Source organism: Mchenga conophoros, linkage group LG18 (genome assembly GCF_057382185.1).
Source record: "Mchenga conophoros isolate Kocher_MC1m ecotype Shallow Benthic linkage group LG18, M_conophoros_male_GT1.1, whole genome shotgun sequence".
NCBI lineage: Eukaryota > Metazoa > Chordata > Actinopteri > Cichliformes > Cichlidae > Mchenga > Mchenga conophoros.
Window position 1 is genome coordinate 27,226,006 of NC_140543.1, and position 68,787 is coordinate 27,294,792.

Sequence of the window (68,787 nt, forward strand, 5' to 3'; positions counted from 1 at the left end):
TTTATCATCTTATACTTCACTACTTAACCAGCTTTCACTGGTTTCATACCATAATCTAAGCTGGCAAGGTCTTCAGACACTTCCTTTGAGCTCATGAACTGTATGAACTATGTATACTGAGATTAACCAAATGCACCACTGAAAAGTGTATTATCTTACTTTTTTTCATTGATTGTACTTAATTGTATTTTTGTATTTCCTTCATATATATGTACCTGAGCTGAGGTGACGCAAAAATTTCCCCGTTGTGGGATCAATAAAGTCTTATCTTATTTCTATCTTATCTTAAAAACACAGGAAATCATTCCTGCCTGTGGTTATCTTTCTGTTTTTAACTTTATATTTTATATTTTGTGTGTAACATATCGGGGATATTTCTATATTAGAGCTATTTTGTAATATATTGTATTATTTAATATGGTACTTACTGTCTTGGAGCACGTGTGACCACATATTTGCTCTGGGATTACTGAAGTATTGTGTCGTTCTGGTGTGCACTGTGTACTGGGAAAACTAGTCAGTGGAATTTCCCACAGATGGACTACAGTCAAGTTTGAATACCTTAAGGCTTAAAAGAAAGCGAAACCAGACTGCCAGTAAAGTCAGTCACGTGATCCCATATCTTTACAGGGTATCCGGCACGCTCTGGTCTGCGGCAGCTCGGTGCTCGCAGGTGTTTCTGAAGCTTGTCAGTGTGAAATTCCTGCCATTGTTTGAGGAATGCACAAAGGGCATTTCCACTTTCCGCCGTCATGTTCCGGGCTGCATACCTCTGTAATAGGCTGTGAATGGTGGTGACGGCAGTCAGCTGCCGCACTTGGTTTGTTCGTTCATACTTCCAGCGTTTTCGTAGATTTTTCTGCGCTCCCGTGACAAGTTTTTGTTTGTTTGTTTGTTTGTTTTCCAGTCGCGATCATGCTGAACTGTGGAGCGTTCAGGAATATAACCCTCGGACTGTGCTGTAAGTCGACAAGTGCGGGCTGGTTTGCGCGTGTGTGAGGTTTAAAGGGAATTTACGCTTAAGTGTTCCTTCCCATCCAAAACCAGCGATCGGGATGGCAGAGGGGTTATTCAGGGATTACTCCCCGGATCTAACAGAGCTGGAAAATAAGATCGGGATGAAGACACCGGAAAGTCTTCTGACCTGGATGAGAGATGCTCCAAATTGTGAAGGTGGCCGGAGGTCTGAAGTGAGCGGCAGGGAAAACCACAGCGCTGATTTCCCCGAGGCTTTATCTGACAAAATTAACAACTTAAAAAAAGAGCTGGTAAACATTTCTGTGCTCACTAATAATTATTTCCTGTGTGTGTGTGCGTGTGTATTATATGATACAGGTATATTTATAGAAAAGATTCCAAATGGAGTTTCCATCATGCGTTTTAGTGACTCACCATTACCTGTGTATTTTTCCTTACTTGGCCAAAGCTAAGCTACAACCTGTACAACTTGTTTAGCAATCACTGTGACATGTATGAAGTGCCATTCTGAGCCACTTCACAGGCAGCAGTTTATTTCTTATGACAGTCACTCTTACCTGTGTTCTCACCACACCTGTCAGTGCCACATTCTGACAACAGATTCCTATGTTGACTCCCACCACCTTTGTTCCACTCTAATGCAATTAAAATGAGCATGATAGTGGGGTGGAAGGAGTGGAGAAGTTCATAGTACACACACACACACCTGTTTCTTCAGTTACACCTTAACACTCACTAACTCTGTGGCATTTAATCAGAGATGGCTCCGTTCTGCCGATGTAAGGATCCTACGGCAACTGGTGGCTTTGAACGAAGGGATCGAGACCATGCGCTGGCTACTGGAGGATAGGGGCCCTTTAACCAGTCGTGGCAGCAGTTTAACAGGAAGCCTGAGCAGCCTGGAGAATGGGCCTTTGATGTCTCCCTGCAGGTGGGTAACCAGGTGTCCCACTCTCTTGTCTCCATGCCCCACATACTAAGGCAATGTCTCACATTTTAGTGTGCAAAAGAGAACACAGAGACATACAGTGTGATTTTTTTTTTAACGTTTTTATTGTGATTGCTGCAAGCATGCAACTTTAACAGCTTTAATGTTTTCAAAAAGACTGTTGGGATCAAGGTGTTAAAAAAAACCCTTCTATTTTTGCTTCCAGGTTATTTGTTTTACCAATGTTTAATCTGCATACCTTTGACATGTTTTATTTTAAAACTATGTGTCAGTGTTACTAATGTGTCCCACACAAACATATTTTTTGCCCCACATTTAATTTATTGTGTTCTGGTCACCCAGCGTGTTACCTATTTAGTCTTTTGTAGATTAAATGACGATGTTAAATATGCGTACAGCTGCTAAGAGGATACACTAGGAGTAAGGTAAAGCTCTTGAACTAGAATTTTCTTGCATCCCTGCAAGTATACACAAGTGGCAGTTTCCTAAATTTAGTAGCCTACAGCATGTTGGCAAAATAATGCAAGATTTTCTAAAAGCGGTTAAAGGGAGAAGTTGTGGATCAAAGGATAGTCAAGGACGTTTGTGGCAAATTAGAAAACTCAACTGGAAAGACATAAATCACAAAATTGGCACATAAAATGCTGGCCATGATTTTCAGGCCCTTGCAGAAGAGGTCAAAAATTATGTGTTGCTGACCCATCAGAATAGACTTTCCTTGAGAGAAATGAACTTAAATCCTGCCTGTGACTGATGCATTTCTGTTTCTTTTCCCACAGAGAAAACCCAGACTACCCTGAGGAACTGACTGAAATAATGGGTGAGAATTCAGAGAATTCAAACCCTAAAAGCTATGCTGACATTCTCAGTTCAGACTCTAGTGAAGGAACATCTCAGAGTCCTTCCGGCTCCGAATTTTTGATCAATCATTCTGCTCCTGGAAGTTTTGGTCAGACATCATTTAGTCCAGCCAGTGGATTGAATGATGAACAACCACAGGACGTTTTTCTAACGTATTTAGCGCCAAAAGTAAAAAATCGTGGCGACACAATCAGAAGAGTTTTGCTTAGATCTTTCAAACCAAGAAAAAGCTTGGACGTGGAGACTTTTGACCCCACTCCACTTCCACGAGAGACACAGACATTACACCAACCTCAGGAGAGTTTCACAGCATCTCACACCAATATTATAGAAAAGGAAGACAGTGAAACCAGTGAGGAGGAAGTTTTTCTAGGCTATGATGCCCGGTGGTCCTGGGTGGAATCAGAAGATGATGTGACATATGTATGACGACCTCTGAACACAACTTTGATTTATGATCTTTGCTTTAAAGCTTTTCAACTAGTGATCTGAGACGTAAAGGCACTTTGGCACATTTTTTAGAATAAGATTAAAGCCACTGACTAATGTGAAGTTTCTCTGTGTGTCACTATATACTCTGTGTGTTTGACTTGATATTTTTAAATCATTTGTTATAAATATTAAATAATTAGAAATGAATGATGTGATGAAGGTTTCAAACACCTGAATGAGATCTGAGCATCAGATTTTGTGTCTTTGTTGTGTAACCATCGGGTCTTATGTTTTGTATTTGTTTAAGTAACTTTGCTTAGCAGTTTTCTTATCTTGAATTTTATGGACACTGTGCTTTCTTTCCTAAATCTCTTGAAGATAGGGGAAAAATAGCAGAAGGTGATTTTTTTTTTTTCAATTTAGAGTAAGGCTTTTTGTATTTATGAGCCTAATATATCTTTTTTATATATACAGTGGGGCAAAAAAGTATTTAGTCAGCCACCGATTGTGCAAGTTCCCCCACTTAAAATGATGACAGAGGTCAGTAATTTGCACCAGAGGTACACTTCAACTGTGAGAGACAGAATGTGAAAAAAAAAATCCATGAATCCACATGGTAGGATTTGTAAAGAATTTATTCGTAAATCAGGGTGGAAAATAAGTATTTGGTCAATAACAAAAATAACTCTCAATACTTTGTAACATAACCTTTGTTGGCAATAACAGAGGTCAAACGTTTACTATAGGTCTTTACCAGGTTTGCACACACAGTAGCTTGTATTTTGGCCCATTCCTCCATGCAGATCTTCTCGAGAGCAGTGATGTTTTGGGGCTGTCGCCGAGCAACACAGACTTTCAACTCCCGCCACAGATTTTCTATGGGGTTGAGGTCTGGAGACTGGCTAGGCCACTCCAGGACTTTCAAATGCTTCTTACGGAGCCACTCCTTTGTTGCCCGGGCGGTGTGTTTTGGATCATTGTCATGTTGGAAGACCCAGCCTCGTTTCATCTTCAAAGTTCTCACTGATGGAAGGAGGTTTTGGCTCAAAATCTCACGATACATGGCCCCATTCATTCTGTCCTTAACACGAATCAGTCATCCTGTCCCCTTGGCAGAAAAACAGCCCCATAGCATGATGTTTCCACCCCCATGCTTCACAGTAGGTATGGTGTTCTTGGGATGCAACTCAGTATTCTTCTTCCTCCAAACACGACGAGTTGAGTTTATACCAAAAAGTTCTACTTTGGTTTCATCTGACCACATGACATTCTCCCAATCCTCTGCTGTATCATCCATGTGCTCTCTGGCAAACTTCAGACGGGCCTGGACATGCACTGGCTTCAGCAGCGGAACACGTCTGGCACTGCGGGATTTGATTCCCTGCCGTTGTAGTGTGTTACTGATGGTGACCTTTGTTACTTTGGTCCCAGCTCTCTGCAGGTCATTCACCAGGTCCCCCCGTGTGGTTCTGGGATCTTTGCTCACCGTTCTCATGATCATTTTGACCCCACGGGATGAGATCTTGCGTGGAGCCCCAGATCGTGGGAGATTATCAGTGGTCTTGTATGTCTTCCATTTTCTGATGATTGCTCCCACAGTTGATTTTTTCACACCAAGCTGCTTGCCTATTGTAGATTCACTCTTCCCAGTCTGGTGCAGGTCTACAATACTTTTCCTGGTGTCCTTCGAAAGCTCTTTGGTCTTGGCCATGGCGGAGTTTGGAGTCTGACTGTTTGAGGCTGTGGACAGGTGTCTTTTATACAGATGATGAGTTCAAACAGGTGCCATTCATACAGGTAACGAGTGGGGGACAGAAAAGCGTCTCACAGAAGACGTTACAGGTCTGTGAGAGCCAGAGATTTTCCATGTTTGAGGTGACCAAATACTTATTTTCCACCCTGATTTACGAATAAATTCTTTACAAATCCTACCATGTGAATTCATGGATTTTTTTTTCATATTCTGTCTCTCACAGTTGAAGTGTACCTCTGGTGCAAATTACTGACCTCTGTCATCATTTTAAGTGGGGGAACTTGCACAATCGGTGGCTGACTAAATACTTTTTTGCCCCACTGTAATTGCCAAGACAATAAAAGTAATTTATTGGTACTCTTGTTTGTTTCTTAGAAGAAAAGCCTGAATGTTAAATGTCATTATTGGTGAAATAACTGTTGTGTCCTTATATAGTTGGGGAATACATTTTTTTTTAAGGTAAAAAGCATCGTCTAACTTGTTAAAAGAACTCCCATAGGTACTGCGGTGAGTTTGGATTTGGTGACTGCTAAAGCTGAGGCCTGTTTGACATCACTTTCAAAGTCACCAAACCATTCAGGGACACATTTTTGCCCAGCAGATGGAGGCATTTTCACTGCCATCAGGACATGTTTCTGCAAAGGTTAAGGGCAGGTGGTCTTTCACAGTGATCTGCAGTGATCCACCCCTATCAACCAATCCAAACTACTCACAAAATGCCATCACAGCATAACAGAGCCGGGACAATCTAGGATCACAGGAATTTTTTGGTCCCGCCTGCACAAATTACACCTGTCCTGAGACTAAATGTAAACTTGGTTGTGGAAAAAGTGGCTACAAAAAGACTAATTTTAATTGCCAAAGGTAACAGTTCATATAGGTTAGAAATCCACTTTTTTATTTTGCTATATCCCTCTTACTATTTTAATCAATTTGTTTAACCTCAGCATATTTTAAAGAACAACAGGAACAGGAAGAAACCAGGCTCGGGCAGAGGCAGCCAGTTGGAGGTTAACGCGAGAAAGATGGGGCAAAAGACATACTGTGGAGCAGAGGCAGGGATTAAGTTTTAAGCCTAAAAACTGAAGGCTCTGCCTTCCATTCTACTTTTGAATATCCTGGGAACCACAAGTAAGTCAGTAGTCTTTTTATTTGTTTTTCTTTAATTTATCGTGATAATCATATGTCCATTGTTAGTGGTGTAATACGTGTTAACGCAAATCCACAATTGATTATTTTGAATTTTTTTTTTTTTTTTTTGCTTTATTAGCAAAAGTCAGATTTTTTCCTTTTTTTATATTTACATATTGTCTCTAAAAACTAATGAAATTGCGAGGGAAATACACAAGCCTTACATAGTATGTGTGTGTGTGTGTGTGTGTTATTCTTTCCGATAGGACGTAAACGCAACGTGACGTCATGTAGAGAAAACAGGAAGTGTTTCAAAACGTAGGGATGTCTTCTCGGGGAAGGTAAATTTGCAAGTGCAGGTGGATACGGAAGATGTAGCGACTCGGATAGTTGGGAAGGAAACATGAAAGTTTGGTTTCTATGTAGTCTCCTTTTCGTTGCCCTGACGGATTGGACATCAGGAGACGACGGTAAGTGTTTCGGGCAGAGGTCACACACAAAGTCCGACGTATTAGCACTTTTGCTAGCAGTCATGGCTGGCTTGAAGTTAACTCGTGAAAACACATGAGAGACGCACTGAGCTGCCAGCGCTAGTCAGTGAGCTCACAGTATATCTATGCAACGATGCTACTAACTGGTTATTTACCCTGGTCAAAGAAAGCACTTTGTTTCTACTGGTGTATAGACATGTTTAGCCCTCATTGTTTTTGTTTTGTTTTGTTTGTTTGTTTTTAGTCTTATCTTGTCAAGTGTCCTGTATGCATTTCCTTTCTCCCAAGAATGTAAATATGTAAATATTTCTTATTGGAAATGTATAGCTATCTATATAGTGTAATTTATTTTTTATATAAGGTCAACAACGACAACCTACTCCTCACCCCACCCCAAGACACACACACTCTCAATAAACAAAAAAACAAGTAAACACACAAAACCCCTTCCTTATACTGCCTCATATCTTGGTAGTATGAGTAAGAACAGTAGATCATGAGCTCAGAAATGTATGTCTACTTCTCAAGATTAAAAATGTATATTTAAATATATTAATGACAAAAATAACCCAGCTAACTTAAAAGCCTTAAGCAGCGTGTGACACGACTAACTGCCAATGTCTGCAGAGGGGATTAAAAATCCTAATTAAAGATGAAGGCGTTTTGCTGGTTAAACTAATGACATTCAGTCAGTCAGCCAGGTGTTTTATGCTAAAGTGCTGGCGCAACCTGGTTAATTTGCCTGTTTTGTTATACTGGACGTGGTCAGAACTGCCATCAGTGCTCTATTATGAAAGCTTTCCTTGCCACTGTGCTATAGGAGTTATTAATAAGGAGTTATTAATGAGTAACACTCCATTTTCTCTACATCCCACATGTTGGCCAAGGTTCCTAAGAGAACAAAACTTATCTGTTATGATGCTACATCACTGAAGCCTGTTTACTTGCCCGTGCCAGCTGTGTTGCCACACAAAAAGCATATCGTAACTGGTCTCAGAGCAGTGAAAGCTGGGCCAGTAGCAGTTAGATGCTGGTCTCCCTTAAGTTTAGAGTCAAAGACCAGAGATCCAGAATGTGTTATGTGCAAATGACTATAAAAAAGGCTGCTGGCCTCTCAGCTTGTCCAGCTCCAGTCACTGTTAGTGGGGAACAGGGACTCGCATAAAATGGAGACAGCTACAGTTTCCTAAGAACACAAAACAAGCGCACCTGTAATAGTTAAGTGCAGCCACAAGATGTAATGTAAAGGATGAATGCACACACGTGAAGAGCTTTTTGACAGCACTGTTTGAGATGAAAGGGGAGAGATAATTGTCATTGGTAGGTTTTAAATATGCCTATTCTTGATTGGACAAGGGGAGCACTGCTTGCCTTGCTTGTCCTGACGGAATGCCACCGCTTTAGTGTGCGTCTCCATGTTTTGAGAGAAACTCCAAGATGATAAGGTGAAAGACTGTCTTACTATTTTTCCTGCAGATGGGCAGGTGACATTTGTGTCAGAGCTGTCATCCAAACCTGCCCAGAAATTATCAAAGTATGGCTGGTACGGGAATGCGAGGCTGCAGAGGTTTCACATACCGGAGGAAACCGCCATCGCTCGCTGGCTCTTTTCTGTGACAAAGGGCCACAGTTTCCACTGCGGGAGGCATAATGTCACTATGTAAGCTATGAAGTTTATTAATAATGACCTTTTGAGACTCCTTATAATGTATTTTATCCCCCCTAACCTAACCTTATGTTATAACCATTTTGCAGCTATATTCGATGGGGTGCCCCTCCTGTTATAAACCCCACAGGGCAGGAGTTTCCCAATACGACACTGTGGACCCCCTGTTTGTCTCTGACTTTACCTGTAATCTCAGAGAACTCCACAACTTTTAACCTCTCTGACCCTGCCCCAGGTGATTGGTATGTTGCTGCTCACTTGCCTGAAGATGATGGCCGCATTGAACAGAAGGTTGGTATAGAGCAGCGTATGGTGCATGTTGCTGCTGCTGATGCCACAGTTAGGTTAGCCACAATTTTTCTTCCCTGATCCAGTGCATTAAAATTTCTGTGACGTTACCAGGAGTATATGGAAGAAAGAACTGGTTTAAATTTTCTTGGCTGTTTCAAATTGTCATCTAATTTTAACAATTATGTAACCTTTGTACATAGGGAGGGGGGGGGGGGGGCAGGCAATGTACATTGTTAGTATTCTGGTCATGTTACACTAGTACTCAAAATTTCCTTTATCACTCTAACTTGATATATGGGAGCAGTTTTTTGGTTTTGTTTTTTCATGCTAAACCGGCTGAACCACGTTCTTTGGCTCTGTTCCTCCTGCAAAAGAGTTTTCTTACTTATCATTTGATCTGTTTACATTTTATCTTAAATCTCTGCATTGTGTTGGTGTGCATTAGTTTCCTATTGTTCTCCTGTAATCACCTCTTATTCACTTATTCAGACTCTGAATGGCGCCCATCTGTGTAAGAAGAAGTGTGCACCACAATGTCTTTATTTATAGACCTTTGTTGTCTGTCCTTATCTGTTAGGGTTTTCCATCCTGCTCCTATTTCTTCCAGCCTCAATTGTCAGTTAGGAGAGCAGTGGACACACCTGTTTTACAGAACGGCTTATTCCTGACACAAACTGCAGCCCCTGACAGACCTGCACGCCTTAAGTAAGAAGTGCATGTTTTATTTCCTGTATTTCCAGTCTTTGCACATTTTTTCCTTGCATCAGTCAGAAGACCGTAAGTGAGTGTATTTTGTTCTCTTGCTCTTAGATTGTATGTTCCTGAGTTTGCCTCTTCCCTTTTGGTTTCTGTGGCTGGCTGTTCATCAGAGGAGGGAACGGAGATGGGAAACTGTTTCCTGGTCCTCAGGCTTGGCTCAGCTTCTCTGCAGCAGGGCCCAATAACAATGAACTGCTCAGGGTTTAGCTGCTCTGCAGCTCTCTCTAATCCACCTTGGGACACCTGGATACGAGTTGTTATTGAGAGCACCCGAGCCAACCGTACTGTTACCTTCAGCGTTGTCTCAAACTACACAGGTGAATTCAGAAATATGTACACTGAAGTATGTACACACATTACACCTGTGTTTGAAATCACTCTTTACTCACTACAATATATAAACTACGCTGTGGGCCCAAAACATCCAACAGTACCTTAAGAAAAATAGTCTAAAATATGGTCACTCTCTCATTGCATCATCATGAATGAAAAGAAAAAAAGAAGCCTGTCAAAAAATAAACCCACATTTCTTTTCTCTTCCACTTTGACAGTGAGCTCCAAATGTTTAAATAAGAAGTGTTGAATGAGTGCATGATTCCAGACACAACCTGTATTTCTGTTCTAACACATTTTCTTGTGTATCCATTTTGCTTCAGTGGGATGTAAGCCAAAAAGTCTTGGCCTCAAAGCAGATGATGAGATCTTTAAGCTCCATGGCAACAGCAGTTATAGCAACTCCTCATCATCAAGCAACAGTTCGGTGCTTGCAGACACAAGTGTCTTCAGCAATAAATCGTTTTCATGGATGTCACAGTTGCTGGGGTCAGCGTGTGTGTGGAGCATCCCTGTGCTGTATGAGGAGGTGGATGTCCTGTCACTGCGATTCACCCCCGTTGGTGGAGCCAATGTTAGCGTTACAAATACACACCCCACGCTGCTCACATACCCCCTGCACGCGCACGCCAGTGGTGGCACACTCAACCTGCAGCTCACACTCAACTCTGTGAGTAACATTGAATCGCTGTACTTGCATAGACAGATTGGAAAGTCACAGAGTTGAGCTTCTGTGGAGATTTGCGTTGATACATGCGTCTGTGTTGTGTTTTTTGTAGACTAACATGACATTGGGGAACAGCAGCAGTGTGGTTGCATGTCTCTCTCCCTGGACTCCAGTCCTTGAACTGAACCACTCTCAGTCGTGTCGCACAGGTACAGTAGCACTGATTCAAATTCACACACATCAAACACCAGAAAACATTGCTTATGCCTAATTGATCAGAACGCTTTGATGAAGAATTGCATACAAATGTCTTAATTTTTGTAGATAGATTATAAATCAGCTGAAAATTTTTCTGTTAAAATTATTTTTACATAAAGTTCAAGTGGTTTTCTATTACAATTCACTTTGTTATCATGGCTTATTTAGTGTAGCTTTATGGGATCTCTTAAAAGTGTTTCATCCATTTGTCATAGCTGTGGCTCAGGAGGTAGAATAGGTCATCTTCCGATCAGAAGTTTGGTGGTTTGATTACATGGTGCATGTCACTGAATCCTGAGCTGCCTAAGATTCTTAGGTATAGAGGAAAAAAAGCAGTTTTGTTATTGGGTGAATGACTAAGAAGTAATTTGAGTACTGTTGAAAAGTTCTATACAATACCAGTTCTTTTATCATTTCAAACAAAATCTAACACAAAAAAGGTATAAATTTCAGAATTCACAGTGGGTCTGATTTTTAGATGACAATATGTCCTGTAGACAAAACAGTATGTTGTTGATTTGATGACAGATTTATTTGGAGGTTATGGTGTTGCTGTGAATGCCAGCGTTCCTAAAGCTGTGGTCAGGCTGCCTTTTCCTCAGTCAGCAACGTGGTACCTCACCCTGCAGCTTATATGCAACAGGTAAGTACACACACACACACACACACACACACACAGCAGTAGCAGACTGTGTTCAGTTATTCAGCTTTTCTTGCTTCAGATATTTTTGAAATGTACACTAAATATGTACCAAATCTTACATTTTAGAAGTTTGAAATTTGATGAAATGAGGTGTCATTCATTTAGTCATACTTTGTGTGTGTGTAATGTATGTATAATATTACATGCATGTGTTTGTGCTTTTTCCTGCAGCAGTAACTGTGGTAACGCATCAGTGGTGTCTGTGACCCCAGAGGTGTTCCTCAGTGCCTGTGTAGAGGACTGTGGGTTATACGGTGAATGTAGACTTCTGAGATCTTACAGCTACCTGTACGCTGGATGTGTATGCAAGGCTGGTACGCGCACACACAGACACACACAGTCCGTCTCCCCTAAGAAAAGGCCTTGTTAAAGTTGTAGTAGAAGCACTAAAAAAAATCAATGTCTTGATGCATGTTCAGTCATCCAGGTAAGGAAATCCCAAAAAGTCGATTCTGTTCATCTGGACGTTTTCAGTTTCGTCACTCATCCAAGTGACTTCTTCAGTCTCAGCTGACTACAGGTTTCCCCAATCTTATAAACAGTAAATTTCTTAAGGTACTGTTTTTCAGCTATTCAGTTTTGAGCAATTTGACTGAAAATCATCCAGAAAGCACAGAACCAGCTGCTCAATGAATGGGTGAGACAAACAAATTTTTACCGTTGATGTGCTAAAATCAACAGAAGAGCAGATCCGATAGAGATTTGCAATGCTTCTAGATAAGAAAATCCTTCAAAAGGTGTTTGAATTCACTGACAGCATGAAAATTCTGAGACCAGGCAACAAAGGACGTTTGACCTTTTTGTTGCGTGTCGGAAACCAGAGCAAAATACGGAGAGTGTCCTCAGTGGCCAGAAGAGAGGAGGACGCCACACTGAGGATGTGGACAAGTGGGTGAAAAAATTTGTCTGACAGACAACTCATTCAAGCAGAGAAAAACATCCTTCCAAAAGGGTTGAACTTTTGCTGTGACGCAGAGAGAAATCCCGCTAGTGGACTGATCACAGCTATTCTAAACAACAACATTGCAGACGTGGAAGCAGAGCAGCTACCGACTAAAGTTTTGGCTGGTCTCAGCAACGCAAATCCCCCACCATCCAAAATCAGCACAGAGGAGAGGCACTCATATCACTTAGTAATGACATCAACAACATCATCGTCTCAAGGGTAGGTGGACAGTTTTGCTAAAGCAGAAAGACTATCGTGAGGAAATACTGTCACCGCTCACTGAAGAAGTGGAGGTAATTCATAAGTGATTACAGGATGACACCAACCTCAGCAACCGGACCACTCTCTGCACCGACCACGTGTGTTTGCTTTTGGAACTGTGTTTTAATTCCACCTATTTCACATATAAGAGTCAGTACTACAGGTAGAAACATGGGTGTGCCATGGGTTGCCCAGTTTCACCCATTGTGGCCAACTTTTACATGGAAGAAGTGGAAAAGAGGGCTTTGTTGTCCTACCCTGGAACACCACCAAGTCATTGGTTCAGGTATGTTGATGACACCTTAAGATGCGCCACAATTCACTGATCACATTAACTCGGTGGACCAACACATCAAGTTCACCAGGGAAGATATGAAAGTGGCAGGGTAGCCTTCTTAGGCTGTGAGATTTCCATTAGTATTTGGGAACATTTAAAAGTTGATGTAAACCTACGCATATGGATCAGCATTTAATGTTTGACTCTCATCATCCACTGGAGCATAAACTGGCTGTCATTAGGATGCAACAACACAGACCCAACACCATCCCCACAGATACAGCAGCCTGGGAAGCAGAAGAACATTAGTTGGTCACTGATTAGTGGTTGTTGATCTATGGTCGTGATAATTTGTATATAAGTGATCCAGAAACTGACCTCACAGCCTGTTGTTCATCGGTGGTGTTAGTCTCAGTCATTGTGCAAATGTAGTGTGTATAAGGGTGTGGAAACCTGCAGTCAGCTCAGACTGAAGAAGTCACTTGGATGAGTGAACAGAATCAACTTGTGTCACTGCAGCTTATATTTCACTAATATTAAAATATTTCGAGATCTCCTCCTTAAAAAATTACAGTCATGCATTTATTTATTTTCACTGTGTGCAGGTTGGAGTGGTTGGGGCTGCACAGATGATTCAACAGCTCAGTCGTATAGTCACCAGTTGTTAGCAACTCTGTTGCTCACGCTCAGCAACTTGGCTTTCCTGCCTGCCATCGTGGTTGCAGTCAAACACGGTTACATCACCGAGGCCTCTGTCTACCTCTTCAGCATGTTTTTCTCCACGGTAAAACATTCAGGAACATGCATGTACCTTTTTATACATGTAGACATACTTACGAGTGTGTTTCTGATACATAAATAGGTTTAAGAGTCGATTGTTATTGTGTGGGTTTGTGTAAGAGAGGAGACGGTGAGCTTTCCTGTTTCTGCTCTATTACACATTGAACTTTTAATAGCTTTAATATCATTTTGGCATAGTTTGTAGGTGGTACTGAGATATTCAGTAAACTTGTCACCAATAAAGATGATACAAAAATAGTAATAAAAAAAACCAAGATGAGCATCAGCAAATAATACTAATCTTAGTTTAAACGTTGATATCTGCCCTTACTGTCATTGTTTCCCTCTTGTTTGTAGTTCTACCATGCTTGTGACCAGCCGGGCATTGCAGTAATGTGTATAATGGAGTATAATACTCTGCAGTACTGTGACTTCCTAGGATCCATCTGCTCCTTCTGGGTCACCATCCTGTGCATGGCTCGCATCAGAAACGCATTCAAATATGTAAGATGCTGATTCCTGCCTCTTCTTTCATACTGTTGACACACTCTGCTAAGGATTGGTATGTTTTAAAAGGCTGTGTGGGTTTTTCTTGCCCCTTTGTGTGTGTAGACTCTGTTCATGCTCGGGACTCTGCTGATAGCCATGTCAATGCAACTGGACCGCACGGGCCTGTGGAACCTGCTGGGCCCCATCCTCTGTGCCATACTGATCATGGTCATTGCCTGGGTAAGAGACGCATTTTCCATCTGTTGCAGATGTTGATTATATTTTGGACAGTAATAAAACAGTTTTTCCTCTTCTTTTCTGTTTACAGGTGCGCAAAGGGGTCCATCGACGACATTGTTACCCGCCCTCTTGGAGGCGTTGGGTCTTCTACCTGATCCCGGGGGTGTTGTGCGCCTTAATCGGCCTGTGTTTGTACACTTTTGCTGAGACAGAGGACAACTACTATTACACACACTCGCTGTGGCACATCCTGGTGGCGAGCTGCGTTGTGTTACTGCTGCCACCAAAGAAGAAAAACAGGGAGAAGTTTGGCTGGAGCAGTGGCTGGACCCTGAACTGGAGCTGGAGACCCCGGGTTTGTGGATACACTCTCTGTGAAGGCAGCAAAGATGAACTCTACACTGTCACATAGTAGGTCAGGAGATGCTATGTCTAGGTAGTGGCTGTTTGACACCCTTAGACTTACACGAGCATCTGATCCCTGCTGGTGTTGACATTTTACAAAAAAGTTTCCAAGCAATGTATTTTAAAAATCAAAGTGGACCTATATTCTCTTGGGTCCGCAGGTTTCTTATTCATAATTGCATTAAATTAAGTCTTAAACAAAACATGCACAAACACATTTGAAACCTCCACAGTGGACTATTTGATCAGCGGTTCATTGCACCAGCTTAATGTAGGGTTGAGCAACAAAACCTTGGACTTTATGCCCAGGAGTTTATGTGCTTTGCGTATGTTTCACTAGTGTAGGACATTAATGTTTGAAATATTTATAAAGAACTCTTTTAAGTCTTTATATTTAGTCTATTGACACGACTATGTTTAGATCCATTCGATGCATGCTTGATCTTTAACTAACAGGTAGTTTTAATACTAGCTTTTTTCACGGCTGCTACGCTCTATTGTGCAGTCGTCCAAGTGCAATTCGCAAGAAGACAAATTTATTAGACCATTTAAAACAAAACAACACCTTTGCCAAAGTCTGCTTATTACATTTTTCATGCCTTAATGTTCAATTCAGTCTCCTAAAGGGTGTTGGACTCACAATTGACAGTTTTATAGTATCAAAATGACCACAGCTAAAACCACAGGTAACAGCATCTTTTCATTTGCCCGTTCTTCTTTCTAGCACCTACACTACCCACAATGCAATGCAACACTTGCACAGTCACTTGTCCCAGTAAAGAGATTATCTTTGACTCCATACACAAATATATAATATGGTACTGTAAACAAACTTTAATGTATAAAGTAGGGCTGCCACGATTAGTCGAGTAGTCACGATTACGTCGACTATCAAAATCGTCGACGACGCATTGTTTGAAGCTTTGTAAGATCACAAAAGACGCAGGAATAAGTAGCAGGATTTTAAGCGTGTAATAACGGACTGAAACAGAAGATGGCAGCACTGCATGTACAAGGATGCCAGCTGCCGTTAAACCCCGAAGAAGAAGAAGAAGCTGTTTCCCAGAAGTCATAGCGCGGCCCAGCTCAGTTTCCTACAATGGCGGCAGCTAGTTAGTTTTAATATTACTCTTATTATTCTTTCTGGATCAAAAAATAAACGCTTAATGTATTTTCAGGCGAGAATGTAGCTGTGTAAACGTCAAATATCTGCTCAGTTTATCATGACACCACATATTTTCAAAAGCGCTCCGACGTTTTCGGAGACGTCTGTTACCCACTAGCTCGATAGCTAACCGGGGTTTAACGCTCACTAGAGCCCGTGAGAACACCAGACTCTGGGCCAACCATTTTCAAACCCACCGCTGTCTTTCACTACTCAGGTTAAACATGATATATAAGTCACTTAAATAACTTAAAAGTGTTATTGTTTGTCTTTTTTCAGTGTTTTCTTTGTTCCTGAGTAAATCAGTTTGGCTGAGATTAAAGTTATAGTTTTTACACAGCTGAATAAAAGTCAAGCAGACAGCTGATTATTAGAAGTGTGAGATGCTCGAGAATATACTCCGGTGTCCTGTTATATTTTAGATACCAATGAGCAGACGGCTGAGTTTATTAAACTTCACTGAAACAATCTGCAAATTTCATTAAAATGTAATAAACTATCATCTTGTCTTTATTTTTAGTTAGCACATACCTTAAACACTTAAAGCTGTAAGCTAATGATAGTTAAATAAGAGCAGATGCATGCTGGTGCAATAAGCTGTACGTTTTACGTCCAGTGGATGATGATCTGATTAGTCGACTAATCACAAAAATAATCGGTGACTAGTCGACTATCAAAATAATCATTTGTGGCAGCCCTAGTATAAAGGGCGTAAGTTTTTGTCCAAATAAAAACTGTCTTGACCCTTATCGGCTTTGCTATCACCCCTACAGACTTTGAGTTAGATGATATAAACAGGTGGGGAAATGTAAGTGTAAAGCAGTGTAGTAAATGTTAGCATTGTAGCTTTACATCACTATATCTGAATGTTCAAATGTGCAACGTGTATCTGAACATTTCTACCCTTAAGGATGTTTATAGCCGAGTGTGTTATTTTTGTGAGCTAATGAAAAAGATTTGCGCACAACTTTGTAGTTGCACACATGTTTGAGTTTACACAGAACTCCTCTCCTAATGAATCTACCAGTTTAACTTAGATTATAAAGTGATATAAACGGAGAGCAGACCACAATGTCATTTTTAGTGCTTGCTGTAACCACGGTAACAGCACAGAAAACTCACCTTTTTATTCTTTTGTCGTTGCTCGCATATTTTTCTGACAGGTGCACATTGCAAAACAATGATGTCAGACTTATGGCAGTGGAACTTTTCCACACCAGTCACATGGCTGGCTCTGTTTGCTATTCTGTTTCTAAAAACTATTCACAGTGATAATAAAACAGCTTTACTGATGCTAAAATCCTGTGTAGGTCTACATTGTTCCCCTCAGACGATATGTCAAATTCAGTAAGAAAATTGGTAAAGGATGTCGCCTACAAGCAGACCTGGCAATGGGATTGGTGTCATTAAAATCATAACCAAAGTCGTCCCTAGTTATGGGCTACATAACTAGGGATACAGCTCATAACTATAAATGTGAGTTTCACAGATAAAACTGAGTTCACTAACAAATGCACCTTTTATTGGAAGTTATCCATGCAAGTCTCTTTCTTTGTTTACAGATCTGCTTGCTGATACAAAAAAGGTCTCACATGTAAATGTTTTACACATTCAGATATGGTAATACACAGCCAGCGTACTTAGGGCCCCGTTTTGTTTCCATATTCCGTTTGATTTCCATAATCATTGCTGAACTAAGTAACGGCGTGTCCTTCTTTTAAACTCTAATTCCGTTAAATTCTACTCCAAAACCACTTCCTGTATTCACCTGACGCACCTTATGATTAGATGCAATGTATATAGCTACTGATATTACATAGCAGAGCAATCCAGTGTTCATAGTGTGCAAAGTGGAACTTATTGAATGTATATTCAGAATTTAGTCTTGTGCCTCTTTGTGTACTTTGTATGCCTGAATGTGTGTTTTGTCTCTTCTACCAATAAGGCTGCTGAATACTTTCCATACTGTTTTATGTAAGATGTACACACTACTTTACACTTTGTCTAGTGTGTTGCATACTGTAAGGGTTTTGCACTTGGTTTAAATTGAATGTTTCCTACTAACACTCTTGCATTCCCTTACTTTTATTGTTGTAATGCTCTTTTTCTCTCATGTATTAGCGCGAATCACATTGTTGAATAAGTAGGAGGATGAATAGGATTTCTTCAATCGCAACACACTGTTGCTCTCTTAATGTGTAAACATGGAAAAAATGTAATGTTCGGCATCAGAAGTGATTTTATTTCCCTGTACTGTTAGTCTGTCAAAAACCAGCATTTTAACCTACCAAAAATAAATCCATGTGTAAAGAGCATAATTTCATTTGTTGTCAATGCTTTTTATGTGGCTGCTCTTTTCTGTTCCTAAGGCGAAGACACTCCATCGCCAGCACTTATACTTGGATAGCAGAGAGGGGATGGGGAACAGAGGGAAGCAGATTATCCTAATCCTCAAAAATGCTGAAAGTGAGTGTGTGTGTGTGTGTGTGTGTGTGTGTGAGTGAGAGAGAGAGAGAAAAAGTATTTCCCCCTTTCCATAAATAGCTTCCCCCCATTAGTAAAATTGATGGTCCTGCAAAGCTTAGAGATCAAAACATTAAGCTGAACTGCTTTGGTGTGGTTAGCGTGCATGTAGACCTACCTCCGAAAAAATGTGAAGAATTTAAAAGCCTGTTTTTGGTTGGGTTTTGTTTGTTTTTTTGTTAACACGTTGTTGCTGTTGAGTTGCACTTCAAAAACTGTGGAATCTACACTTTGTGTAATATATAAACTTTTTTCTCTGTAATCCTGTAAACTTTGGAGGCTTGGTTCAGATCTATAGAGCTGAATGAAGCTTTCACAGGCTGAAAGAAACACTACAGTCACACTACGGATAACCTTTGTTATGCACAACAGAAAATTATTGCAACTGTGTGTTTGTGATTTTGTTGCCCATGAAATGGTTCCTTCAGAGTTGGGGACCAGGTCTGTGACCACTTACAGTTAGTTGGCGTCTTTTGGTGCATTGAGACGGTAATGAGACAAAGCCAGTCTATCAGTCTGCAGCCGAACTGGGAAACTGCATGCAATCTGCAATACTAAATTGATTAACCTTGATAAATGTGCAAAACCCAATAATAACCACAAAATAGCTTCAGTGCTTGAAATGCAAGCATTTGGCATCAAGCCGAGTTGAGTCCTGTATATCAGACTAGTTCCACTCATCAGTGCAGACTGACCTGAAGGTGATTGGAGTCAGCCTGAGTCAGACTACGATTGTTTGCAGGGTCTTAAGGTGTAGATTTTATTTTACACATTACTGTCACATCTTCAGACTTCAGATAAAATGTGCTGAGAAGGAAAAGGGTGCTCACAGCTCAGGGATCACACCTGCCACAAAGGATCACAGGCTGTAGTTTTTCCAGGAAACTTGAAAACATGTTGCTTTGGTCACATGCAGCCAGTAGAGGGAGCCAGCACAGAACAGTTATTATTATAAGGAAGTAGAAGCAACAGAAGTGTTACAATAAATAATGCAAATAATGAGCCTTTTAGAGCTCCTGCAGGTAGCCATAGGAAGGGTTAAATGACCGAAGGTACAAATTTCAGTGGGAACATTTGTTTATTTATTTTCTTACTTTACTTTTTCTGGGGATTTAAAAACTTAAACCATGAAATCGATTAGCAGTGTGTGGTAGAAAGAGAGGAAGGAAAAGGTGCTCTAAAACCTGGTCGCTGATCCACACACTCACAGGTACTCACAGCATGCAGGGCTGAGGCTGGAGCACCACACTAACTGCTGTTGTGACATTTTATTGAGTTGAGAGCATGCTTGAGAAAAGTGAAGCGCAACGACAAACGCAATGTGCAGCTCCAACTGCACAAGCAAACTGCCCAACAATCACAGTCACACTGAGGCAGATCTCTGAAGAAATATCATGTTACCGACGCCTTTACCTAAACCGGCTCAGGATTCTATAGAAAAAGAACACTTGATATGGGGATCATAGGAAAAACTATTCAGCACACTGTGATGGGATGAGGATGCAACAATAAAGGGTGTAGAAAAAGCTCTTCTCTGTGGTTCACTGGTTGTCCTTCAGTGGCATGCTGCTCAGGTGTGCCATGACACCTGTTTCTCAAAGCTCTAGTGATGTTGCTGCGGCGTACGAGAAGCTCTGTTTGACTTTAAAGAAAAAACTCAGACAACAGAGAGTAAAGCGACCGAGTCTTTCTCTCTTTTTTGGGTTCTTTTTTTTGGCCTGGATCAGAAATGCGAGCCAGCTGCAGAGTTGGCACCTGCCCCCTTGGCAAGGCCTTCTTCCTCTGCTGCCTGGGTGGCAGTCTGAGCAGGGGAGGGGCTAGAGTGCCTCTGGCGTCTCATGAAGGGGAACACACTGACGGGAAGGAGAAAAGGAAAATGCGCTCATTAAATGCATGCTTAAATATGGATAGAGGGAAAAAAAGTAGGATGAGTATAAAAATGTCACCTTTTCTTGGTTTCCTGGGGGACGATGGCTTTGGCCAGCATGTTCTTGTACAGGTCAGACTTGAGATACCTTGGATAGGAGTCCTGGGAACAGACACACATACACAAAAAGAAGCTTTTAGCTCATGGGAAAGAAAAGATGGACTTCCACATGAGTCAAAAAAGTATGTTTTTTGTTTAAATCTGATGTTCAGAAACAGGAAAAGGCAAGTCACACATTTATTGTACCCAACCAAAGATTTGGAGAGCAAAAGGTAGAAAAACAAAAATTGCTTTCTGGCTTCTTTTTAATGCGTTAATTTACTTTCCTGCTGAGGGTAAGAAGGAAAGATCAATACACTCTCATATGTCATGCAATATGAAGCCAGAGCAAAGAGGTATCCAGCTTAGCTTGGCATAAATACTAAATACACACTGAAACAGCTTGGCTCTGACCAAAGGTGAAGCAGCACTTCTAAAGCTCACTGGTAAGAAACTGATATTGATCCTCTCGTCTGACAAGGAAGCAAATGAGCTTTTTTCCCAAGCTGTATTCCTGTAAAGCAGGACTCACCTCAAAGCACCATTACAATCTAAAAAACAGACTGTGCATACAGTAATGTGCAAATATCTTGAGCCAGGCTATTTTTTTTTATATTTTGCTAATGTAAGTAGGTGATATAGTATGTAAGGCAGAAAACAGACAATTCTAACAAGCTTGAAAGTCGTTCTTTGGTATGTCCACCTTAAATCTCCAACACCGTCTGAACTTTGGGGAGGCCAGTCCATGCCTGATACTGTTATACAGTTTGTGTTTTACTATGCAAGTGTAATTTTGCTGCATTTGGGATCATTGTCACGCTGAAAAACAAAGTCATTGCCAATTAGCTGCTTTCCAGTGGTATTGTAAGGTGAATCAAAATTTGTGCATAAAAGTATTTGAAAATGAAGTTTTCACTGATTTGTGTGTCAGTTTGTGTGTCATTTAGCAAAGCTCGGCCTTTTGAGGCTTATTGACAGCCAGGCTTGTGCTGAAAAGGCTTCAGTGCATAGTAAATGATCGACTACATGGCCAGATGCATCTCTCGGATCCTGTGTTGGGTCTTTGCTGGACTTTTTTCCTACTCCTCAGGGGCATGGCTTTCACATACTGTTCATCTTCTGTAGTTTAGACAGGTTCTTTGCTAAGTTGTCTGTCATGTGTATAAACACTGGTTCATCGCTTGAGAAATTGCCTTTGTGATGCTTGAGTGATTCACAGGTCAGTGTGAAGCAGCTTAACAAACAAACAACGTTTCTCAGAAAATGGTCAGGTACAAGGACTAGATTGAAAATAAGTAAGAAGCAAGCCAATGTCCAAAGAAAACCCCTGCAAGACCTTCAGAAAGCCTAGAAGAGCAATTGATGAAGACCACTTTAAAAAATGACAAGAGTCTGGCTTCTTAGAAGCAAAGTATAAAGAAATGGTTCAAGACTTTTGCACATGACTTCATAACGTTGCATAATTTTATTATAATTTGTGGGACAAAGGAGAGAGATCCCGTTTAATAAATACAGAAAAGCCACGTCAGGTGAAAAAGTATAAGAAGGATCTGTGTTCCATATTCATGGCTCGCGCTTGCTTATAATGCATTTTTTATGGTTGATGGTAAGTGCTGTTACATAAAGGTACAGTGTGTGGGTGGGTGAGTCAGAGGTCAGACCTTCTTCATGAGGAAGTAAATGTGCATCTGCGCGTCGTCCATGACAAAGCGGTGCGGCCGTTTGATCCCCTCTAAGGTTTTATCCATTGTCTTGCTGTCGATGTTGACCCAGCGGGCCGCTCCAGGAGCCAGGAAATTCCTGGGTTACATAAAAGATGAGGTGCTTATCTTATGAATATGTAACACATGCATGTGTGACATGGCTGTCCACTTACTTGTAGATGTCCTCCACTTTCTCTACGATTTTGGAGCTTTCTCCATGTCTGATATCCTCACACGCCTGCCAGAAATACAGGTTCTCCGCTGAGAGCGGAGAGACACACGGTGAGGAGCTGCGTGTGTGGTAAAACAACACTGATGCAGGAAAATGTGACACACGGCAAGAGTCTTTTTATAGCTGTGGAAAGAGTTCCTACTGTACGCATGCATGGGTGAGCAAATCCCTCTCCTGTGTTTTGCTCATGCCTCCCTCTTCTCCACATCTCACTCTTAAATGTGGCCCTTCCTCTCCTCCATTCGTCTACCTTTTAACTTTGCCACATCTGTTTGTGACCTCTTCTGTATTTGAATTCTTCTTCTAATGATTTAAAAGATTGTTTTAATTGATTGCTGCGCAGCGCTTCAGCCCACGTCTCTGGTGTTTATACAGGACACATAAATATATTGAATCTCTTTTTCCACTGTCTCGTCTTTTCCACCTCTCACCGCCGGGACTGGAAAATATCATTAGGAGAGATAATCAAATTCGGAATAAAGCTGATGTGAAAAACAATTAAATAGATTTTCCATGTGTAATATTGTAACAATCTATACTATATTCCTCGTATTTCACGCATATTTTACACCTGTTATGCTCATTTCCAGCTGCAGTTTCAGCCTCGACAGGGACGTGGCTGAAGACAGGGTATGGGAGGACACCTCTGGTGCCTGCCAACATTGTGTTGTATTGATGCAAACATGAACTGAAAGTGCAGGTGGATACAGACATTCAGACCTGCTTTACTGGGAAAATGGGTTATGGATCACTTTAAACACAGCTATGCAGACACAAAGTTTTGCAGTTTTTCCTCTGCAAACCACCAAAGTGCCAGGTCTTCATTGCTCAGACAGCATTTAATGATGTCCATGGGTTCAAGACTTCAGGTGGTCACTGACTAAATCCATGTAATAAAAACAATCCGTCTATTCTCTTCTACTTATCTTTGTCAGGGCCACAGAGGAGCTGGAGCCTAACCCAGCTACCGCAGTGCCAGAGGCAGAGTGCACCCTGGACAGGTCGCCAGTCTGTCGCAGGGCTAACTCATAGAGAGAGACAACCATTCACACCTATGAACCAAACCCCACTAACTGCGTGTCTTTGGACTGTGGGAGGAAGCCCGAGTACCAGGAGAGAACCCACGCAAACACAGGAAGAACATCCACAACAACTCCACACAGAAAGGCCCTGGCCTGATGGTGGACAGTGCTAATCACCGCACCACCGTGCCGCCCTACAAAAACAATCCTCATATTTACAATTAGTTTTGTTCGTACAAATTATTTTGAGCCTCTGAAAATGAGGGCTAATGTTTAAAAATAATTTTTGTTAAACTCCTTGAATTAAAGCTGAAAGTCTACACTTCACTCACTATTGAGTGTTTCATTTTAAATTCACCATGGTGGTGCACAGAGGGGAAACAAACTACAAAGTCTGTATCTTTGTCTAAGAAATTATGGACCACAACAGTGATAGTGAACATAATAATATGAATGGTATAACAAGTGCATTTTGTTTTTTTATCCTCCAGTATTCAAAGCTGAATGCTCCATATTTGTAATCGGTTCCCTCGCTCCTGTTTCTCACCACTGAATTCCTTCTCCAGGTAGGTCATGAACTCCCTCCTCCCCATGGCATCGTTGAGGAGCTCCATGAAGCTGAAGCTCCAGCGTTCTACTCGTAGGCGCGTCGGGACCGGCACTCTGCTCAAGAAACGCACAAAAAGCAGAAATGTTACGCTGGATGTGGGATGCTGAGCTCATTTGTAATGTAACACGCTGATGTTTCCGTAGCGCTTTCATAGTCTCAATTACTACTTAGTGTTAAATAAGTGTAAAGTGTCTTAGTGTAAAATAAGGAAAAGCATGATAAGTTCAGTACTTCAACTGTGAGAAAATATATATGATCTAACGCGCTGCTGCTACATGACTCGATGAAGTCTTGAACGTGTGGAGTACTGTACTGTGTGGACTGGTTATAATCTCTGCATTGTCTCACATTTCTGCGTTCATCGTCCAGTGCGCGGTGTCATCAGAGATCCAGGGGTTACTGGGCAGGCAGCCTTGCATAATGGGATCGTGGTTCAGGTACTGCTCGCTGTATTTCAGAAAACTGCACATCCACGCACAAGTGCAGTGGCATGCGCGCACACAAGAACACACATGCACGCACACACACACACACGGTATTATTGTATTAGTCCTGCAGATCATAAGAGTTAATGGCCACTAATTCCAACTCGCCCCGGGAAGCATCCATTAGTGGCTCTTCTAGAGGGAGCGCTAAGCTTTATGTGCATGTGTGTGCGTACTAGAAGACGCCGAGTTTGACCCGGGCAATCAGACGTCTATTATGTGTGTATCTGTGCGTGTCTGGATGTGAGCCTTTAGCAAACTGACACATACCCTTCTAGGCAGATGGATGATTTTACACGGTTTCTTCCAAGAGCCTTTCTACAGGCTTCAATCTGCAAACAAAGGCAGGAGGAAGAACCTTTTATGTGCTCTATACACTCGTACTTAATCTGATGGCATCTAAATTACGCGCTGTACTTACCTCTCTTTTGTAGTAGTCACTGTTCTAGTTCTGTAAAGAGTAACACAGGGTCATCGTGTGAGGTCACACATTAAACCTTTATATAATGTATGTTACAGTTATAGAAACATATACATTTGAGGATAGCTGCCTTGTGACCAAATGTGTCACAGACACACAAACAGTAGCATTAAATATATAATTTTACAAACAATGACAGCCTAGTATGAGATTACAGACTAACATACTGAATTAGATTTCCCATTTGGGACGACAGAGGCGAATGACTCTACCCTGTCATCTCAGGTCCTCGACTTTTTAACCTTGATTTACAATCATGATTATTATAATCATTCCTAATACACTGCAGGTCTGCGGTAAACTTACTTTCAAACGATCCCAGTGGCAAGAAAGAACAAAAGGTGGCGATTAAACACGGAGTGAAAAGTTATATCGTTAATGCATTTTTTTTAAAGCAGGAAGTAGAGAAATACAATGAAGTCACTGACCAGTGTGACTCTGCAGCTGAAGTTATTTGGTCGCTCCAAGCCTGTGTCCAACACGTTATTAACCCCAGGCTGTAAAAAAAGAAGAAAAACAAAAAATAACATAGTAAAATCTAAGTACAGTGTATTTGATGCATGTGTCTATACAATATCTGTGTGTGTGGGTGTGTGTCTGATGAGATGTATGTGAGCGAGCACTTAGCCTCCCTAGAAGTTTCCACTCCACTAGCTCTGACTTTTAGTCCCAGGTTTCTTTCTTTTTCTCCAAGCCCTCGTCCCTAATTCATAAGGTCGAGACAGGATGGAGTCCCTCCTCCAAAACCCTTGTCCTCTTATCCACCCGCCTCCCATTATCCCTTTCATCTTCCCCTCCCCTCTTTCCCGCGGCATGCACACGCACGTGAACGCTTTTTCCTTCCCCTTTGGTACTTCTCTCTGCCTGCCTGCCTCTATCTAAGAAAAAGATGTGGAATATGATGATGATGTTTTTCTTGCTCTCTTTGTTTGTCCCTCTGTTGCTCTCACTCTCTCTATGTCAACTGAGGCTCTTACCGGATAGGTTGAATATTTCATGCAGAAGGGAAAAGGGACTGTGGGTGAACTTTAGTGGGACTGCTGTCTGCTTTTATGCTGGGATACAGCTTTAATAGTTGCCAAGTATAGAGATGATCATGTAGTTGTGCTGTAGCATAGCATGTACAGCACAGTACAGTTGAATACAGTACAGTGTTATTGAGCGTACCGGGGGTCTGTTGATGAGCCAGTAAGCCTGCTCCTGACACTCCAGAACAATGCGGTCAGCCTTCCGCCTCTGTTTGGACGCTCTGAACATAAATCACAAGGTTTGTTCGTGCACGCTGGTAAACGCACGTGTGTGTGTGTGCGTGCATGTTTGTGACAAAGTGCACCTGAGTTGCTCTCTGGCTTGCATCACAACAAAGTCCCAGGTGTGGTTGATCCTCTTGTGCAACAGACTGTACCTTTCCTAAAAAAGGAAAAGGAAAAGAGGGAGGAGAGGAGGAGGAATGATGACACAGACTTCTTGGCCCAAATTTTCCTGGTGCATATTTCATAACACAAACAAACACACACAAACACACTTTCTCTGTCATTTAGATGCACAGACATGCATACCCACATGATTTCCTCACCTTCTCATATTCCATCAGTTCGCCTTGTTTTCTTATATTCTTTTTAGCCAGATAGATTGCTGTTGGGATATAAGAAAGAAAACAAAGAGAAAGAGGTGAAATCAGAGGTCCAAAGACCTGCACCTGTGTTTATTAGATGTTATAAAGGCTCCTTTCTGCCTTCAGCTGCTCACTTATTCACATGGGTCTTCACAGCAGGTAGCTCCGCATATTTGATTTGGGATTTTTTTTTCCTGGGTCTCCTCCTGGTCTCAAACTGGGGTTCTCTTATGAATGTATAAACCACTAAAGTATAAAAACTCTTAGTTGTGTAGGATTTTTTCGCAAAGTGTTTCATATAAATAATTTTTAAAAAGAGTGAAAAAGACAGGAATTGTAGGATATATGTAAAAAAGAGCTTACATGTTCGTAATCATGATTATATAATGTTTTATATATGACATGTCCACTGGGAAGTGGACATCGTCCCTCAGAGATCACATGTATATTTAGAGTTTTTTCTTACCATAGTCCAGCTCTGACGCGGGCCACCTGGTACTAGTCCAGAAATAAGGAGTCTGTAAAAAACACAAACAAAAAAAAAACTAACTAACTAAAAGCAACATTTTTCTTTTTCCTTTTTATTTATTTTTTTCTTGACTGAAACTGATGTTGAAGCAGTTGATGAAAAAGCAGCAGACTGGCAGATGGATGAGGGATTAGGAAGTGGGCTAATGGAGTGAGAGGGAAAATGGGAGATGGGCACTAATAGAGAGAAGGTGATGTTTACTGAAAGATTGATGGAGGAAGGGCCAGGGTTGTAGAAAGTAGGCAGAATGGACATACTGAGCGGCCTGACCTGGAAGCGGTAGGGTGACTCATCGGGCCGTAGCACAAGGCACCTCGGCTCTTTGAGGGGGTAAATGTATCCATATTTCACCAGCATGTTGCCAAGGTGCAGAGACTCTGTCGAACACCACAGGAGAAGTCTCAATCATCTCACCAGATTGTTATTCAGGTTTTTTATTTATCACCATGTCATGTCTGATGGCACCTGAGAGGGGATGCTGATTTCATTAGGACTAAAGCTTTTAGACTGAACTGACTAAGTAGCTGTGACTGGAAAAGAGCTGTTGGCACTGCACTTTTCTTTATCACACATGCAAGCATTGTCAACCATCTCTCATAAATCAAGGCTTTGCTCCAGCGATGGAATGCCTCATCAATCTTCAGTCTCTCCTCATTTGTTAAAGAGCCCTACTTTTTTGAGTGACAGCTCCCAAAAAAAGCCGTGGGATGCTTTTTAATCAGCTTCTACCACTCTCTCTCTGTCTCTCTCTGCCTGACTCCACTCTTTTCTTTCCTGCTGCTCGGAAGCAAAAGGGACCAGCGGGCTACTTTTTTCCCCCTCAACGTCTAATTTAGTTGAAAATCTCCTGAGGTGGAGATCTCTTTGGGCACACTAATCAAACTCAGATCATCAGGTGAGTTAATCAGACCCAGTCCCACAGGGGCTAACCCCATTCCTGTTTACTGGAAACATCCTTCCCTACGATGCACACACAAATAACTACCTACCGCGTCAGGCACCATATCCTGGCAACACACCAACGACACACAACATGCCGCTCACACAGAGACAGGAGAAAAACAGCAGATACGTAACAGTCAACAATCAAGCGCACATTGTATGCATCTGTACACCTACCCTCCTCGCTGATTCTGTATTTGTGTGTCAACCAGGCAATTATATCATGGCCTGTAAAAGAATGGAAAGAAACAAGAGGGGAAGTGAGGAAAGAAGTTCCTCTCCAATCTTGGCAAAGCACACGGGATTCTCAAAAAAATGAATGCTGAATTATGTATGACTGCTGGGACAAAGTCAAGCTGCAATGTACCTGTCCACCCAAGCGCACTGATTCTAATGCATACTGACACAAGGAGCATACTCACACACACACACACACACACACACACACACACACACACACACACACACACCTGTCATGGCGTGTGGAATGACAGTTATAAGAAGCCTCTGGTTTCTCATCTTCATGCCCATGTCAGGGTCCTGCATGGCCACTATCACTTTCTCCATCTGCAAGGGAGACACACACACACACACACACACACACACACACACACACACACACACACACACACACACACACACACACATATGTAAACATGCAGCTGGGCAACAAGAATTGGACCACTACACGAATAATAACAACAACAACAACAACAATAATAATGATAATTTTACCTTAATTTGTTTTTCTTCTTTAATCTAATGAAATGTGTTGGATTTGTTCAGCGCTGGATTTCCAGGATATTCTGTGACAATAAATAAATACAACCAAAGAGAACGTGATCAAGCAGTCTTACCTTTCGAAAGCATGCCATTTGCTCCCGATGACACCCTCCTTTAGCCAGGGTGTTGATGGTCATCTTGCGGGATGCTTGGGATCACTCGACGGGACGGCAAAGTGCAAAAGCAAAGCGCTACCGGGAGAGCGAGAGAGAGAGAGAGGAGAGAGAGAGAGAGGGAGAGAGAGCGAGAAAAGAGAGAGAGGGAGAGAGATGGAAACATCAGGCTGTCCCGTGCCTGCCGGGCGCGCGCGCGGCTGTGTAGATTAGAGAGGATTACAGGTCAAATAAATTTTTACTCAAGAGTTTCGGCACAAAAGAGGCAACTAGCTTTTCTCTGTTTCTTTTTACAGATAGGCTACATGACGAACTGAAAATGAAAAAATATAGCTGTATACGAAATGTAGGCCTTACCAAAGCGTACCATATCAAGTTCTTTCGCTGTTATTTGAATATTGACCTTTTTTTTAAAAATAGTTTTATATTTGCAGAGAGCGTTTGGCTTGTGTACTGACCTGATAAGGGTAATAAAGATAAAGACACTGCATATTAGTATGTTCTGTGAGCTAAATAGCTAAAAGGTTGAATAAAACATGTCAGGTTGCTGAAATGTGTTGAACGGATTACATTAGTCAATAAATAGATGACTAAGCAAGCAGCCTTGGTATTTTTTCATTTTATGCCATTAAAAACAATAAACTGGCCCTGACTGTATGAGCTAAGAAATACATTTGCAGTTAAACAAATTTTCGTAACAAAAATTCTTAAAGATGCTTTCTCCGCTTACACATATTAGCATATCAGCAATTACAGTCATTTCGAAATGAACTGGTATTTTGTATCTTAAAATATCTATGACAGCAAACACTGGTGCTTAATCATTTATGTAGATTAAAATGGTTAAATGTTTTAATGAGGATGTATTATATATCCTTAACCATCATTATATTTATAACAAAGTAGCTACATATTGTTACTGATTTTGTTCCCTCTCTTTACTATATCCGTAGATGTGATTTGGTCATATGGTTGTTTGTTTGTTTGTTTAGGCTCCTGCGCAGTATCTTAGCTGTTCCCAGGACTGCGCTCTTCTGGACAGAGATCTCCGATGTTGTTCCCGGGATCTGCTGGAGCCACTCGCCTAGCTTGGGAGTCACCGCACCTAGTGCTCCTATATATATATATATATATATATATATATATGTATATATGTATGTATGTATATATATATATGTATATATATATATATAGAGAGAGAGAGAGAGATGTGTGTGTGTGTGTGTATTCTAATAAAATAGATCAGTCAATCAAACAATGCCCTATCCCAATGTATGATGTGTCATTATGTGGAATTAAAGATAAAATTATGAGAGTGAAATATTTTTGGTTTTTGATTGGTAAAATAATTTAAACAAAAATAATTTAATTTAATTTAATTTAATTTAACCCTCTGATGCATAGTGGTCACTGGAGTGGACAGCTACTAAAACGTACATATCTCTTTAATGCATTGGTTTCTATGGTGGAACTGCATATTAGCCTCTAGAGTGCTCTCTGCTGCCATGCTCCATTGAGGTCAATTCAGTGTTCAGTTAGTGCAACTGCAAGTAAATTTCCTCTGAATCAAAGATGGCAGACAAACTGTCACCCCTGCCGACCACTGCTGGCATATCCTGTCAATCCTTCTATGCTAAAAGAGCCCAACAGGTAAAAAAAATATGATGATATGCAGTAACATCTAGGGAAGGATATTATCTGTTTGGAATAAGAAATTGTTATGTCTAATATGTAGAAAACTACGATTAACCATGTGATTAACCATGTGTCCACTGTAGTGGACATCATGCATTACCCACTATATTTTTTTAACATAAGTCATAAATTGTCTCACTGTTTTTTGGGACTGTTTTGGTTATAAGTAAGCATATAATTGTTACATTTATAAGCTACTCATTTAAAATGTATATTTCTGTGCAGATCAGCTGTAGTTTGAGTTACTATAATAATTATTTTATCATATTTTGTAGACTTCAAATGCAGCAAAGAATAAGGCAGCGTACAGAATAGTCCAGGAAATTCCATCCAGCTCCAGTGATGATGATTTCATTGATGAGTGCAGTGATGATGAGTTCAGTGATAAGTCCAGTGATGATGAGAGTGGCTGCCAGAGCAGAACAGAGACATAGGAACTACGGACAGCCTAGGTGTGATGAACACAGAAGTGTTTGGAGATGCAGAGACTAAGATGTCAGTTTGTGTTTTCTTCCAGCATGCTACTAAGGGCTTGGTAATACTGTCCTGCATCGTTATAGAACTGTGTAGACTCAAAAATGTTTCTCTTGTTGGAGATAGTTTGCCATATTCAGGTGTAGGATTCACAGCTAGGACTGTTGATTGGTTTTGTTATTTACGTCTAAACATTGGGGCCTTATGAGTTGAAAGTTCCAAAAAAATTGCTGAGATGTTTTTCAAAGGATACAAGCAAACAAGTGTTTGTATATTTACAATAGAACACAAGGTAATTAATTTTTATAGTAAATTCACAGTATTTCATGCTAAGTGCTCAGGCGCATGTAGTCCACTGGAGTGGACAAGTTTATAACTTTATAAAAAAACATATTTTTGGGGAAAAAAGAGTTGAACATTTTTTTTCATGTCCTGAGAAGAATAAAAGCACTTAAGAAAAAAATCTTGACCAAGGCTTTCATAATTCATGCATCAGAGGGTTAATGCGTTGCCAGTTTACATACACATGATTAAAGACAATGATTGAACGTCAATGGCTGTCATTTTTGTGCCACACAGGCTTCCGTAGAAGCAGGAAGCAGTTCCGTCGTCTTTTAAGACCTTTCGTGGTCCTGTTTTCAGCTAATTTTTTGAAAGGAAATAAGAGCTTTTGCTGAGGTAAGTGCTTAACTCCTGCTTTTTGAATACTGCCGGGTTAACTGTAACGCGTAAGCTCTGTAGCGAAGGAAACAGCTAGTGTTAGCTGCCAGCTAACACTAGCTGTAGCAGGATGGAGCAGACCATTGAGGAGACTCAGTGTGGAGCTGGTCCACTCCAAAAGTATTGACACTATAGACACGGCAAAAGTCATAGGCATAATTTAACTTGAAACTAGAGTTTAAAGAAAATCCCTGTCCACTGTTCCGTCATTTTGGATGATAAAACAAGCTAATGTTTTTGTTACATCTAATGTGCTTTGTTTGTTGTGTTGTTTTCTTTCTGTGGCACATGTCACAGTGTGTCAAGATTAAAAAAAAAAAGTCTGCAACATCTTAACAGCCCACCATGCAGTGTTGTTTAAAGCCTTCAGAACCACTGTTACTTCATGAATTAAAACTGTTTAATACTTTCACAGATGGAAGAGATACAGCCTTGTTACCATGGACTTTTCATTAATACACTTCACTTCTGATCATCATATTTAACGTCTTTCACATTGTTTATGTGCCTCTGTCAGGTTACAGATGGGTGACATCCGTCAGTCATTGCTGCCTCGGGATGTGCTGAGTGCAGCCAAGGAGCTGCTGTACCACCTGGACATTTACATCTGTAACCTGGTGCAGTCTGGGAGGCAGCCTCCTCAGGTTGACTCAAAAACCCTGGAGCTGGTTGAGGAGTTCATTCTACATGCACCCAAAGATAGAAACACCACAGCCAGGGTAAACTGGGACCCCAGAATGCTTAAGCACCAATGTATAATATGTAAACACACAAAAGAAATCAGTCAATAACTCAAGTGTGTTTTTTTGTTTTGTTCTTTATTTCAGAGAATGAGTGCTCTTCAGGAGCTCCAGCTGTTGGAGATCATGTGCAGCTGTTTTCAGGAGCAGAGTCGTGATGCTGTCCGTCAACTTATGTTTGCTGCCCTTTTTAATCTCCAAGGCAACCAGGCAGATGAAAGCCGCATGGCACTGCTGGGCAAATTGGTCTCCATGGCTATCGCTGTGGGCAGGGTTCCTATCCTGGAATGTGCTGCTACCTGGTTGCAGGTGAGGACTCAATCACACAGCCCTGTGTTGTTAGTAGTGAAATCATGAGGTCAGGGAGAAATGACAAAAAAACACAACCACAACAACTGTTCTTACACTAGACTTTGATACGTGACAGCAGACAGCGTTGCATCTGGACGATGTATTGCTTCAGTGATGGTGCCATGTGTAATTTGACCAGTTTCACCAGCCCTTATCACAGTTGGAACTTTGATGCTTTAAGGTCTATGTTTTTCTCCTGACACTGTCTGGACCTGATGTGTCAAGAAAAGACTGCATGTATGTGTCCCTGTACTTTGGATGTACTAATCGTAGGCTTCTGATTATGTTTGTGCTGTGCAGAGAACCCATCGTGTGTACTGCGTACGCTTGGCGCAGGTGCTGGTAGATGATTACTGCAGTATGGTCCCAGGCTCTGTGCCCACCCTGCAGAATATCCACAGTGCAAGCCCACGCTTCTGCTGCCAGTTCATCACTGCTGTCACCACTCTCTATGACTTCACTTCAGGTAAAAAAAAAATGCATGTAAAAACATGGAAACTGTTTGAAAAAAGACTGACACGCCTGTGTTCGTTGGAGGAACATCTGATATTTAACATTTTTGTGTGTGTTTTCAGAGGAGCTCACCCCCCCACTCGAACTCCTCCAGATGATAGTATCGTGGATTCAAGATGACCCTCATCTAGTCCTGATCACCTTCCTGAACTCGCCCATTTCCGGCAGCCAACCGATCACCTCGCTCGATGTCACACCGTTAGGGGGTTTGGTGCGCTGGTGCATAAAAGCACCGCTGGTCTATAGCAGAGACAAGAAGCAGGCGCTGACCAATGGAAGCTCTGAGAATGAGCCAGAAGTAGGGCCTCTCTTCTCTGCACTCCATTTAAGTGTCCTACAGGTTTGTGTTTGTGTTCAGATCCATTCAGTAAAAGACACATTGTACACGTAAACCCTTGTAACGTCCACAGAGAAGGTCATTAGCCATCTCCTCCTTCTTCCTTATTTAGGTCTTAATGCTTTTGCCCAACATACTCAACGAGAAGGGGCTTTTTGGTCGCCTGGCACTGCTTCAGATGGAGTCCTTGGCTGCTCTGACGTCCGATCTTTCCCGACTTTTGGACCAGGCTGACAAACACACGCACACGTCCTCCGCTGATACACTTGCACTGTCCCAGCTGGCCCTCGACCGGCTGGCCCAAGCCCTGCAGGTGGCCATGGCCAGCGGAGCCCTGCTCTGCTCAAGAGGTAACAGTGTGGAAAAATGGTGTCGTGAGTGCCTGTACATTGTTGTGCCTGAGACTGGAAATTAATGTAATATTCAGCTATTCAAATCCAGCTCCATGTATGGCTTCTAAGTTCATTTTCTAAAAGAAACAAAATGACAACAAAAAAACACAGCTGTAGTTACAGTTAAGTCTGCCATGAACTCATCTGTATATTATTCTAAGCAAGTATTCTAGAGTCAAATATGTGGCCACCTGTCTGACAGCTAAAGCTTGGTCCAAACTGGGTCATGTCATCATGTCATGTGATAATGATCCCAAATAAAGCAGCAAATCTACAACAGAGTGACTGAAAAACAAAAAAAATTAGACTGTTACAACATCTCAGTCAGAGTCCAAATGTCAGTCTGAGTGAAGAATGAGCCAAAGTTCCTCCACAACAATGTGAGAAACTGTTGAAGTCATACAGAAAATTATTACTTTGAGTTATTGCTGCTGAATGTGTCTCCAAAAGCTGTTGGATCACGTCTTGTACTTAGTTTTTCACTACTGAGTAGAGTCCTGTGAAATCTTTCTCCTTCCTAGTAGATGGGTACATAAACTTGTCCCACGTGTTGCAATTACTGCTTTATTTTTTCTCTTATCTTTTAAGTTAAAGACCTAAAAAGATTGAGTGCATTAGTATTTAAAGGCAAACTGATTTTTAAAATGTCACTTTGAAGGAACTTTAACAAATGTTATATATGAAGGAGCTTTTAGAAAAGAATTTAGTAGCTAGGTAACCAGCTGTACTTTGTCTTAGCACACTGTCTTTTCAAACATAATGTTGTCTTCACAGAGGACCTGAGGGCCATCTGTTCCCGACTCCCCCACAACAAGTAAGATCCAAGAATTTGTTGTTTAGTACATCATTTCCCTTCACAATGTGATATTTCCACAGTGTTGTCGCCTACACTGTGCTTCAGCTTCAGGGTTTGTTTGTTTTTGTTTTTAACAAAATTACATAAATGTACCATGTTATAACCAGCACCCTAGACTATATAGGAAGCTGGTTAAGGACTGAAGTTTAGGTGTTGAAGTGAAATCGAACAAACTTCCCCATTGGAAGAAATTTTACCGCTAAAGCCATTCTATTTAAACAATGCAGTATCTGTGCCTTTAACCCTCGGACGGTTTAAGTTCCTTTTTTGACTTAAACCGTCCGAGGGTCAATTTGATTACAGATTTAATTCCTGTGATTTTGGTTTTCTTTTGGCTTCTCATCTCAGTCTCATCTTTTTGTGTATTTGTGTTTCCAGTCTGCTCCAGTTGGTGCTGTTTGGCCCGGTGATGTACTACAACAACATCCACACATCTCCGCTGGCCTATAGTCCGCACGCCGCTCATTCACCCATCGCCCCGCTCCCTGCACTCCCCACACACCGCGCACACACCCCGCATGCGCCACTTGCCCCACACCCTTCCTCTCACCCTCAGTACCCAGCTCAGCCCTTTATGACAGGGATGCCGTTCCCCTTCCGACCCAGCCACTGAGAGAAAAATCCCTCAAACCACTGGCAGATGTTCATGTGGACATTTGGTAGTATGAAGTGAGTGTTTGTGTGCGTGGATTAATATGTGTGTTTGTGTAACTAGGGTTTATTGTCTGATGTTATTAGCACCTTTGCTTCTGAGAAAGTCTGTGAGGCTTACATGTTTGTCCAATAAATATTTTTTTACCTCCATCATGGTGGTGTTCTTTTTACCAACTATTTGTGGTCACTGTTGTCCTGTTTCCAGCAGGAAACGCTGAGCTTGTATTTCCAGGTGGACAGTTAGAAACTGAATCATCATTACAGGAATTAACCAAACCACCTGTTAAAACATGACGTGACATGTGCAAGTGCAGGCATAGAGGCAACTTGACTCAGAGTGTGGACAAATGAGTAAAGGTAGACTTCAGCGTGTCCCAAACTCAATGTGCTTCATTACATAACTTGGAGATGTCAAGAGTTTTTGGAACCCTGCCCTGTGTGCATAAGTTCACCCTGTTGCGGGGCAGATAGCATATCATTGAACTGCAGCACCTCACCCTTTTCAGAGACCCCAGCTGCCTTCATGTAGGATGAGAATTGCATCATCTGCGATATTTTCTCTATAGCAGAAGCAATGGGTGCCTTTAACAGAACAAAAGGTTAGGATAGGGTTGAATATTTTTGCTTCACTTCCTTATAACGTGCTTAGAACGAAGTGAATAGTTTTCAATCTATTCATGTTATTTTGATCAGTATTGTTGCCATTGTTAGCCCTTGTGCTTCCTTTTCTGTTCTTACTGGAATTGCACTAACAGAGGTGCACGTAGATTTCCTTCATTCCATCCTGGAACAGGTGCGAGGATACATTAAGTCTTGAATCCGCTCCAACAGAGTGTCAGCATGTGGCGGCAAAATGGAATCCAGTTCACAAATGCATTTCGCCACAGCTTAAGGCTGATTGTAGTATGTTCATGCATGTGCTGACTGTTTGCCCCCCCACACACACACATCTCATGGGCGGAGGCAGTGATAAGGATAATCTCTTCCTAGAAAATGATGCTTTACTGTTGGGCCTTCAAAGGTGACACACGGAGATAGTATTAAAGTTAAAAAGGCGGGATCGATGAGAAAGAGCGTGTGAGCTTTGTTTCTACAAATGATAATGAAACCGGCCGGGCGGACTCAGATTTTGCATTCTAGTGTGTGGTTTGGTGAAAATGTAAATTAGAGCAGAATGCGATATGTCGCATATCATCAAGATATGTAGTTTCTCCTTTTAGCAACACTCTGTCTTCTTTGTCCTGATGAAATAAGAAAGGAGTGTATGGCCAACATTAAATAGCTTTTCTATTTCCGATCATGCAACTATTTAACCTCATCAGATATTAGATGTTCCAACATTTCGTAGGTAACTGACTCTACCAGCTTTTTTTATGTGTTACTGCCATTAAATTTCAGTTTCAACATTTGATACGTTCTTGTACTAATTAACATTAGAAAATTATGCTGCACCATGTTGCCACACATGCTGACCATAGCTAGTTTCATCTGTGCTCTTACTGTAACAGATTTTTCCGTCGGGGTTTCAGAGGATATTTTGGTTTGTGTTGGTTCAGTTCACCCTTGCCAGAGGTGTGACTGTATGGTTGGGCTGGACTGTGTGTTAACAGCTGCAGAAGCAAGGTTTCTGCAGGAACACCGCCTCAGTCACACAGATGCACCACCACCTACATTGGGGCTGATTCCCTCAGAACTGCAAGCTAACCATAAACTAGATGGCTGGACTAGTTTAAGTGGTGAACTACTTAAGTGGTGAACGTCTGCAGTGCCTGGACTAAATGTTACACTAGGTTTTCAATCTTTAACTGTGAACTCGTAAAGTTCATTCATGCTTGAAACAACATATCAGCAAAATAAATCATGGCACAAAACGACCTCTTCCCCTTCTTCACTTTGCTTTGCACAGAGTGCAGGTGTTCAGTGGTTCTGCTTACACTTCCTCTCTTACAAATACAGCAACAAGTCTGGAAGTCACCGGCAGTTTCGGCACCTGTCGATCTGAAGGTATAAAGTAATAAAAATCAAACTGTCACTGGAGGACTCAAAGAATAAAAACAAGTATCTTTCACCTAGTTTTTGTGGGGGGACTCGTGTAACTGATTCTATTCTCTGAGTGAATATGTACAGTACATGGCATCAAAGCTGTCATTAACAGGTTTGCTCTGTCATATCCAACAACACAAGCGTCTCTGAATAAAGAGCTGTAAGTCGGGCTGTAGCTGCTGTGGGACCACCCTCATTTGCTTTTCTCAAAGACAAGGATCAATGCTGCTGACTGTACATCCTGCAAAGCTTGATCTTATAATTCACTTTAAGACAGAAACAAGCACAAAGAGGACACAAAGCAGTTATTTTCTGGGGATTTAACGGTGATATGGGAAACTCAGGATGATTCTTTCCCATATCGTCCTGAAAGCTTCCAAGAAGCTCCTGAGATGAAGGTTTCATTAGCAGCAGTGTGTAAGTTTGAAAAAAAAAAAAAAAGCCGTGCTGCTTTTCAGTTTGGAAAAAATACACCTAGAAAGGATATTATCTTCTCTCATTCACTGTTCTGCTTACTGGCTAATTTATTAAGTCTGTATTAATGTGTGCACAGTGATGCATGTTAGAGGAGGAAAGTCCCTGCTACCTGCACATCCTAAATATTAGTGGCTTGTAGCATTTACCTGAATCACCTGCATGCTAGCATTTCCCAAACAGCCCTTGGAAAAAAACATAATGTATGAGGCAAAACCTCGATTTTGCCACGGTGATGCACCAAAAAACAAACTCTTCATTCATTCATTCAAACTCTGAAATGAAATCAAACCTCTGCAGGTGAAACTGTTAGTGGATCATAAGATGCATTAAGATCTTCTTGGAGCCAATGATGTGTGAACAAACATGGGCATTGATCCATATCAAATTAGTTTACTGAACAAATGGCGGTAAAGAAATTTATTGTACCATAGTGCACTTTTATGATGGGGTAACATAATATTCAGAGGTGTTTCTGAGCTGCAAACAGGCCAGCACAGCACCATTTTTATCTGTGACCACATTATTAAAGCCAAACATTCCTGACGGCTTCATCAAAATCGGAGTATTATGAGCTTCATAAGAAACACAGAACTGATCTCTCAGGTTGGATTTGGATTCCATTTGATTGTACAGGTGTGCATGAAAACAGGAGTGTATTTTATTCAGAGAAACAAATGTCAGCCTTGTGCAGTTACAGTAAAATTCAACAGTCTGCAGGATTCGTTCTCCGAGGAATGTCGTGTCTGCACAAATTTTCATGGCAGCCCAACGCCTAGTTGCTGAGATCTCTCTATTAAACCTATTCAGGAGTCTTATTTGAAAGAAAGGAAGGAAGGAGTTGCATGAGGTATTTCTTAATGATTTCAGAAAAGCGGTTGAGTCTTACAGCCTCTCTCCGTGTGCACACTGAACACGTGTGCCTTATTAAATGTTTCGTTTTTTAAATTCCAGACATCTTGTTTTTGTCTTGTCTTTTTTTCTGAGAAAACATTTCTTCCTCTCTTCTTGCACAGTTGGACTATTGTTACAGACACCACACATTATTACCCGATGCCTCACTTTGGATCAGTGTGCCAAGTAATGATTAAAAGAGACAACAAAGGCCGGCCTGAAAACAATTCTTACGACAACTTTACATTCTTGGCTTACACCAACATGGAACTACAACGACGTCTTGCTGTAATAAATGCTCTTGAACTTTCAGAACTCTAAATCCTTAAACGTGAAAGCACTGTTTCCCATGTCCACTGTTTTGTATAGAGAGAGATATATACACAGTAGTGTGCTTCTGAGTCCTAGCATTGAATGTTCTCAAACAAGTGGACTTCCAAAGCAGGTGTGACACAAAAATGTGGGGAAATGATGGTGTGGGAACATTATTAAAGCCGGCGCTCTCGTCACTCAATGACTGCTTTCTGCAAAATACATGTAAGCAGCCTGATGTTGGGCATAAACATGCAATTACTTAAGTCAACCCAAAAGAGCAATTACAGGGACAATTTCACAATCGCGCTTGTTTTGGTTCAATAATCAATAATTAAAAGTGATGGCAAATAAACGAGATTGCAAAACCAGCCATCAAAAAAAGTTTACAAAGACCTGTTTACAAAGATTTACTAATAATTTACCATCAGTGGCGACTGCTTCGCTGCTGCCCACCCCAATGCCCAATCCCAGAGGTTATTGATTGGTCAACCCTGTCTGAATGAACATGACAGTGAGTAGTATAATAACCAAATTATCAATGTCGTCTCCTTTTTTGGCTACTAAAGGCCAGACAGCATCAGTCTTTGCACTGAATTATTTACCAACTTTGGCTCCAGTGGAAATTTCCAAACTTTGCACTCCTAGGCTTAGTGGTAGAATACTGCTCTGTATTAATTCTGAATATAAAGCATTGTCTTTACTTCTGTGCTGTGTGGGAAGGAAAAGCAGAAATGGGAAAACTTCAGACACTGACCACAGTCAATGGACCTTCACGTCTTGTCTTCTTCTAGACATTTTCACAGCTGCAGCACAAAGACAACACTGTTTTTGGACTGTGGGTGTATGACACCCCCCCCCCCCCCCCCCCCCAAACACACACACACACACACAGATAAAAAAAAACACAAAAAAAACAGTCCTGACCGCTATCATGTCTGCTGTTCCTCATTTCAAGGTTTCAGTTGATGGAAGAAAAGCCACGATTTATCTGGAAAGGTCATTCAAGGTAGACTGTGGTTTTAAACACAACCAAAATACTAAAAATACCAGAGGGAAAAAAGTACAGTTATAATATTTTATTAGGACATTTTAAAAGTATATTTACTTACATAGATATAAATGGTAATTTCTAATTTTCTGGTTATAATATTCATTCTAGACTTTATAAACTATAATTTTGAAGGGTAGATATGGTACAAGGCCACAGCGCAGCACACTATGATTCTTAAAAAAAAAAAAAGCTGAAGCTATTATAAAAAAAGCTTATCCAGCAGAATTCAGGATTGGATTTCAGTAAAAGTTTGCATCTTCCATAATTTGCACTTTAAACGTACAAGTAAAGATGGAGAAGCTTGGAAGAATATTATTAGTCTTCTTTGACAACTTTAATATTGTGAGTTATCAAACACACATACACACATACTTGGTTATGTTCATTAGCTTCTAGAAATATTTTATCAAATAAGTAGTCTCCATCACTGACAGAGGCCTTCTTCCATCTGTATGCATTTCTGTTTTGTGTGATTTGGAACATTTTAGTTTAAGTTAAAGATTGGTTGCTTTATTATACCACATAATCCCTCATCTACAATAGGTTATTCTTTGTTAGTGCCTCCTCATACTTATAAATATATAAACACAACTGCATGATGAATACCTTCAGAACCAGCTGGTATTTGCAGAAAGAATCTGGCATTATTCATGTGCCATGCAGTGCAAATCCTCCTCTCTTTCCTTTTACCTTTCTTTTAGGAAGAAACATGCTGTATATTCCATCCTCACATTTGTGGCATTTTTGACCTTAATAAAAACAATGAACACACATTGAAATTTTAGTTAAGCTGATCCATAGATTTTATCCAAATACTTTTTGTGTAAACAAAAGCAAATTGAAGCAGAACAGCAAATTTCATGTTCTGCGAATAATCTCCTTGTCCCTCTATTTTGGTCTTGTCATTTACATATTGTTGTTTTTCCCCTTCTTTTTTAATAGTTGATACTATTTTATGTCATTTTGTTGCTTTATAGTAAAAATGTTTAATTTGGCTGCATTGATTGTTGTGACAAAGACGCTTCCAAGTACCACATGCACAAATGTACATTTGTCAGAAAAAAACGTCTACTTTTTGTGAAAGAAATAGAGCAATACTTTACGATGAAGATTTCGTCACAAATTAAAGAAAAAGCGAGCTTATTGCCGTCCTGTCGTTCTTTATTGCCCCCTTTCCTTCTCTGTTTCACAACACCTACTGCCTCTTTGATATCCATACCTTGCTTTATACTGGCTCATAGTTCGATTTGACGGTAATAAAGGCTGCAAAAAAGAAAAATGGGCGCTTTGACGTTTCCGCTGTGTTGACGTCACGCGTGCGTAGATCCTGCACGGCCAATAATAAGCGGGGTAGTTGGTGAGTGCAGCGTAATTCCTGGCTGGAGGGTGGAAGAGCGCCGACCGAAGAAGGAACCGCGTGTTACACAGCAGAAGGTCACTCAGGTTGGGTTGTGCTGGGGAGAAGGTGAGCTTTGAAAGAAAAGAAACGATAACAGTAAAAAAAAAAAAAAAAAAAAATGAAGGCCTAGCTACACTATTTCAAGTCGAGCTGGGGAAGTGTTAAAGCTTATTGTAGTTAAAATAAATAAGACTCGATGCAGATGGCACATGGCCATCTTTCGCTTTCCTCAGAGTGCGATGTATTAAAATGTTTATATATCTCATATTCAGTTTACTGATGTGTCAAACTTTGAGCAAATTTGCTAGCTCCGTATCCGAGCACGTGCACGTAGGTAGCCGGTGTCTTCGCGAACGTCACCTGTCACTTTGTCTCGCGAGCTACACGCTGCAGCTTGCAGGGCGCCATAATGAAGCAGGCCGGTTGTCACGTTCAGCCAGCATTGCGGAGTATTGTTCCGGTGTAAGCTAACGCCAGGTCCTCGTAACGACCCGTTCCTGTAACGTGGAGGTAACCGGGCCAGTGTCGAGCCTTCTCATTGACCTTGTCACACAAGCTACTGGCGGCTAAATATAGGATAATGAAGATGCACATGGTTGGGAGATTTTCAGGAACTTCTCAGATAATCTAACTCGCTGGTCTAAATAAAGGTGACAAATTGTCTCACATAAAACACGTGAAGCTGGCTCTCGCTGTGGATGAGTTCTCGGAGCAGCAGTGGGTGAACTTGACAGCCCTGTAAACTGCGAGCTGTCATTGTCTTAATGGGTGCAGTTTTAATATAATACTGCCGACAGTACTCTGTAGTACTGTTATATAGGTATAGAGGGCTAAATTGTGCCGAAGAGACACACGCTGCGGTATTAGAGTAGAACCCACAATAGTGAAAGTGAACAGGAAACAAAACTCTCCTGAAATCTCTGTTTAGTAAATTCAAGGTCATCCAGTGTCGCTTCTGATGGTTTGAATTCAGAATTTCCTGCTGTTTAAAAATACTTCTTAAAAAAAGGATTTGCTTGCCCTGCTTTTCCCCCAGTGTGACTATCACATGATCTGCTACTCTACAATAACTCCTATACACCGCTTACCTCACATGTTGTTCTTTTCCTCTTAGGAAGCAACATTTAGCTATATTTCAATATATACAGTCTAAACTATAAAGCGCGTTATTTCCTGTACATTGGTGAATGGTCAGGTAAGTTTCTCACATGCTGGTTTTATTTCAGCTAAGGTTAACTCTGTGCTTGGGTGAGGTTTCCACCTAATTGTGTGGTATTTGGATGTGTAATTAACATAGGGGGTGTAGTGCAAGTGCATTGTGGTAATTACATTATTTTATGAACTAATTGTGCTTTAAGTAATGATCCAGTAATAGATAACTGTTGGGTTTTTTTTTCTTTTCTTTTGGAAGCTTAATCTGGTGAATGAGAGTGACTGGTTCAGTTATTGTGTAAAACATTGGTGTGTTCCAAGCTTTTTGTCCTTCTCAATCACCCTCATCTTTACAACAGCTCTGTTCTTGTTGCCAGATTGTGCCTCATGATGAAGCAACAGTTAGCCCTTTTTTTTTTTCAGACAAAGGGTTTTGTTCAGTTCTGAACTCTGTACGAGGAAGTTGCATTTGTAGAGCCAGACTGTACTCCACCTCTCTGACCCTGACAGTGACATTTCAATATTTTGCAGGACTGTGCAGTCCTTGAAGGTTGAACTTGAGGCATACTCGATAAGGAGCTGTGTCTGACAGCTTGAATGTTTTTTGGGAAGATAAACTTGTAAAAAGAGACAAAATGCTGTGTTGTATTTTGTGGAAAAACACAAAATAACTGGTGAGAGTGGCTCGCTGTTCCAGATCTTGTTTTAATAACCTTGATCATGGGCTCACAGGGGGCAAATATCTCCTGTTACAGCTTGGTGTGTGTGTGTGTGGGGGGGGGGTGGAGGACCATGCCTGCCAGTATCCTTCTCAGAAGGGTGGGACACACACACTATCTCTTGGGCACACACACATGTTCAAAAACCTCTTCAACGGTGATGCAGCTTGTGCCTTTTGGCTATAGTTATGGTTCAGCAACTGATGTACAGAAGTGGGCTTCTCCTGTGATGTGAAAACGCTTGTTTTTAGTAAAGTGCTGTTGAAATTGAACATATGAATTCTTGATTTCTATTTAATATTAATATCCATATGTTTCCAAGTCTCAAAGAGTAGCTAATCTGATTAAAGGATCGGCTTAGCTCAGAACCGGTATGCTTGGTATGTACGGCTGTAGACACGGCTCTACCCACCTTAGAGATCAATTAGCTTTACACGGTGACTAATCCTTGCCTAGTTCTACTTTCTAAAGCTCACATCAGTCACACTTAAAGTTGTGAGCAAGAAAAATATAAGGCTGCTCATTTGTTGTCCTTTTTAGAGCTGATTTTACTGCTTTTCAGTGTGGTTCTGGTTTATTACCCTGAAGGTTGTCTAGGTAGTCCTGCCAAGCCATGCTCTAAAGTTACCTCATAGTGCTGAGAATAGACAAAAAAAGTGTTTCCTGAACAACTTGACCGAGGGCAGGTTCCAACTTGTCTGTGCTTTCATTTGCTTTGTGGAAATATTAAGCTTTTTATCTATTCTGTCTTGGAAGCTTGCCATCGAAGTCTATTAAGGTCGTGTTCTTCTGCTGCAAATTAGACCGAGCCTGCCCGCCCGCCTGTTTGTCCCCTTGGCATTTGCCCACACAGACCTTCCACACGCACTGTCCAGTTAGACATCTCGAGCTCCCATCTGTAGCTGCAAATCGGTCCTAAGGATAATTATAGGATTTCTCCTGATTTGTGTGAACAGCACACATTATATTATTAAACACTTCCATACCATTACAGAATGCATCAACCCGCGACTGCACAATTTATTTGTATGCCAACTCTCGGACCATGTGGATTTCAAGTCGGCGTCAACAAAACAATGTTTTCAGTGTTTTTAATCAGGCCAAAGTTCAGTGACCGTGATAGTGATTTAACCCTGTGATTCTAAACTTTTCTTGATGAGACAAGATTTGAGATGGCTTGGTCTTTTTGTTCTTGAGGGCACAGCTAATGGAAGAGACGTTGAGCCATCAATTTTTATTTATTTATTTATTTATTTGTTTAAATATATTTTTTAAATAAGCAAATCCCACAAAGGCCTGTTCTGATACAGGAAAAAATGTTAATGTTAAGCAATCAAAATGTGTGTATTCAAAATGTTTCTGTAATGTGGCCATAGCTTATCAACAAATATCCTTTGTGTGCTGATGGTTGGGAAACTTCCCCTGAAATTGTGATTGCAGTATGAATGTTGCAGCATTGTTTCACATTGTCTGCATGTGGTTCCTATGAAGAGGAACTCCACTTCTTGGATTTTAAAGCTGTTCAGTTACATTTTGGTCAGTTTTTTTTTTTTTTTTTTTTACCTTGTAAAGCATAGCAAGACAAAAAGCTATGCTTTTAGGTCCTTCTTTATCATGCTGAGAATTCCAGTATTTAAGATTGTATGTAGAGAACTTGTATTTTGAACCTTGTTGGCTTTGTTAAATTGACACCTTGCTTTGTTTGGCATACGATTTTGTGGGAAATCAGTGGTCTTGCATTCAGTTGGAGTTTGCAGGGGTCTCAGATGGTGTTTTTTGACGGACACTGGCCTTTTGTGCCTGGAAACGGCACTGTTTTTCTAGTTAGTAAGATAGGAAGCCCTGTGGATGTTTAGACAAGAGGTGGGGATGTATTGTTTGGACATCACAAGTAAAACTGTAACACACTGCTCGCACTGTAAGGGAACTGAAATTGAAGCACAAAGAATTCAAGCCGCACACTACGTGAAGAAGAGGGTTGGTTCATTACCCTTTATAGATTCAGTTGTGGCTGCATTCACCAACTCTGCAATGTTTAACTTATTTTCTTCTTCCTTATCTTTTTAGAATTCTGAGAAGCAACAATGGACCAAGCAAGGTCAACAATATCCAAGATTGTAAGTATAAGTGTAAACCCAACAATAACAGGCTTTGCTTTAAGCTTTCATCCTAAACGGGACATCATCATTTCCACACCTGAAATGACTGTTATTGCAAAAATGAGAACTTGCATGACCAGAATTTAATTTTTATTCTATTTTGGGAACAAACACAGGAAGAACTTGATAAATGCAATTGTTTCATATTCAGAAATGCATTGAAATGTTAAACTGTTAAATTGCATAATTAAGTTTTGTTTTAATTAGTGAGTGGTTCCTCTTGTTTGGCTAGCCACACTGAAACTGGAAAGTCCACCAGTTAGCTGATCTTTGGGTTTGTAAAGCACTTATTATAAATTGAGATCTAGAATTATTCTTCAGTCAAATCTCTGTTCGGTCATAAAAAAGCAAAAACCTTTTACCTCTTGTAAGTCCAAGCAAAGATCCTGAAATCAAACCACTGCTGTTCTTTGGGAGTTACTGAAATAATTTAATCTGCTTACCCTTTTTCTATTTGTGATAGTTTAATGGGGAGCCCCACTCCTACACACGATTCAACTTGACCCAGAATATGGAGGGTGACAACAGTCAGGTGGAGATGAAGCTGTCATCTGAAATAGATGAGGAGACTGGGGGAAATGGCGTTGGCGGCCACCTGAATCACAACTCAAATCGCACACCCTATGTGGCTCAAAAGTTTGGACGTACACCCAAGAACCTCTGCTTTATGGCAGCTACAATCTTCCTCATCTTCATCATCGGTAAGAGAGGGAGGAAGGAAGAAACTCTCTTTAATTTAGTGCACAATAACTTGAGTGGTTCTTTGGGGATCTGTCCCGTTGGATTGTGTGTTACTTGTGAAAAAGTGGAAGTTCACTGTCCGACAGCTATTTTAACATAATTTTCCCGTGTGTGGGTGTGGTGAGGGGACTTACCATGTGTCATTTTATCTAGAAAAACATGGCTTAGCTTTGAGTTGTCATCTGAGTGAGACACTTCAGTCAGGGTTTGGCTTGCACCACTTAATTCAGTTGATCTGTTCCCATCCCTTATCTGGAATCACTGCCACTTTCAGGCTATTTGATTGGCTACCTGGTCCATCGGAATAAGGATTTGGCTCCCACCTGTGCACCCTCTGCTCTCCGCTATGAAGACGTTTCTGTCGCCCATGAGACCGGTGCTGCTCCCCTCATGGACTGGGATGATGTAAAAAAGCTTCTTGCTGAAAAACTGACTACATCCAGTATGGACGCTGTCCTTGGGTGAATAGAAGCTCCATGCACTGCAGCACTGCACACATTTTGTTATGTGTGTTGTATTTTTAACAGTAAGTAACCAGTTTTTGTTTTCCCTGTCACAGTCAGCTGACCAGTAGCAACCACCGGGCTGGTTCTCCTGGTGATGAAGATCTGGGGAACAAGGTGATAACAAAGTTTAAGGAGTACGGCATGAAGACCTGGACTGATGAGCACTTTGTCAAGGTTCAGGACCCCCCAGCATCTGGATACAACAGAATAGTTTTCAAGAACGGATCAGAGGAACGTCCAACGGGTTTCCTGTCCTACAGCGCCAGTGGAACAGCAAGGGTAATCAGAAGGCTAAATTATGAGTAGGAGAAATGTACAGTGACACTTGCAGTGACATTTCTGTTTCTGATGGCTCCAGGGTGCAGTGCTGTATGCCCATTATGGACAGGAAGATGACCTGAGGCAGTTAAAGGACATGAACATCGACATGAATAACAGGGTGATGCTGGTCAGAGCTGGAAGGATCAGCTTTGCTGAGAAGGTGGGTGGTTTCAAAATAAGGTGGAACATCATTTGAACAGGACTTTATTCCCTGTGGTACTTGTCAATATTTGTAGATGTCCTCTGTTCTTAACCTTCAGTAGAATTCCATTAGAATTTTCGTGTGTGTGTTTCTGTACAGGCGAGACCTTCCGAACTATATGACCTTTTAAGATCTGCAGATTTATATTTTCATACTTTTCTCATAATCTTTCTCCTCCTTTCCTTCATCTGCCTCCTCCATCACTGCATTCTCCTTTGTCATCTCCATCTCATCCTCTTTCTCCCCAACTGAATCAGAATCATACTTTATTCATCGCAGAAGAAATTATGTAAACAAAGACTCGCGTTTCCCCTTTTTACCATGAAACTTCGTTTTATATTATGTGATTCATTCGAATAATTTTACTGTTGGTGATCTTAGCTTCCCATTGCCTTGTTTCTCTGCTTATAGGTAGCCAATGCAGCCAAAGTGAACGCCTCTGCTGTGCTGATCTACCCAGACCCTGCTGATTACTCGATCGGCGAGAGCACTCCACTCTTTGGACATGTGAGTGAAGACAGTTTTTACTCCTCAGGTGTAAATCACCTGGAAAAAAACACTCAGATTTTCGACATGTTGACAATACACATGTTGTGAAGTGCATTTAAACCTAGCACTGTTCATAAGAGGAAGTAGTTGCGCTTCCTCTACCAGTGCAATAATCTAAATGATAACCACAATAATAATGGGGTTCATGTGTTTAGTTTGATTAAAGCTACCTTTGAAAAGATGTCATGATCCACTCTAAGATCATCTTTTCATCTGTCTGATTCCCACAGGTCCACATGGGCTCTGGGGATCCCTACACCCCAGGCTTCCCCTCCTTCAACCACACCCAGTTTCCACCTGTGCAGTCTTCAGGCCTGCCAAATATTTTGGCTCAGACTATCACAACAGGCATGGGAATGAACATTCTGAGGTAAGACTCACAAACATCATACTGGTATCAGAAAGATGGTTGAAGCTTGTAATAAACAGGGCATCAATAAAGGGTTGATGTTTGTCTGCATCCCACAGGCAGCTCGGGGGTAGAACTCAGCCAAATGGTTGGGGGAGCATCAATAGACTCGGAGATGAGAGCGATGTTATTACTGTGGAAGTCAACAATGTCCTTACTGAGAAAAGGATAAATAATGTCTTTGGGGTCATCAAAGGCTTTGTGGATGCAGGTACAGCAAAGATGAGTAATGAGAGAGATCCTGTGATCAGGAAATATGGAAACGATGCGAGTGATGAATGTCCTGTGACCGTCTGCAGATCGATACGTGGTCATTGGGGCCCAGAGGGATGCGTGGGGCCCGGGCTTTGCAGCATCAAGCGTGGGCACCAGCGTCCTCGTCGAGCTGGCGCGTTCCATCTCTGACATGGTGAAGAACGGTGAGCACCTGTCGGCAGCTGATGTTTGGTTTTTAATTTCCAAATAAAATGATCCTGGATGTACACTTCACGTCAGATACTGAGCAGCTAAAGAACATGCTGGCTTCATGAGTTTGATTAATTGTGCTTCCACTTTGATAGATGGATTCAAACCGAGGAGGAGTATTGTGTTTGCGAGCTGGAGTGCGGGAGAGTATGGGAGTGTTGGCGCCACCGAGTGGTTGGAGGTAAGAAGTGCATGGCAAAGGTTTAGATTAGCTGCATTTTTCTTTTACTCAACAAAAATAAATCTTCTCATTGTACTTTTTTTGCGATTTCCTTCATCTTTGGTGCTAAAAGAGACCCCCCCCCCCCCCCCCAAATGCATGAGATATCAATGGAAAGCCCAGGATGTCTTCTTCTTCGTACATCAGGATTTTATAGGATAGCTCAAATAAGTCAAAAGATGTAGACCAAAAACAAATGCCCATTAAAGAAGACGTAAATGAATAGACTTATTCTGAGGAGGATAATTATTAGTGATTGTGCTCAGTCTCATTCATATATTGGATATTTCTTTGTTCCAGGGTTATCTGTCCTCTCTGAGCATGAAAGCATTCACCTACATCAACCTGGATGGCATTGTGACAGGTATTTACTTCCATGGATGCAGACTTCTTGTACCCCTGGGGCGATTGTGGCTCAAGAGTTGGGCGTTCGCCTTGTAATTGGAAGGTTGCCGGTTTGAGCCCTGGCTTGGACAGTCTCGGTCGTTGTGTCCTTGGGCAAGACACTTCACCCGTTGCCTACTGGTGATGGTCAGAGGGCCCGGTGGCGCCAGTGTCTGGCAGCCTCGCCTCTGTCAGTGCGCCCCAGGGTGGCTGTGGCTACAATGTAGCTTGCCATCACCAGTGTGTGAATGGGTGGATGACTGGATATGTGAAGCGCTTTGGGGTCCTTGGGGACTAGTAAAGTGCTATACAAATACAGGCCATTTACCATTTACCCATGAAGTTGTTTAATGTCAAACTTTTACATACACATGCAAAAAGCATCACTTATGTTTCAGGATAACTAAATATTAGTGGTCTTGTTATTCTAGGGCAGAATGGGTTTAAAGTAGCAGCCAGCCCGTTGCTGCACAGCCTGGTCCAAAACGCTCTGAAAGAGGTAACTCCACAGCTGATCTCTTCTGCAGAAATAATTCTGTTGGTCAGTTTTATTTGTAAAATAAAACAAGAGTTTAATCAAAGTATTTGTTTTCTTCTTAGGTGAACTATGACAAGGACAATTCTCTTCTTTCTCAGTTTGGAAAGAACAACTGGGAGTCTGCTATGTGAGTCCGTCTAATTAAAGATAACAAAGTATAGCCAGTGATGATTATCACAGCCTTCTTGTTTGAAAGTAGGCTGTCATTCTCACTCTTCTTTTTTGCGTTTGATTTTGAAGTCTGGAGCCTCTGAGGATGGACAGTGCTGCGTATCCTTTCCTCGCCTTCTCCGGCATTCCCTCAGTCGCTTTCAGATTCCACTCTGGAAGTTCAGTAAGTGAATTCTTCTGTACTACAAGTTCTTAAATAGTTTCTGAACTCTTTTAACTAATGCCAACTTTGTAGATCTGAGAGTAGTTCTTAAAACATCCTGTGTGCCTCCTCAGGACTACCCGCACTTTAGCACAAACCTGGACACCCGAGAAAACCTGAACTCTGTCACAGCCAGCCAGGTTCCTCAGCTGGCTGTGAGAGCGGGCCAATTTGCAGGTCACATAGCACTGAGGCTGGTCCATGACCACCTGCTGCAGATGGACCTGAAGAAGTACAACCAGCTCATACGCAGCCACGTGGTTCAGATTAATGGGAAGGTCAAGGCTGTTCAGAGGGTGAGTGCTCACCAGTGTCCTTGTAAATGAAGATAGTATTTACCTTGTTGAGAGCAGGGCTGCAGAAATCAGGAGCAACTTGACTGTTGTCGTGTTTTTCATCACTCAACTTAAATGATCAGTTTTGAATCAGTTTGTTTTGCCTGGTTACTCCTCTCATCATAGAAGACAAAGCTGTGTTCAGGTCTTGAATGTCCAGCTTACTAACTTGAGTTTGTGGGAGAAAAGTCATCCCTGCATGTTTGTGTGCTTGCAGATGCAGCCCCAGCTGTTGCCCAAAGCTCTGACAGTGCGGTGGTTGATCATGGCCTCTGGCTCCTACAGCCGTGCCTCTAGCGCGCTGGCAGCCGACATCCAGAACAGTGACCTGGAGGACATCGAGATGTGCCGCGTGATCAATGACCGCATCATGACGGTAAGGGGGGAAAAAACTCAGCCCATCAAGTTTAGTTGATTTCACAAGCTGCCACCTCTGCTTTTGATGAGCTGAAATTACAACTTTAGTGTTGGTTTAGCTACCTTTGGATCGTATATTAAATGGGATGCATCACATTTTAATCACAGTCAAGTGTAATAGTTGATGTAGGTAGTGTTCAGTGTCTGCTTTCTGCTTTTCAAAGGACGGGACTGTCCAATAAATTTGTTGATAACGTTGGTTTTTATCCAGCTCTTTCATGATGTCCGTCTTCTTGCTATAGGTGGAAAGGAACTTCCTGTCACCCTACGTTTCTCCCAGAGACAGCCCCTTCCGTCACATCCTGCTGGGCTCTGGTAACCACACCCTCAAAGCTCTGACCAACCACCTCGACTCTTTGACGACTGCCGACCCCGACGCAGACGCCAAGCTGTTCCGCAACCAGTTTGCCCAGGCGACCTGGACCATTCAGACCTGTGCCAACTCCCTAGCAGGGGACATCTGGTCTCTGGATAATGAAATCTAGAAAAGTCCTTTTCCCTCCCTTGTTCATGGTTTGGCCCTCTTATTACAACAGGCAGTGCTGTTGTGATTAATCACCACGTTTTCAGCAGATATCTACAAAGTCATCATATCATTTCCACGATGTTCATTTTCCTTTTATCTAAAATTCTCTTAAAGCCAAACATGTTGCAAAGTGGTTTGTAAGCCTTCTGCCTTAAAAGGACTTAACCCTCTAAGAATCTTGAATTTGAACATGTGGTATTTAGTTATCACAGTCTTAAATCACATGGTGCTAGTAATGTCAACAAATGTTATGTGGAAGTACTACTTTAAATTGGTGTTACCTCTGAATGAGTTGGATTTTTTTTTTCTTTAATTCCAGAACAGTATCAGGTCAGAATCACAGTAAAGACTGTGTTTGCCAGCTCAGATCTTTAGACCGCAGTATGATAACAATAAGCTAATGACTTTGTATTTGTTTACCACGAGGCAAACTGCTGGTATTTCTGCTACTGCTGCTGCGGCTTGGTGTTCAAACCTGAGCTGGTTTCTATTGGTAGCTAAAATATCCCATACTGTGCTGATTCTGCTACACAACTCAAGTCAGAAAATAGATGCAGCTGCTGAAAGAAGTGCAGATTGATTTACAGCATGCAGCAGCAACAGTGCACACAGATTTGGAATAATCGGCTACTTTAAATGGGGGGGAAAAAAGTCCTAATTATATGCAAGAATTGAATTTTTTTTAAAAATGATCTGAATCAAATACGAAACACATTTTTTGGCTTTGGAGCTAATCTGTGCAGACCTGTCAAAGCAGGGGAAAAGGTCCTCAACCATGTGGCACTGAAACAGAAACCGTATGTTTATTTATTGTGTTATTTATTTATCAGTGGCAGGGTTCACTATAAATAGTTTTTATTCACGTTTTATATAAAAAAAAGTATAATTATCGGGGGCAGTGTCTTCCATAATTATGACAGTTATACTGTCGAAATGACAAAAGCAGCATCTGCTAAAAGAAGTGTACATGTGCACCGACAGCTGGTACACAACAGTTTTTCTTTCCCCTCTGTCAACTGACACTGAACTGGTCTCTGAGCAATGCCAGCTCACACATCACACCTGACAATATTTACCCGTACCTGTCCTTTGGTGCATGTACACTTCTCATCTTGATGGCATTATCGGGAGCAGTGATTTCCATAATGTGAAAAACAGAAGGTAGTTTTTGCCTACCAGTGTGTGCCGTATCGGAGGCAGTGCCCTCCATATTTCACTGTAGGGGTGGATGTTTTTTATTATCGGGGACAGTGTTTCCCATAATGTGTATATACAGTACAAAGCTACACATCGCACACGTTTGCATCTTTGCAATCCCATCTGGCGTTCCATGCTAACTTCTTCAGCGTTCCTCTCTAGACAGGCAGGTTGGCACCCAGAGCACCTGATCACAGATCAGTGTCTGTGTCATTAGTGAGGCCAAGCAGCTGATGTGCTTGTTTTTAGCGAGACGGTCTGTTTTGAAGCGAACGCTGGTCTGCTCTGGTCTTTTCTTTGCATATGGAAGGTGTCTTTGCTTTAAGGAAAGCACAAATGTGTAATGTGGTTACAACAGCGTGTCTCCATAATCAGCCCCCACTCTGTGTTATGGAGTTAGTCTAATGAATTAAAGTTCATTGTACCTTCTCCTTTGATGAATTCACTGAGATTTCCTTGTGCCTCTTCTTTTGTTTCTGAGCTGACGAATACTTGGATTGTTTCGTTTTCATGTATCAGGGTTCAGTTTATTTTTTATTTTTTTCCTGTTTCTCTAAGAATCAAACTGGTGTTAAAACAGAGTTGCTAGACAGAAAACAAATGGATGCGAGTCCATTTCAAATGACTGAAAGCAGGATTCTGTCCAAAACCCATCTGACTGATTGTAGTTCATCAAACTTGTTAACATGATGCATTAACCATTCGTCATTTGAGGGATTTTTACCTTAATCCTGTTGGTTTATAATGAGGCAGGTTCTGGAAATTGCAACTCCATTTTCAGCACTGGCTTGTAAGAATTAGCAGATGAGTTTTGGATCAAAGGGGGAAAATGTAACCCTTGTTAAAGAATGTTTGAAAATGCTCGATTATTATTGTGCGTGGTTTTCTTTTCTTTGTTCTTTTTCCTTTCTCTCAAACTGTGCGCACATTTGCTTTGCTTTATTTCAGTTGTTTTGTTTCATTGCTGCAATAAACAATCACAGCTATTGGAGTCTTAGTTTCATTATTCATTCTCAATAACATGGACACTTTGTCTTGTTTGTTAGGCTACTAATAAAATTTGGCACTGTATTGTACATTAGCTTATTGCTTTAGTTCTTAAAACAAAACTACCAGTGACCTTTTTCATTATTCGGTGCCTTGCTTAATGGTGCTGGTGATCATGGTTCTCGTGGTCATCTGGCGTCCTCTTCAGTCTCTAACTCCCCCAATGAGGGTTTCTCTTGTCTTATCAGAGGTGGGTAGTAACCAATTACATTTACTTTTTGGAAAAAAGTAAATGTAACTTTTTGAGTAGTTTTACTTGAGTAATATTATTATGAAGTATCACTACTCTTGAGAAATAATTCTGGCCATTCTACTCAGTGTGAATAACTTCAGTAAAGGAATAATAAACATGTTTTAACCAAAAATGCATGAGACACAGACACAAACCTACAGTTTATGTTGAAATGACACTTCTTGTTTGTACATAAGGTTTGTTGTTTTAATGTTATTCTATCTGCTGAGCCTGTTGTGCCATTTGGAGAGGCAAAGCAACACCATATATGTCAGGGTTTCTGGGTCTTTGACCCAGTATTCTTAGTTCATGTTCACTGTTTATATTCTGTCTGCTTCACCTCCTGTTTTATTGTGTTAGCCTTGGTCCATGTGCATTATGTTCCGTCCTCTTCCCGTTTATCATTAGGTCATTATGTTCAGCTGTGTACTCACCAGGTTCTAATCTCTCATCACTCAGCCTGTGTATTTATGTCCCTCAGTTCAACCAGTCCAATGTCGTGTCATTGATGTTATTGTGATGTTGTTCTCGCCGCTGTTAGGTTGTCCTCTGTTCAGTTCCGTCAGGTCAGCCGGTCAGTTGTCAGTCAGTCTTTCATTCATTCATCCATTCAGTCAGTCGTCCAGCCGGCCAGCCGTTTCCTACTTCTGTTCTGTTTGTTCACTCCGTTGACAATAAAACACCAATCTTCACCTACCTGTGAGTCCAGCGTTTGGGTCCTCCTTCTTTCGTCCACGACCTCATCCTGACAATATATTTATATTACCTTCTGTAAATATTCGTTTAATAATGATTTGGAAAAGTGTTTCTTCTTAGATTTATTGTTTTGTAATCATGTTATTTATATACATTTCTTTTTCTGTCTTTAGTGCAAATTTTGGTATTTTAAACGTTGTTCTTGTCTGATTATCTAATTTTTTTTTTTATATTAAATCAGATGTTATGATCAGTTACTCAATATTCAAGTAGCCTTTTTTTAAATAAATACCGTTTTACTCTTACATGAGTAATTTCTTGGATGGCTGCTTTTTACTTTTACTTGAATAAAACTATGTTAAGGTAGTGCTACTTTTACTGGAGTACAATTTTTGGCTGCTCTACCCACCTCTGATTGTCAGCAGAGGCTCTACTTTTGGCTCTGTATGATGTCACTGAGAGCAGCAGCTTAGCTACACAGCAGCCCCACCACCTGCTGTTAAACCTTTTTGTCTGTAAGCAGCAGCCAATCAGTTGGAAAAAGCCTGCCTGTGCGTTGTGCTGACCCCAGGCCATGTGCGACACTTTGGTTGTTCCTTACCTTTTTATTAAAGAAGTGTACCAACTCACTGTTTGGTTTTTTTTGTAAAATTCTTTTTTTCCATTTTATTTTTGTTTATTTACTTTTTTAAGGGAAATTCCAGAAAAACTTTGTAGCTCTGTTTTTTAAGGCCACTGCTTTTGGTGATTGACCTACCTACTTGTGTGCCAGCCAATGCACAACTTGCATGAAAAACAACAGAGATGCAGAAAGCAGAGTTTGAACAAAAAACAGACTTTATGCATTAATTTACTCAAGTCTATGTCCCAGGATAGAGCTGGATAAAATGACCAAAAACTGCAGCCCATTCTCTGATTAGGAGATTATCAACGAGTGTTTGGTGGCCTCAAATGTCCTGAGAAAAAATAAGCATTTGAGAATGTACCCAGTACCATTGAAGACGGTTAGAGCTGAAGAAAACTTTGTTTTTTCTTTTCACTATTCTGAAAACAAAAAGTCAGAATTCTCACACTAATCTCACAATTCTGACATTTCTTGGCATTTCTGAGGTTTTTCAGAATTCACTGAGAAAAAAAGTGAGTGGCCCTAATCCTTGACCTTTCCAGGGTGTAACCTGCCTCTCACCCCATGACAGCGGCGATAGGCTCCAGCCCCCTGCGACCCTGAATTGGATAAGTAGAAGAAAATGGTCCGTCTTTTAAAATGCATGTACAGCCATTACAAGCATACAGACTAATTTCACTTTAGGTCAAGTTTACACCATTACAGTGTTACCCAGTCAGTATCACATCACTTTGTTGTTGAATTTCAAATTAAAAGTCTGCTGAAATGTCATAAGTGCAGTTTTTTCTTCACATTCAGAATGCCATTATAAGGAAACCTCGTGTTCCCACGGACTCATTTCACTTTAGATCAACAGCACACACTCTCACCGTCTTACTCATTCAATATTAGGTCAATCTGGTTTTTAATTTTACTTTAAGTGAAAAGTATACACCTTCACAGTGTTACTCAATTAATATCAAATTATTTCAAAAATAATAGCAGTTTGAAATCTGACCTTTTTTTTTTACCTGAAATTCTGAATGCCATTATATGGAAATTTAATCCCTGCACAGCAGTTATCTGATTTATAGTTCTTACTTTGTTACGCTCTCGCTAGATCCTTATTCTACATGGAAACGACACCAGCATTCTTCCCTCTATGGTTCACCTTTTGCAGTCATACCGCAAATCATTGTGAGCAGGGAGACAATGTCAGGGTTTCAGTGAAGTTCACTGAGACAAAGTCTACAAATGAGCAAAAACACTTTACTGGTAGTTCTGTTGTTTGCTGGGTAATTTCCCCTGAATGTGTATTTTAGCCCGTCTTGTTTAGATTCCTGGCCAATTCTAGTCACACGCAGTGTCTGATAACTATTAATCTACAGTTAAACTTGACTAAGGAGATTAAAAACCTGAAAGACAAGTTTCATTTCGGTAAAAACTGAAATGGAGCTTTTTGCAATTCTGGAGAACAGAAAGAGTAAAAAGGTCCTTCCCTGCCCACCACCTCCTCTTTTAATATACAACAAATCAGGAAGCAGATCCCCACTTTCTTTTTGCCACCAAAGACGGTGACCATCCACCTTTTTTAGGCTCTCAGGAATCTCAAATAGTAAGTTCAGTTTATTAACTCTTGAGGAGACTGTTTGACAAATTGTTGATATGATGCTGTTTTATATCAAATTGAATTGAATAATCTTTCTGCTTTATTTTAACTATTCAAGCAAATATTTTTTTTGCTGGTTTTCTCATACATCATTATCTGTGATGTGTTTTGAGCACACAGGAAATATATGCAGGTTAAGAGACAAGTTACCTCAAGAAAAAGACTGGGAAGGTGAAAGTAGGGCTAGAAAGAGTAGATGATTGTGAAAGTGAAAGGAGACAGCTTTCCTGTGTTCATAGTTTTTGAGAGCCTGTCATCTGATTTTAACACAGCAAAAATGCATTTAAATGATGAGTTATTTGTTAGAGGCATGTTTATGAAGAAGGAAAATTACTTTTTTGACAGCGTGGGAAATCATAAGCTGGCCTTATGACTTATGATGTCGTTTGGAAAATACAGAAGTGATATATTCTGATTACCATGATTTTTTGTTTTTGTCAGTTTAACAGTAAACCACACTTCTACACATGATTCAACCTACCCAGAATATGGAAGATGACACCAGGCATGTGGAGATTATAGAGTCATCTGGCATAAATGAGCCGTTTGAGGTTGGAGATCACCTCAATCACAAGTCAAGCCGCAAACAATACGTCCCTCAAAAATGTAGATGTACACCCAAAGTCCTCTGCTTCATAGCAGCTGCTATCATCCTCGTCTTCATCTTCGGTAAGAAAGCAAGTTAAAAGAGGAAGCTGTGGTTTTGTAGTCAGTTGAGTCACTTAATTCAGTTGATCTGTTCCCATCCCTTATCTGGAATCACTGCCACTTTCAGGCTATTTGATTGGCTACCTGGTCCATCGGAATAAGGATTTGGCTCCCACCTGTGCAACCTCTGCTCTCCGTTATGAAGACGTTTCTGTCGCCCATGAGACCGGTGCTGCTCCCCTCATGGACTGGGATGATGTGAAAAAGCTTCTTGCTGAAAAACTGACTACATCCAGTATGGACGCTGTCCTTGGGTGAATAGAAGCTCCATGCACTGCACACATTTTGTTATGTGTGTTGTAGTTTTAACAGTAAGTAACCCGTTTTTGTTTTCCCTGTCACAGTCAGCTGACCAGTAGCAACCACCGGGCTGGTTCTCCTGGTGATGAAGATCTGGGGAACAAGGTGATAACAAAGTTTAAGGAGTACGGCATGAAGACCTGGACTGATGAGCACTTTGTCAAGGTTCAGGACCCCCCAGCATCTGGATACAACAGAATAGTTTTCAAGAACGGATCAGAGGAACGTCCAACGGGTTTCCTGTCCTACAGCGCCAGTGGAACAGCAAGGGTAATCAGAAGGCTAAATTATGAGTAGGAGAAATGTACAGTGACACTTGCAGTGACATTTCTGTTTCTGATGGCTCCAGGGTGCAGTGCTGTATGCCCATTATGGACAGGAAGATGACCTGAGGCAGTTAAAGGACATGAACATCGACATGAATAACAGGGTGATGCTGGTCAGAGCTGGAAGGATAAGCTTTGCTGAGAAGGTGGGTGGTTTCAAAATAAGGTGGAACATCATTTGAACGAGACTTTATTCCCTGTGGTACTTGTCAATATTTGTAGATGTCCTCTGTTCTTAACCTTCAGTAGAATTCCATTAGAATTTTCGTGTGTGTGTTTCTGTACAGGCGAGACCTTCCGAACTATATGACCTTTTAAGATCTGCAGATTTATATTTTCATACTTTTCTCATAATCTTTCTCCTCCTTTCCTTCATCTGCCTCCTCCATCACTGCATTCTCCTTTGTCATCTCCATCTCATCCTCTTTCTCCCCAACTGAATCAGAATCCTACTTTATTCATCGCAGAAGAAATTATGTTTTTACCATGAAACTTCGTTTTATATTATGTGATTCATTCGAATAATTTTACTGTTGGTGATCTTAGCTTCCCATTGCCTTGTTTCTCTGCTTATAGGTAGCCAATGCAGCCAAAGTGAACGCCTCTGCTGTGCTGATCTACCCAGACCCTGCTGATTACTCGATCGGCGAGAGCACTCCACTCTTTGGACATGTGAGTGAAGACAGTTTTTACTCCTCAGGTGTAAATCACCTGGGAAAATACTCAGATGAGTACACTGAAGGAAAGGTGAAGACTGTTGTTTAAATATGAAATGAGAGGACAGATGTTTGACATGTCGACAATACACATGTTGTGAAGTGCATTTAAACCTAGCACTGTTCATAAGAGGAAGTAGTTGCGCTTCCTCTACCAGTGCAATAATCTAAATGATAACCACAATAATAATGGGGTTCATGTGTTTAGTTTGATTAAAGCTACCTTTGAAAAGATGTCATGATCCACTCTAAGATCATCTTTTCATCTGTCTGATTCCCACAGGTCCACATGGGCTCTGGGGATCCCTACACCCCAGGCTTCCCCTCCTTCAACCACACCCAGTTTCCACCTGTGCAGTCTTCAGGCCTGCCAAATATTTTGGCTCAGACTATCACAACAGGCATGGGAATGAACATTCTGAGGTAAGACTCACAAACATCATACTGGTATCAGAAAGATGGTTGAAGCTTGTAATAAACAGGGCATCAATAAAGGGTTGATGTTTGTCTGCATCCCACAGGCAGCTCGGGGGTAGACCTCAGCCAAATGGTTGGGGGAGCATCAATAGACTCAGAGATGAGAGCGATGTTATTACTGTGGAAGTCAACAATGTCCTTACTGAGAAAAGGATAAATAATTTCTTTGGGGTCATCAAAGGCTTTGTGGATGCAGGTACAGCAAAGATGAATAATGAGAGAGATCCTGTGATCAGGAAATATGGAAACGATGCGAGTGATGAATGTCCTGTGACCGTCTGCAGATCGATACGTGGTCATTGGGGCCCAGAGGGATGCGTGGGGCCCGGGCTTTGGAGCATCAACCGTGGGCACCAGCGTCCTCGTAGAGCTGGCGCGTTCCATCTCTGACATGGTGGAGAACGGTGAGCACCTGTCGGCAGCTGATGTTTGGTTTTTAATTTCCAAATAAAATGATCCTGGACGTACACTTCACGTCAGATACTGAGCAGCTAAAGAACATGCTGGCTTCATGAGTTTGATTAATTGTGTTTCCACTTTGATAGATGGATTCAAACCGAGGAGGAGTATTGTGTTTGCGAGCTGGAGTGCGGGAGAGTATGGGAGTGTTGGCGCCACCGAGTGGTTGGAGGTAAGAAGTGCATGGCAAAGGTTCAGATTAGCTGCATTTTTCTTTTACTACAACAAAAATAAATCTTCTCATTGTACTTTTTTTGCGATTTCCTTCATCTTTGGTGCTAAAAGAGACCCCCCCCCCCCAAAATGCATGAGATATCAATGGAAAGCCCAGGATGTTTTCTACTTCGTACATCAGGATTTCTTTTTAGGATAGCTCAATTAAGTCAAAAGATGTAGACCAAAAACAAATGCCCATTAAAGAAGACGTAAATGAATAGACTTATTCTGAGGAGGATAATTATTAGTGATTGTGCTCAGTCTCATTCATATATTGGATATTTCTTTGTTCCAGGGTTATCTGTCCTCTCTGAGCATGAAAGCATTCACCTACATCAACCTGGACGGCATTGTGACAGGTATTGGTTGCCATGGATGCAGACTTCTTGTACTCATGAAGCTGGAATGTGCAGAAAATAGGTTTAAATATTAAAGAAATTTCTTCCAGTCAGAGAATGGTGCATATAATTAAATTTTTGCTTGATGCATAAAGTTAAAAGATTAAAACGAATAAAACAAGTTTTAAAAAGAGACTTTTCCATTTGATTACATTTTGTATGATGAATTATGCAGAAAAAGTAGAATTGGGCTCAAAGATCTATTGCTTTATCACCTATTCAGGTTGTAAATCGTGTTTTTAAAAAGTAACTAAGTAATTAATTACTTTTGAAAATAAGTAATCAGTAAAGTAACGGGATTATTTTTTTGGGGAAGTAATCAGTAATTAGTTACTGATTACTTTTTTCAAGTAACTTGACCAACACTGCTTATGTTTGAGGATAACTAAATATTAGTGGTCTTGTTATTCTAGGTCAGAATGGGTTTAAAGTAGCAGCCAGCCCGTTGCTGCACAGCCTGGTCCAAAACGCTCTGAAAGAGGTAACTCCACAGCTGATCTCTTCTGCAGAAATAATTCTGTTGGTCAGTTTTATTTGTAAAATAAAACAAGAGTTTAATCAAAGTATTTGTTTTCTTCTTAGGTGAACTATGACAAGGACAAGTCTCTTCTTTCTCAGTTTGGAAAGAACAACTGGGAGTCTGCTATGTGAGTCCGTCTAATTAAAGATAACAAAGTATAGCCAGTGATGATTATCACAGCCTTCTTGTTTGAAAGTAGGCTGTCATTCTCACTCTTCTTTTTTGTGTTTGATTTTGAAGTCTGGAGCCTCTGAGGATGGACAGTGCTGCGTATCCTTTCCTCGCCTTCTCCGGCATTCCCTCAGTCGCTTTCAGATTCCACTCTGGAAGTTCAGTAAGTGAATTCTTCTGTACTACAAGTTCTTAAATAGTTTCTGAACTCTTTTAACTAATGCCAACTTTGTAGATCTGAGAGTAATTCTTGTGAGAGCGGGCCAATTTGCAGGTCACATAGCACTGAGGCTGGTCCATGACCACCTGCTGCAGATGGACCTGAAGAAGTACAACCAGCTCATACGCAGCCACGTGGTTCAGATTAATGGGAAGGTCAAGGCTGTTCAGAGGGTGAGTGCTCACCAGTGTCCTTGTAAATGAAGATAGTATTTACCTTGTTGAGAGCAGGGCTGCAGAAATCAGGAGCAACTTGACTGTTGTCGTGTTTTTCATCACTCAACTTAAAAATGATCAGTTTTGAATCAGTTTGTTTTGCCTGGTTACTCCTCTCATCATAGAAGACAAAGCTGTGTTCAGGTCTTGAATGTCCAGCTTACTAACTTGAGTTTGTGGGAGAAAAGTCATCCCTGCATGTTTGTGTGCTTGCAGATGCAGCCCCAGCTGTTGCCCAAAGCTCTGACAGTGCGGTGGTTGATCATGGCCTCTGGCTCCTACAGCCGTGCCTCTAGCGCGCTGGCAGCCGACATCCAGAACAGTGACCTGGAGGACATCGAGATGTGCCGCGTGATCAATGACCGCATCATGACAGTAAGGGGAAAAAACTCAGTCTATCAAGTTTAGTTGATTTCACAAGCTGCCACCTCTGCTTTTGATGAGCTGAAATTACAACTTTAGTGTTGGTTTAGCTACCTTTGGATCGTATATTAAATGGGATACATCACATTTTAATCACAGTCAAGTGTAATAGTTGATGTAGGTAGTGTTCAGTGTCTGCTTTCTGCTTTTCAAAGGACGGGACTGTCCAATAAATTTGTTGATAACGTTGGTTTTTATCCAGCTCTTTCATGATGTCCGTCTTCTTGCTATAGGTGGAAAGGAACTTCCTGTCACCCTACGTTTCTCCCAGAGACAGCCCCTTCCGTCACATCCTGCTGGGCTCCGGTCCCCACACCCTCAAAGCTCTGACCAACCACCTCGACTCTTTGACGACTGCCGACCCCGACGCAGACGCCGAGCTGTTCCGCAACCAGTTTGCCCAGGCGACCTGGACCATTCAGACCTGTGCCAACTCCCTAGCAGGGAACATCTGGTCTCTGGATAATGAAATCTAGAAAAGTCCTTTTCCCTCCCTTGTTCATGGTTTGGCCCTCTTATTACAACAGGCAGTGCTGTTGTGATTAATCACCACGTTTTCAGTGGATATCTACTAAGTCATCATATTGTTTTCACAATGTTCATTTGTTAAAAGCGGCGTATGATGACAATAAGTCAATGACTTTCTATAGTTTACCATGAGGAAAACTGTTTTTTTTTTGTTCTACTATTGCTGCTGCGGTGTTCAAACCTGAGCTTTATTTTTTTTTATCACTAGCTAAAATATCTCATACTGTGATAGATACAGAAATTTCCGATTGATTTTTACAGAAGCACCAGTGTATAAAGATTTGGAATAATCAGCTGCATTAAAAATAAAAACAACAACAACAACAAAACAACGCAAAGCCCTGATTATATGCATGAATTTAATAAAGTGATCTGAATCAAATACGAAACACATTTCCTGGCATTGGAGCTAATTTGTGCAGACCTGTCAAAGCAGGGGAGAAGGTCCTCAACCATGTGGCACTGAAACAGAAACCATGTGTTTATTTATTAGTGTGAATGCTTGAAAAGCATTCACAGTATTGTTCTTCTAATCTTTATTATTAGTGTGAATGCTTGAAAAGCATTCACAGTATTGTTCTTCTAATCTTTATTAGTGTGAATGCTTGAAAAGCATTCACAGTATTGTTCTTCTAATCTTTATTCTATTTTATTATTATCTATTCCGTACGTTTTTTGAAAGCCTACTCCTTCAAAACCGTTCAACTTAGAAAAACCATTCAAACACCGTTAGATTCCTATTCTTTTGGACAACACTGCTTCTATTTTTCTCATTTTTAACATTTATATTTTTAATTTTATTCAACTTTTTTCAACAAAAATTTCCCATGTATTTCAATGGGGAGACCCTTCAAATCCTCATTCAACTTACTCATTTTTAAACTCTTACTACTTCAACATACGTTGACATAGAGCCACCATTCAAACTTTAAAACGAAGACAAGACATTCAACTATTCAACTTGTATTTATCTTTTCAATATCTATTATACTTTTTCTTCAGTTCCAGTTTAAGTTTCATGATGTTTTTTCACCCGTTTCAGAGTTTATAATGGGTGTGTATGGGACGGAATGTTGGGGCTAGAGTGAGACAGCTCAACTGCTAGAGTGAGAGGAGCAAAAAAATTAATCTTAAAATCTTTTTTAAAACTGCTGCTGTGTCCACAGCGTTTGCTCTACAGGTATGATTTTACCCTCAAAACGTAGCCATGGCTGTCCTCTTTCATCCAATGTGTTTACTATTGTCCTAGGTGTTACGGTTCTTTCATAAATGTCACCAATGCACAGCCTCCTCCCTCCAACTCTTCCATAGACTCTAATGTTAAAATGGCTCAGAAGGTTCGTTTGAAAATCAGAAGAGCATGGTGTCTTTACACTGTCACCACGTCCATATAATAAACTCCACAGGCATGAAAACTGAGAATTTGGTAGACTAGACATGGCTGTCGCTCACGGTGAAAGAATTTTGTCAGTACGACTTTTACTTTTCATTTGGGAACGATTTGTTTCGGCCTGACTTTTCTGTTCATTTTAAGCAGCAAAAGTGAGGCGCATGTCTGTGTACGTGTGTATGGAGCCATTGGGTGCAGTCACTATAGCAACCAGGCTCACACCTGCCTGCTTAACGAGCTCTGCCTGCCACTGTACCAAGATTCATCTTAAGCACTTCTCTTTCAACTGCTGCTGTGTCCACAGTGTTAAAGCCATCATTTTACCCTCAAAACGTCGCCATCGTTGTTCTCTTTCCAACATCTTGTCTTTCAAAGCTCAGACATTTAAACTTTTTAAACTGTGTGGATCCAAGTGGAGGGATCACATTTTAGTCATTCAGTGATTCAAAGAATATGACCTTTTAATATTCTTTCAGATGTTTTCTGACTCTAAATGTTCTTTTCTCATTTCTTAGGTTTTTCTAATTTACAATTAAAACATTTTCAGCTTTTTTCCAACTTCTTCTTCTGTGTAACCTTCAGCTTTTAGCAGTTCAGCACCTTTGTTTTCAGGTTAAATTCGGGGTTTTTTTTTAATCTCATTCAAAATTTTTAACTTAAATTCAGTAATTATTTCATTTCAATGCATACATTCAGATTCAAGCATTCACACTGCAGTTTCTTCAGAAAATGCACTTTCTAGTTATTCTATTTTATCTATTCCGTACGTTTTTTGTACTCCTACTCCTTCAAAACCGTTCAACTTAGAAAAACCATTCAAACACCATTAGATTCCTATTCTTTTGGACATGACTGCTTCTATTTTTCTCATTTTTAACATTTATATTTTTAATTTTATTCAACTTTATTCAACAAAAATTTCCCATGTATTTCAATGGGGAGACCCTTCAAATTCTCATTCAATTTACTCATTTTTAAACTTTTACTACTTCCACATACATTGACATAGAGCCACCATTCAAACTTTAAAACGAAGACAAGACATTCAACTATTCAACTTGTATTTATCTTTTCAATATCTATTATACTTTTTCTTCAGTTCCAGTTTAAGTTTCATGATGTTTTTTCACCCGTTTCAGAGTTTATAATGGGTGTGTATGGGACGGAATGTTGGGGCTAGAGTGAGGCAGCTCAACTGCTAGAGTGAGAGGAGCAAAAAAATTAATCTTAAAATCTTTTTTAAAACTGCTGCTGTGTCCGCAGCGTTTGCTCTACAGCCACCATTTTACCCTCAAAACGTAGCCATCGCTGTCCTCTTTCATCCAATGTGTTTACTATTGTACTAGGTGTTATGGTTCTTTCATAAATGTCACCAATGCACAGCCTCCTCCCTCCAACTCTTCCATAGACTCTAATGTTAAAATGGCTCAAAAGGTTCGTTTGAAAATCAGAAGAGCATGGTGTCTTTCCACTGTCACCACGTCCATATAATAAACTCCACAGACATGAAAACTGAGAATTTGGTAGACTAGACATTGCTGTCACTCACAGTGAAAGAATTTTGTCAATACGACTTTTACTTTTCATTTGGGAACGATTTGTTTCGGCCTGACTTTTCTGTTCATTTTAAGCAGCAAAAGTGAGGTGCATGTCTGTGTGCGTGTGTATGGAGCCATTGGGTGCGGTCACTATAGCAACCAGGCTCACACCTGCCTGCTTAACGAGCTCTCTCTGCCACTCTGCCAAAATTCATCTTAAACACTTCTCTTTCAACTGCTGCTGTGTCCACAGTGTTAAAGCCATCATTTTACCCTCAAAACGTCGCCATCGTTGTTCTTTTTCCAACATCTTGTCTTTCAAAGCTCAGAGATGTAAACTTTTTAAACTGTGTGGGTCCAAGTGGAGGGATCACATTTGAGTCATTCAGTGATTCAAAGAATATGACCTTTTAATATTCTTTCAGATGTTTTCTGACTCTAAATGTTCTTTTCTCATTTCTTAGGTTTTTCTAATTTACAATTAAAACATTTTCAGCTTTTTTCCAACTTCTTCTTCTGTGTAACCTTCAGCTTTTAGCAGTTCAGCACTGTTGTTTTCAGGTTAAATTCAGGTTGTTTTTTTTTTTTTTTATCTCATTCAAAATTTTTAACTCAAAATTCAGCAATTAATTCATTTCAGTCCATACATTCAGATTCAAGCATTCACACTGCAGTTTCTTCAGAAAATGCACTTTCTAGTTATTATTAGTGTGAATGCTTGAAAAGCATTCACAGTATTGTTCTTCTAATCTTTATTAGTGTGAATGCTTGAAAAGCATTCACAGTATTGTTATTCTAATCTTTATTAGTGTGAATGCTTGAAAAGCATTCACAGTATTGTTCTTCTAATCTTTATTATTATATTTTCTTATTCCGTACGTTTTTTGAAAGCCTACTCCTTCAAAACCGTTCAACTTAGAAAAACCATTCAAACACCATTAGATTCCTATTATTTTGGACATGACTGCTTCTACTTTTCTCATTTTTAACATTTATATTTTTAATTTTATTCAACTTTATTCAACAAAAATTTCCCATGTATTTCAATGGGGAGACCCTTCAAATCCTCATTCAACTTACTCATTTTTAAACTCTTACTACTTCCACATACATTGACATAGAGCCACCATTCAAACTTTAAAACGAAGACAAGACATTCAACTATTCAACTTGCATTTATCTTTTCAATATCTATTATGCTTTGTCTTCAGTTCCAGTTTAAGTTTCATGATGTTTTTTCACCCGTTTCAGAGTTTATAATGGGTGTGTATGGGACGGAATGTTGGGGCTAGAGTGAGGCAGCTCAACTGCTAGAGTGAGAGGAGCAAAAAAATTAATCTTAAAATCTTTTTTAAAACTGCTGCTGTGTCCGCAGCGTTTGCTCTACAGGTATGATTTTACCCTCAAAACGTAGCCATGGCTGTCCTCTTTCATCCAATGTGTTTACTATTGTACTAGGTGTTATGGTTCTTTCATAAATGTCACCAATGCACAGCCTCCTCCCTCCAACTCTTCCATAGACTCTAATGTTAAAATGGCTCAGAAGGTTCGTTTGAAAATCAGAAGAGCATGGTGTCTTTCCACTGTCACCACGTCCATATAATAAACTCCACAGACATGAAAACTGAGAATTCAGTAGACTAGACATTGCTGTCGCTCACAGTGAAAGAATTTTGTCAATACGACTTTTACTTTTCATTTGGGAACGATTTGTTTCGGCCTGACTTTTCTGTTCATTTTAAGCAGCAAAAGTGAGGCGCATGTCTGTGTCCGTGTGTATGGAGCCATTGGGTGCGGTCACTATAGCAACCAGGCTCACACCTGCCTGCTTAACGAGCTCTCTCTCTCACTCTGCCAAGATTCATCTTAAACACTTCTCTTTCAACTGCTGCTGTGTCCACAGTGTTAAAGCCATCATTTTACCCTCAAAACGTCGCCATCGTTGTTCTTTTTCCAACATCTTGTCTTTCAAAGCTCAGAGATGTAAACTTTTTAAACTGTGTGGGTCCAAGTGGAGGGATCACATTTTAGTCATTCAGTGATTCAAAGAATATGACCTTTTAATATTCTTTCAGATGTTTTCTGACTCTAAATGTTCTTTTCTCATTTCTTAGGTTTTTCTAATTTACAATTAAAACATTTTCAGCTTTTTTCCAACTTCTTCTTCTGTGTAACCTTCAGCTTTTAGCAGTTCAGCACTTTTGTTTTCAGGTTAAATTCGGGGTTTTCTTTTTTTATCTCATTCAAGATTTTTAACTTAAATTCAGTAATTAATTCATTTCAGTGCATACATTCAGATTCAAGCATTCACACTGCAGTTTCTTCAGAAAATGCACTTTCTAGTTATTATTAGTGTGAATGCTTGAAAAGCATTCACAGTATTGTTCTTCTAATCTTTATTCTATTTTATTAGTGTGAATGCTTGAAAAGCATTCACAGTATTGTTATTCGAATCTTTATTATTATTATTATTATTATATTTTATCTATTCCGTACGTTTTTTGTAATCCTATAACTTCAAAACCGTTCAACTTAGAAAAACCATTCAAACACCGTTAGATTCCTATTCTTTTGGACAACACTGCTTCTATTTTTCATATTTTTAACATTTATATTTTTAATTTTATTCAACTTTATTCAACAAAAATTTATAATGTATTTCAATGGGGAGACCCTTCAAATCCTCATTCAACTTACTCATTTTTAAACTCTTACTACTTCCACATACATTGACATAGAGCCACCATTCAAACTTTAAAACGAAGACAAGACATTCAACTATTCAACTTGTATTTATCTTTTCAATATCTATTATACTTTTTCTTCAGTTCCAGTTTAAGTTTCATGATGTTTTTTCACCCGTTTCAGAGTTTATAATGGGTGTGTATGGGACGGAATGTTGGGGCTAGAGTGAGGCAGCTCAACTGCTAGAGTGAGAGGAGCAAAAAAATTAATCTTAAAATCTTTTTTAAAA

General features: G+C 40.7%; 6 protein-coding genes across 9 annotated transcripts; 5 read left to right on the forward strand and 1 right to left on the reverse strand.

Annotated features, from left to right (window-relative positions):
* The first annotated feature begins 641 nt into the window (after nt 1-641).
* LOC146554030 (uncharacterized) lies at nt 642-3,709 on the forward strand. The gene is made up of 5 exons (XM_085254637.1): nt 642-820; nt 908-961; nt 1,048-1,268; nt 1,737-1,909; nt 2,707-3,709. The coding sequence occupies exons 2-5, from the start codon at nt 916-918 to the stop codon at nt 3,215-3,217; spliced, it is 951 nt and encodes a 316-aa protein (XP_085110763.1). The 5' UTR covers nt 642-820; nt 908-915; the 3' UTR covers nt 3,218-3,709.
* A 2,669-nt stretch (nt 3,710-6,378) lies between these two features.
* On the forward strand, nt 6,379-18,153 carry pgap6 (post-glycosylphosphatidylinositol attachment to proteins 6). 2 transcript variants are annotated; one of them, XM_085253732.1, is made up of 13 exons: nt 6,379-6,574; nt 8,072-8,255; nt 8,351-8,552; nt 9,130-9,257; nt 9,363-9,628; nt 9,968-10,314; nt 10,424-10,520; nt 11,098-11,212; nt 11,444-11,586; nt 13,362-13,540; nt 13,894-14,040; nt 14,149-14,265; nt 14,354-18,153. In XM_085253732.1, the coding sequence occupies exons 1-13, from the start codon at nt 6,508-6,510 to the stop codon at nt 14,675-14,677; spliced, it is 2,316 nt and encodes a 771-aa protein (XP_085109858.1). In that variant the 5' UTR covers nt 6,379-6,507; the 3' UTR covers nt 14,678-18,153. The 2 variants fall into 2 exon arrangements, with proteins under 2 accessions (XP_085109858.1, XP_085109859.1); XM_085253733.1 differs by lacking the exon at nt 6,379-6,574 and having other exon boundaries at nt 8,125-8,255; nt 8,497-8,552.
* Nucleotides 18,154-19,417: 1,264 nt separating this feature from the next.
* On the reverse strand, nt 19,418-28,944 carry rgs11 (regulator of G protein signaling 11). The gene is made up of 17 exons (XM_085253734.1): nt 28,801-28,944; nt 28,414-28,510; nt 28,121-28,171; nt 27,272-27,378; nt 26,939-26,990; nt 26,434-26,492; nt 26,191-26,267; nt 26,025-26,106; nt 25,286-25,354; nt 24,798-24,821; nt 24,647-24,708; nt 24,240-24,353; nt 23,829-23,944; nt 22,201-22,288; nt 21,986-22,124; nt 20,305-20,387; nt 19,418-20,211 (listed from the first exon to the last, which is right to left on the reverse strand). Exons 1-17 carry the CDS (start codon nt 28,861-28,863, stop codon nt 20,082-20,084), a joined length of 1,413 nt encoding a protein of 470 aa, XP_085109860.1. The 5' UTR covers nt 28,864-28,944; the 3' UTR covers nt 19,418-20,081.
* A 1,296-nt stretch (nt 28,945-30,240) lies between these two features.
* On the forward strand, nt 30,241-35,721 carry ints15 (integrator complex subunit 15). 2 transcript variants are annotated; one of them, XM_085255211.1, is made up of 9 exons: nt 30,241-30,489; nt 31,588-31,686; nt 32,246-32,447; nt 32,556-32,777; nt 33,120-33,285; nt 33,395-33,672; nt 33,782-34,019; nt 34,836-34,875; nt 35,296-35,721. In XM_085255211.1, the coding sequence occupies exons 3-9, from the start codon at nt 32,253-32,255 to the stop codon at nt 35,528-35,530; spliced, it is 1,374 nt and encodes a 457-aa protein (XP_085111337.1). In that variant the 5' UTR covers nt 30,241-30,489; nt 31,588-31,686; nt 32,246-32,252; the 3' UTR covers nt 35,531-35,721. The 2 variants fall into 2 exon arrangements, with proteins under 2 accessions (XP_085111337.1, XP_085111336.1); XM_085255210.1 differs by lacking the exons at nt 30,241-30,489; nt 31,588-31,686 and adding an exon at nt 31,735-31,848.
* Nucleotides 35,722-41,688: 5,967 nt separating this feature from the next.
* On the forward strand, nt 41,689-53,946 carry LOC146554034 (transferrin receptor protein 1-like). Its single transcript, XM_085253649.1, has 18 exons — nt 41,689-41,813; nt 45,686-45,735; nt 46,241-46,478; nt 46,793-46,979; nt 47,078-47,303; nt 47,383-47,505; nt 47,959-48,054; nt 48,327-48,466; nt 48,565-48,716; nt 48,805-48,924; nt 49,066-49,151; nt 49,491-49,554; nt 50,006-50,073; nt 50,175-50,239; nt 50,353-50,446; nt 50,560-50,781; nt 51,038-51,196; nt 51,480-53,946. Exons 2-18 carry the CDS (start codon nt 45,703-45,705, stop codon nt 51,720-51,722), a joined length of 2,316 nt encoding a protein of 771 aa, XP_085109775.1. The 5' UTR covers nt 41,689-41,813; nt 45,686-45,702; the 3' UTR covers nt 51,723-53,946.
* A 3,735-nt stretch (nt 53,947-57,681) lies between these two features.
* LOC146554035 (transferrin receptor protein 1-like) lies at nt 57,682-63,183 on the forward strand. Of its 2 annotated transcripts, none has more exons than XM_085255151.1 (16): nt 57,682-57,877; nt 57,984-58,170; nt 58,261-58,486; nt 58,566-58,688; nt 59,119-59,214; nt 59,542-59,681; nt 59,780-59,931; nt 60,020-60,139; nt 60,281-60,366; nt 60,706-60,769; nt 61,222-61,289; nt 61,391-61,455; nt 61,569-61,687; nt 61,735-61,892; nt 62,151-62,309; nt 62,591-63,183. In XM_085255151.1, the coding sequence occupies exons 1-16, from the start codon at nt 57,697-57,699 to the stop codon at nt 62,831-62,833; spliced, it is 2,187 nt and encodes a 728-aa protein (XP_085111277.1). In that variant the 5' UTR covers nt 57,682-57,696; the 3' UTR covers nt 62,834-63,183. The 2 variants fall into 2 exon arrangements, with proteins under 2 accessions (XP_085111277.1, XP_085111278.1); XM_085255152.1 differs by having other exon boundaries at nt 61,744-61,892.
* The last annotated feature ends 5,604 nt before the right edge of the window (nt 63,184-68,787 follow it).

What these genes read in the sequence shown, in the direction of transcription:
- LOC146554030 (XM_085254637.1), top strand. Translation starts at nt 916, where the DNA reads ATGCTGAACTGTGGAGCGTTCAGGAATATAACCCTCGGACTGTGCT. An exon ending in TATAACCCTCGGACTGTGCT is followed by an intron (nt 962 to 1,047) that starts GTAAGTCGACAA and finishes ATCCAAAACCAG; the next exon opens with CGATCGGGATGGCAGAGGGG. An exon ending in CCTTTGATGTCTCCCTGCAG is followed by an intron (nt 1,910 to 2,706) that starts GTGGGTAACCAG and finishes CTTTTCCCACAG; the next exon opens with AGAAAACCCAGACTACCCTG.
- pgap6 (XM_085253732.1), top strand. Translation starts at nt 6,508, where the DNA reads ATGAAAGTTTGGTTTCTATGTAGTCTCCTTTTCGTTGCCCTGACGGAT. An exon ending in CGTTGTCTCAAACTACACAG is followed by an intron (nt 9,629 to 9,967) that starts GTGAATTCAGAA and finishes ATTTTGCTTCAG; the next exon opens with TGGGATGTAAGCCAAAAAGT. An exon ending in TCAGCATGTTTTTCTCCACG is followed by an intron (nt 13,541 to 13,893) that starts GTAAAACATTCA and finishes TCTTGTTTGTAG; the next exon opens with TTCTACCATGCTTGTGACCA.
- rgs11 (XM_085253734.1), bottom strand. Translation starts at nt 28,863, where the DNA reads ATGACCATCAACACCCTGGCTAAAGGAGGGTGTCATCGGGAGCAAATG. An exon ending in TCAGCTGCAGAGTCACACTG is followed by an intron (nt 24,822 to 25,285) that starts GTCAGTGACTTC and finishes TTACAGAACTAG; the next exon opens with AACAGTGACTACTACAAAAG. An exon ending in TTTACTTCCTCATGAAGAAG is followed by an intron (nt 20,388 to 21,985) that starts GTCTGACCTCTG and finishes GTCTGTTCCCAG; the next exon opens with GACTCCTATCCAAGGTATCT.
- ints15 (XM_085255210.1), top strand. Translation starts at nt 31,799, where the DNA reads ATGGAGCAGACCATTGAGGAGACTCAGTGTGGAGCTGGTCCACTCCAA. An exon ending in AGCCCTGCTCTGCTCAAGAG is followed by an intron (nt 34,020 to 34,835) that starts GTAACAGTGTGG and finishes TTGTCTTCACAG; the next exon opens with AGGACCTGAGGGCCATCTGT. An exon ending in TCCCGACTCCCCCACAACAA is followed by an intron (nt 34,876 to 35,295) that starts GTAAGATCCAAG and finishes TTGTGTTTCCAG; the next exon opens with TCTGCTCCAGTTGGTGCTGT.
- LOC146554034 (XM_085253649.1), top strand. Translation starts at nt 45,703, where the DNA reads ATGGACCAAGCAAGGTCAACAATATCCAAGATT. An exon ending in GCACTCCACTCTTTGGACAT is followed by an intron (nt 48,055 to 48,326) that starts GTGAGTGAAGAC and finishes TGATTCCCACAG; the next exon opens with GTCCACATGGGCTCTGGGGA. An exon ending in GATTCCACTCTGGAAGTTCA is followed by an intron (nt 50,447 to 50,559) that starts GTAAGTGAATTC and finishes GTGCCTCCTCAG; the next exon opens with GACTACCCGCACTTTAGCAC.
- LOC146554035 (XM_085255151.1), top strand. Translation starts at nt 57,697, where the DNA reads ATGGAAGATGACACCAGGCATGTGGAGATTATAGAGTCATCTGGCATA. An exon ending in CATCCTCGTCTTCATCTTCG is followed by an intron (nt 57,878 to 57,983) that starts GTAAGAAAGCAA and finishes TGCCACTTTCAG; the next exon opens with GCTATTTGATTGGCTACCTG. An exon ending in TCCAAAACGCTCTGAAAGAG is followed by an intron (nt 61,290 to 61,390) that starts GTAACTCCACAG and finishes TTTTCTTCTTAG; the next exon opens with GTGAACTATGACAAGGACAA.